A 70,902-nucleotide genomic window follows, 5' to 3' on the forward strand; every position below is an offset into this window, starting at 1 on the left:
TTTCGACTGTCAATCACCACATCCTCATCGGCAGACTCAATAGCCTTGGTTTCTCAAATGATTGCCTCGCCTGGTTCACCAACTACTTCTCTGATAGAGTTCAATGTGTCAAATTGGATGGCCTGTTGTCCGGGCCTCTGGTAGTCTCTATGGGGGTGCCACAGGGTTCAATTCTTGGGCCAACTCTTTTCTCTGTATACATCAATGATGTCGCTCTTGCTGCTGGTGAGTCTCTGATCCACCTCTACGCAGACGACACCATTCTGTATATTTCTGACCCTTCTTTGGACACGGTGTTAACAACCCTCCAGACGAGCTTCAATGCCATACAACTCTCCTTCCGTGGCCTCCAACTGCTCTGAAATACAAGTAAAACTAAATGCATGCTCTTCAACCGATCGCTGCCTGCACCTGCCTGCCCGTCCAGCATCACTACTCTGGACGGTTCTGACTTAGAATGTGTGGACAACTACAAATACCCAGGTGTCTGGTTAGACTGTAAGCGCTCCTTCCAGACTCACATCAAACATCTCCAATCCAAAGTTAAATCTAGAATTGGCTTCCTATTTCACAACAAAGCATCCTTCACCCATGCTGCCAAACATACCCTCGTAAAACTGACCTCCTACCGATCCTCGACATCGGCGATGTCATTTACAAAATAGCCTCCAATACACTACTCAATAAACTGGATGCAGTCTATCACAGTGCCATCCGTTTTGTCACCAAAGCCCCATGTACTACCTACCACTGCGACCTGTACGCTCTCGTTGGCTGGCCCTCGCTTCATACGCGTCGCCAAACCCACTGGCTCCAGGTCATATACAAGACCCTGCTAGGTAAAGTCCCCCCTTATCTCCACTCACTGGTCACCATAGCAGCACCCACCTGTAGCACACGCTCCAGCAGGTATATCTCTCTGGTCACCCCCAAAGCCAATTCCTCCTTTGGCCGTCTCTCCTTCCAGTTCTCTGCTACCAATGACTGGAACGAACTACAAAAATCTCTGAAACTGGAAACACTTATCTCCCTCACTAGCTTTAAGCACCAGCTGTCAGAGCAGCTCACAGATCACTGCACCTGTACATAGCCCATCTATAATTTAGCCCATACAACTACCCCTTCCCCTACTGTATGTATTTATTTTGCTCCTTTGCACCCCATTATTTCTATTTCGACTTTGCACTTTCTTCCACTGCAAATCTACCATTCCAGTGTTTTACTTGCTATATTGTATTTACTTTGCCACCATGGCCTTTTTTTGCCTTTACCTCCCTTCTCACCTCATTTGCTCACATTGTATATAGACTTATTTTTCTACTGTATTATTGACTGTATGTTTGTTTTACTCCATGTGTAACTCTGTTGTTGTATGTGTCGAACTGCTTTGCTTTATCTTGGCCATGTCGCAATTGTAAATGAGAACTTGTTCTCAACTTGCTTACCTGGTTAAATAAATAAAAAATGTTAAAGTTTACAAAATGCATGTAAAATCATGTGAGATGAAAATGGACAAACTAAAGGGTCTGCAATGTGTAGGCCACTGAGTATACATTCTGAACCTGGTTTGAGTCCAGTAGATCACTTGACCAAGGAGCTATTGAAATTAGAAAGTTTGAACAATGAATGTAAAAATGTGTGAGATGAAAATGGACAAACCAAAGGGTGTGGAATATAGAAGAGTAGTCAATGGACATTCTGAACCTTGTTTGAATCCAGTAGGTCACTTCACTAAGGAGCTATTGAAATTAGAAACATTGAAAAACATTGAAAATGTATGTAAAATCGTGTGAGATGAAAATGGACAAACAAAACGTTGTGTTACATAAGGCTACTCAGTGGATATTCTGAAAAGTATTTTGAGGGCTGAAGGTCATAAGACTAAGGAGCTATTGAAATTTGAAAAATCTGATGAGATGCAAATGGACAAACAAAAGGGTGTCCAATGTGTAGGCCCACTGAGTGTACATTATGAACCTTGTTTGAGGTGTGTGGGTCACATGACCAAGGCGCTTTTGAATTTCAAACATTTTAATAAATTATTTAAAATAGCGTGAGATGTAAACCAACCAAAAGAAAAGTGTGTGCAATGTGTGTCTATGCCATCGGGTTAACTAGAACCAGTTTTGAACGTTTTAGGAGTAATGGTTAAAGAGCTATTGAAATTTGAAAAATTTGATTTGTCACTATGTTGACGGTCCATAACTGCTGTCGGTGGACGTAAGGAAATCTACAGGCGAATATCTAACTTAAATCTGTTTTTACCTCGGTCCAATGTTTTGGATGCAATCATCAGCAAAACGAACAGCAACGCATACAATGTCCATACACCATCGCACAACAGGTCGAAGTCAAGAGTAGTTTCTTTTCCATCATGCCATCAATGGGTTCCCAAATACGAACGGAGCAATAGAATGCACCCACAAACCCATACAACCACCATCTTAAAACGATGTATATGTAAACAGAAAAGGCTTCCACTCTTTATGTGAATGTGATGCCCAAAAGACACTGATGAATAAGGTGGCTAGGTGGAACGCACAACAGCATTGTTGGCCTATACGCCTACAGGTGGGAGCGGTTGAGGATGGATGGCTTATTGATGAGTGTTGCCTACTCAAGTATATTTGCCATTGCTTAACAGTGGCGGTTCTAGACCATTTCAACTGGGGGGGGGGGGGGGGGGCAAGCTGGGGCCAGTTGTACTGTTAGAGGGGCCAGTTACATTAGACGTTATTGTTGTCATATCGTTTTCTTCACTGCATTGCAGGCAAACTTGCAGATGCATGTGGTACGACACTGTTGTGTTCCGCCTAAAGCAGTCCCTCTAGAAAATGTGTGGGTTAAATTAGTGTTCCGCGTTGCCACTGTCTAATAACGGATGTAAAAAAAAGAATAGCAAAAATGTGATATGTAAAAATGATTTCATACTCCACATTTAGGGGGGCCACAAGGGGGTCCAAAATGGTTGTCACAGGGGCACTGCCCCCCCCCCCCCCCAGAAGCGCTAGTGTTGCTAAAGCAACTTGAGTTGTCCTAATGGTCCTCTCTTTGTAGATGTTTTTTTTTTTTTACTGGTCAAGCCACAACTGAGCGAGCCAAATAAAACCTTTTAGTTGTACTCAATCTCTGACGCTAGCCCACTCTATTTCAGTCTGAAATAAAATAAATGTATTAGCTTTTATAGATTGCGCCTTTGTGTTTCATGGTATGGCGTTGTATATTCCCCACAGGCTTTAAATGGATGGTTTTGACCATATATTAATTAGGGGCGTTTCTAAATGCAAACAGCCAAGGTCGTGCACTAGCACTGAGGCTGAGAACAATTGGTATTTATCAATGGTTACCTCCTACTGGTGTGCTTATGACGCTTGTAGAGTTGTTTGATAATTCACACATTTTCTATGGGTATGACCATTCTGAATTCCGTTTAAGTAGTATTTTAGAATAGTTTAAAGAAATAACTTTTCCAGAGGACAACTCTACTCGGTGTTAAATGTGTAGGCAGGCCTATATGAGACTCAGAATTGCAGAAGAGCAGTTTGTTTTGATAAAGACCAAGTAAACAGAACAGGCAGCTGAATCTGGACAGTCTGTTTCCTCTCACTCCATATCCTTCCTCTTGCATAACCCTGAGCTGGATCAGTTTGCATTCCTTAGGACTCCTCAATCCTCTCTGGCATTAGTTTTCAGATCTTACAGTGTGGAGTATGGACTGGATGCTGCTTATCCTTCTGGTTGTTCCGACCGTGGTCCATGGGAACCCGACAGTGACTGTCAGAACTGGGTCAGGACCACCAGTGGGGTCTGATCAACACCCAAACAGTGTTCCTCTGAGCGAGGACACACAGACAACTACAGAGGTGAGTGAGCTACAAACCCCTAGAATCCACTACTCAGAGGAGGCACATCAGCATAGACTCAGTATAGGCCTACATAACATGGAGAATAAGTCTCCACTTTGTTTTGCATGAAAATACTGCTTTGACTTAACCTTGTCCAGCTTCTTGTTGTGATACATATTAGATAGTATCTCACAACCAAGTTGTGCTTTCCTGTCATCCAGATTATATCAAATTCAGGGAACAAAATTCTAACGTCAACCACATAACCATCTGATAAGTAAATGAAGGAGCAATGACACCCTGGTGAAACGGTTGTAATAGATCGGGTATTCCCAAACTGGGGTACACGCAATGCCGCCGGGTGTTGCCAAATAAAAATGTGATTCACATATTAAAAATGAAATAAATATTTTTTATTTTTGTTTAAAAAAAAAAAATAATCTTCACATTTTCAAACAGTCCATTTATATTTTCCAACGGGGCTATACATTTGGGTGAGTTTTCCCCCCTTCGCCTGAGTAGCCTCGTTTCACTGCCAAAAATCAAATTAAACCATCTAGTGTTCAGCGAAATAACAACAATGCCAAATACATGTAGCCTAGTCAAATAATTAAGATCCAATCACATTAACCGTTACTCTCTCGCAGGAATTCCACTAACGGTCCGTATGTAGCCAAACGTAGCTGCTGCTCATTCCGTTTGCTCGAAAATTGATAAATGGTTCCAAAAAAAAAGTAAGGCCCGCGTCCATAGACACACATAGCAGCTACTACCAGCAGTACAACACAAATTGTTCTGCTTCCACGAGCACATCAATGCTAGCATCAGTAATTCTACATTTGTTGATAGCTCAGCTAGCATGGACACTGACAGTTGTGAATCTGATGCAGCCGAAGAGCTACTGCCCCCTTACCCGGGAAAGCACCGAACAACAGACAGGGATGTTGGGCCATCGAAGAGGCGCAAATATGATGAGAACTACATTGATTTGGGGGTTCACTTATATTGGGAGTAGTGCCTTTCCTCAGCCACAGTGTGTTATATGTGCAAAAGTACTATCTTACAACTCGATGAAACCTTCACTCTTGCGCAATTTCGAAACAAAACATGCCAATTTGAAAAATTAGCCACAGGAGTTTTTGAGCGAGAATTAAGATGACTTTCGAGTAGTAAGACATGTATAAAAGCAACAAAAAACATTAATAAGAAGAGGCTAGAAGCGTTTTATATGGTGAGCTATTGAGTGGCTAGGACAGGCAAGCCCCATACTATTGTGGAGGACTTAATTCTTCCTGCTGCCGCGGATATGGCTGGGACAATGCTGGGGGAAAAGGCCCAAAAAACTATAAAGACAATGCCTTCCTCAAACAACACTGTTTCATGATGAATCAGTGACATGGCAGGAAATGTTTTGAAACAATTACTGCTTCGCATAAAAGCCAGTGAACTCTATGCGTTACAGCTGGATGAGTCAACAGATGTGGCGGGCCTGGCACAGCTCCTGGTATATGTCCGTTACATTTATGTGGGGGTCAATTAAGGAAGACATCCTCTTCTGGAAACCAGGAGAGGATATTTTTAAAGTACTGGACAGCTTTGTGACATCAAATAGACTTTGGTGGTCAAGATGTGTTGGTATCTGTACTGATGGCGCAAAAGCCACAACAGGGAGACATAGTGGAGTAGTAACGCGCGTGCAAGCAGTTGCTCCCGACGCCACTTGGGTACACTGCAGCATCCACCGAGAGGCTCTTGCTGCCAAAGGAATGCCTGACAGCTTGAAAAACATTCTGGACACTACAGTGAAAATGGTTAACTTTTAAAGCAAGGCCCCTGAACTCGTGTATTTTCTGCACTATGCAATAATATGGGCACGTTTTTTTGAATTGAGAGATATAGCTTATAGTTCTTTACTGACCATAATTTTCACTTGTCTGACCGCTTGCATGATGTCGAGTTTCTCACATGACTGGCCTTTCTGGGTGATGTTTTTTCTCGCCTTAATGATCTGAATCTAGGATTTCAGGGACTCTCCACAACTATATTCAATGTGCGGGACAAAATTGAGGCTATGATTAAAAAAATTGGAGCTCTTCTCTGTCTGCATTAACAAGGACAACACAGGTCTTTCCATCATTGTATGATTTTTTGTGTGCAAATGAAATCAAGCTTACGGACAATGTTAAATGTGATATAGCGAAGCACCTGAGTGAGTTGGGTGTGCAATTACGGAGGTGCTTTCCCCGAAACGGATGACACAAACAACTGGATTCGTTATGCTTTTCATGCCCTGCCTCCAGTCCACTTACCGATATCTGAACAAGAGAGCCTCATCAAAATTGCAACAAGCGGTTCTGGGAAAATGTAATTTAAATCAGAAGCCACTGCCAGATTTCTGGATTGGGCTGCGCTCAGAGTATCCTGCCTTGGCAAATCGCGCTGTTAAGAGACTGATGCCCTTTGCAACCACGTACCTATGTGAGAGTGGATTCTCGGTCCTCACTAGCATTTAAACTAAATACAGGCACAGACTGTGTGTGGAAAATGATTTAAGACAGACTCTCTCCAATACAACCCAACATTGCAGAGTTATGTGCATCCTTTCAAGCACACCCTTCTCATTAACCTGTGAGTTATTCACAATTTTCAATGAACAAATAAAGTTTTATTTAAGATAGCAAAATTATTGATTATTAATATTTGTGCCCTGATCCTATAAGAGCTCTTTCTCACTTCCCACGTGCCGGGTTGTGACAACAACTCACACACATTCTTATGTGTGGCAGGCTTACAATGATGGCAAAAAACTAAATTTGAGAGTGCGCTGACCCTGGTGCTAGAGGGGGTATGCAGCTGGAGGTTGAATGTTTGAAGGTGTATGGGACTACAAAAACTGTATAAGATAAATCTTATTTAATCATGATCATCATTATAACAAGAACATGCTGTACATAGTACAAAACCAGTTAATATACATGCCCAAGTTGAAGTCCAAACTTTGGGCTCGCCTCAAGTCTTCATAATAACCGCTAGGCTGTGGGACAAGGCTGTTTGCTGGAGAGCAGAGGCCGAATGGAAATAAACTCGGTAATAAAATGGATACTTTAGGACGAGAGTATGGCGGAAAACGAGGGTGGTACAAGGGAATTCACTTGGTCATCTGTCTGACCATTTGTAGCATTTTAAATGCACATACGATATAATACACCCACCTTGGTAAGGCAGGGCCCAGTATGTTTACAGTTGGTTGGGCGCGGTTTGTGTTTCTCAAGCATTCCATTGCAGTACAGCAATGCGTTTACAATTCAGTGATTGTGTGTGTGTGGTCCACGCTCAGTTCTTCCACTTCCCCTTCTTGGCAGGCAGCTGTCCTGTTGACTCCAGGTATTTGTTGATGAGCTCCTCCTGAGTGCCAGGCAGACATGGCTGGTATCTGCTGTACTCCATGGTGTACTCTCCTTTCCCCTGGACACAACACACAAATACCCACACATCACTTCTCCAGAAAGGATCATAGTTAATTTCTTTGGACCAAAGTAATTAGTCTGACAAACAAATTGGAAATACAAACTCAATATCATTGAAAATGTATGGCTTCATATCCTTTATTTTGATGACTAATTGACGTCTTGACATTCGACTAGAGCAGGCAGTGCCTTACCTCTGTACAGGACCGGAGCTCTGTGGCGTAACCAAACATGTCATTCAGTGGAATCTGGGGAGAGTAAATGGAGATTAACCATCAAATACACAGTGACTGGACAGACGTTTAACCTATCCTGTCTTTGCAGAAATAAAAAGGCATAGGAAGTATGAGTAGGACATAGCTGCACTCACATCAGCATACAACGTAAAGTAGCCCTCCGCCCCATCCTGCCCACTGATGACGCCATGGCGACGGTTGACCCCGGCGATGACTGTCCCTTGGAACTCATCAGGCGCCACAATTTCTACTGACATGATTGGCTCCAGCACGGCAACGTTGGCCTTCTCCATGGCTACCGAGAGAGAGGAGACATTCAGTAGGTTTGTCAAAAAGCTGAGAAGCATGGGAAACGTATAGAGAGAGAACAACAGGGGTGTATTCTGGTTGGTTGACACCCACCTTGTTTAAGAGCACCCTCCCCTGCACGGATGAAGGAGATCTCATTCGAGTCCACCATGTGATGCGCTCCGTCTTCCAATAGGAACTTGACACCTGAGATCTTGTGACCAGTCAGAGGCCCTTTCTCACAGGCCTCTCTGAATCCCTGCAGGACAGAGTGATGAGTGAGGAGATGGAGAATGACTGACAGCGGTTGGCAAACTATGGCCTGCAGGCCCGTTCAATCCGGCCCACGGGAGGTTTGAGTAAAACATTTTTTTTTAGTTTAGAAATGATAATGGACCTATATATTTTCAACTGTGTGCAATTTATTTTTTATTTTTTTTACCCCTTTTTCTCCCCAATTTCGTGGTATCCAATTGGTAGTTACAGTCTAGACTCATCGCTGCAACTCCCGTACGGACTCGGGAGAGGCGAAGGTCGAGAGTCGTGCGTCCTCCGAAACACAACCCAACCAAGCCGCACTGCTTCTTGACACAATGCACATCCAACCCAGAAGCCAGCCTCCCCAATGTGTTGGAGGAAACACCGTGCACCTGGCGACCTGGTTAGCGTGCACTGCACCCGGCCTACCACAGGAGTCGCTAGTGCGCGATGAGACAAGGAAATCCCTGCCGGCCAAACCCTCCCTAACCCGGACGACGCTGGGCCAATTGTGCGCCGCCCCATGGGCCTCCCGGTCGCGGCCGGCTGCGACAGAGCCTGGGCACGAACCCAGCTGAGCCTTAGACCACTGCACCACCCGGGAGGCCCTCTATGTGCAATTTTTGTAGGCCACATTAATTTTGACAAACTAATCTAATATGTGCAGCCCTCAATTTCAAAATCCCGATGTGGCCCTCGAGCCAAAAAGTTTGCCCACCCTTGGGGTATGAGATAAGAGTTCTACTATAATTTCTTCCTGAATAAAGCAACAGGATTAAAATATATATATTAATATATATATATATATAAAATCACCTAGGCCCTTGAGTAAGTGTAATTCTGATTTAAAAAAATTATATATATATATATATATATAAATCATTTTTTTTTTTTTTTCTTTTTTTTTTTTAATCAGAATTACACTTACTCAAGGGCCTAGGTGATTTTATATATTAATATATATATTTGAATCCTGTTGCTTTATTATATATATATATTTATTTATTTAAATCGGAATTACAGTTACTCAAGGGCCTAGGTGATTTTCAGAATACAGCCAGACATGCATACCTTCTCAACAGCCGGCACAAACTGTTTGGGGATGTTGGTTCCGACAGTCTGGTCTTCAAACTCCACTTTTGTGTAGTTCTCTTGGTCCAGAGGTTCCAGAACTCCTATCACTTTACCGTACTGCCCTGAACCACCAGACTGCTTCTTATGGGTGAAGTCAAACCTGCAGAGACAAGCACATAGTCAAAATCAGTAATTCATTCAGAGGATGTTCATTAAAGCATTGCTAGGTAAGTAACTGCTATAGTTGCCCAAACAATCAATACTTACAAAGTAGCTGTATGGTCATATGCCATGCTTTTATGTTACAGTAGAGAGGGGGGAAATGTGTGGCCTGTCTCTTTAAAAAGGGGTGTTCCTAACAGAATTCTTGGCTTGGGAGGAAGCAGGAAGTTTCTACCCCTGTGTGTGGCTGCTCTTCCAGCGGTCTGAGTGTCTGCCAGCAACAGCCTCTAAACAGGCAGGGAGTCTCGCACTTTCCAGGCACAGGCAAGAACGGTTTCCTCCCTCTTCCTCTGACACTTTCTACCCTGCCCTTACTCATTATGTTTATCTATATTCTCCCCCTCGGTCGTCTCCTTATCTACAACTAGGGCAGGACAAGACTTCCTGCACCCACGGAGGTCAAAGTCCCATCAGAGCAGACACTCCCAACCCTCCTTGCTCTCTCTCATTCCCTCTCTCTTCGGTGTGGATTAGGTGAGGGAGGAAGTGATGACGACTGGCGTGCTGAACCCAAGTCACTACCCTGCCCGCCGGGCAGCCACGGTGGTCCAACACTACCTGAATACCTGCTACGGCTCACCCTACAGGTGGATATTTCTCAGCAAAGTACACAGCGGCAGCGCAGAGGTAAGAGTGGAGATGGAGGATCAACATACTTTGGGGTGTGTGTGTGTGTGTGTGGGGAGGGGGGGGGGGGGCAGTTAATATTACAAAGCAAGGAAGGATCTCCTTGAAGAAAGGGATGGATATGGGAGGTCAGTGCAGATAAGAAGTCAGTTATCAACAGCCGGCACATTAACTTGGTTATATCATATTTATGTGCCTTAAGGTTTCCTATTGATTATAGTGCTTATTTTGAGGACTGTTTTAATTAAGTGGTTCACTTCTGCTCGCTCTCTCTCTCCCTGGCTGTCAGGATGTGGCAGAGATGAGGAAGTATCAACTGGAGCTTACCATGCAGGAAACGATCAGTAACGTAAGATCCGACACATTCTCTGAGTTACTCACTATTGCACAGGTAACAGCAGTCTGAATAAATACATGGTGTGTTCTGTAACCGTGGCTACACTGCCACGGTGATAAATACGCCTGTGTTAGATAGACAACCTATTTTCCCCACTCCTGTATCTTCCCCTCTTCTCCTAAAATACTGCAAAACCATTCCTTTCCCAAACACTTCTTTCTTACTCTACATTTTCTCCTCCCCACCTCAACCCCTCACCCTTTCCTCACCCTATAAAAGGTTTCAGGGCAGTGCTCTGCAGAGCTCCTCTTTCCAAGGGGAGAGGGGCAGAGTGCTCCCCAGGTCCAGGCCTCGTGTGAGGGATTGCTTCAAAGCAACACCACGGCTCAGGAAGAGGCCTTCTACCAGCAACACAGAGCCAGCAATAACATGGTGTCAGGAAATGATATACCAGGTAGGTATAAAGCCACAAATACACACACACAACTCAGTCAGCCTTGGCAAAATGTCCAAACATGACAACCACTGAAAATGACAATTTTTGTTCAGACTGTGGTCCATTTGTGGTCTTTCTGACCGTTATGTGTTTGTGGTCTTTCTGACCGTTATGTGTTTGTGGTCTTTCTGACCGTTATGTGTTTGTGGTCTCTTTGACAGACAGCTACGGTCTCATGGAGCCCGGCATGAAGCCCTTCTGGCACCTTGGGGGTGTGGCCTCCAGTTTCATCATGCTGAGGGAGTCCAATGAGAGCACGCTTTACAACATGGCCCAGGTCGCCAACTTCACACAGCTGGTGAGCAGCCAAGAGAGAGGTCGAGTTCCCGCCCGACTAGATACGCAGGCGTTGCATTGCATCAACCAATGGTTGCGTGCCACGCCATCGACTGTGTAGTCGAGCATCAGATTGCTATATCATGTGGTTAGCTGATATGTTAAATACCTATCCAGGCGTGGTATGATCTGGTATGCGTCTGAAATGTAGTCGGACAGTAACTCAGTGTAACCATGGAGACATCTGCCCAATTCCAAATTGACCCCTAACTCCCCGTCCATCCTTCTCACACTTGGTTCTGTCTGTCCCTTAACAGGAGACTGAGAAGGACCAGCTGAGGTTCAACTACCATGTCCTGCTGCATGAAATGATTTCCCAGGTAACTAAAACATTCTGCCATCCGTCTTAACATAACATCGGACGTCATGTTTATTATTATATAGGAACATTCTTGCGTGTGTGCAGGAGATCATCCACTGGAAGCTGTTAGTCACCTGGTCCCCAGAACAGGGAGTTCAAGTCCTGCAGACTGAGCTGCAGCCAAAGTGCCACGACTGTGAGGCTCCTCCAAACACCACCAACTGAGATTCACGGCAAAATACTCCTCAGTCTTACTCAAGTGCTGCAAAGAAAAGTATAGCACATCTTTCTTAGGACTTGAATGAAGGGTAAAAGCCACTTTCTACCTGCTTTGAAAAGCTGAGCTTTACACATCACACTTGTCTTAGCTTTAGTAATAATGTTTACCTTCACCACTACTGTGTCAGAGGAGAGGATAGGGCACACGTCAATGGCCTTACTGCAGCTATGCGAATGCACTGCTTTTACGGTGTCAGCTTGTAAGACTCTTGGTAAGATATGACATGTTTGTAAAAGCTTTTAAGATACTCTATTGATGAAGTGAAGGGGTCCAATAAAGCCAGGGCCGGCCCTCCCATTAGGAAAGATTAGGCCGTCGTTGAATTTGAGGCAGCATTTTGACAATTGGCTGCCGCCCTCCGGTGCCCGATTGGCTACTTCACCGCCCGCAGCACCCCAGCCATCAGTTCATAGCGTTGCTGCAGTTCCCGCCCTCACCCCATTCCCGCTTCTCTCGAAGTTCTCTCCCACTATCCTTGGTAGCTATGGTGATGTGTGTGTTTATAAGGGATTATCCAATTGTGAAACATTAATAAAAACGTATCTGCCAAATAAATGACTATTATTTTTTTACGTTTGTGCGTGACGAAGACGATTATTGATTAAGGCAGTAGCCTAAACGAGCCTGTTAACGTTAGCTAGCTACTACTAGTGGATATAATTTTAGCTAAAAGTAATCTATAGAGATTTGAAACAATTTGCTACCACGTCTAAGACACAAAAACTAATCAGGAAGCAAATTTAAAATATATATATAAAAAAAATGTATAAAAAGAGAAAAGTGGCACACTCTAAACCAAAGAAATTCGCTGTTGAAATGTATCAGTGTGGAGAATGACAAGCCTACAAGGACAGGCCATTCATTCGCCGAGAACGACGAGCCCCCGTTCGCCGATTCTAGCAGCGAAGAGGGCAAACCGGAGGAGTCCGAGCCATGCACTTCCACCGATGATGACAGCTCTCTGGCTGGACAAGAACAGGTGGTCGCACCAGGCGTAGCCACACCTCCAAACAATGCCGGCGAAGACCCTACTATCTTGGACCCAGATTCGTCGCTCCCTGTCCCCGATGACATTTGTGGTGCTGCTGCTAAATCCGACTCCTAGGCAAAAAACATAAAAGATCCCGGTGAGTGGCCAAAATATATGAATGGATCTTTACGGGATATGTTAGTACAGGCTGAGCCACATCAGGATAAGGAGGGGAATTTCCCAAGAGATGAGGGGCAATGAAAGTTATCGGTGGCCCACTACAATAGGAGGATGGCAAACAGGGAGAGACCAAGGCTTGTCTATTCTAAGCAAACGATGCAGCCGTCCGTTTTTGATGCAAAAAAAATGTCACACGAGTGCAAATCTGCTCTAGTCAGGGAAGGAACCAGAGACTGGAAGAATCAGTGCCACCTCCTCAGCTCGCATGAGAAGTCGCATTACCCACTAGATAGTCCAGAGGTGGAAGGAGCTGGAGATCAGGTTGGTGTTCAAGCAAACTCAGATGATTTGATTTCAGGACCATGGACAGCTACCGAGAGAGAACATCGCTGACTGCAATGCAGCGCCACAGCAAAGGAAAGAGGTCACTCTAGGTGTAGGCAAACTGAATGCGCACAACATTAAACAGATAATCTCATAGATAACCTCACCTGAATACCATATTCATAATGTATCAAATATTCATAAATGCTGATGTTGGACAATCAAATTCGATATGTAAATAAACTAAATTCGTTAAGGCTGGGTCATTGACATGTATTTTACACTGCTCCAGAGAAACGAGACCCGCCATGCATTTATGAAAGCACTTGTTTCCAAAGCTCAAATGATCTTACTCTGTTTTACAGGTCTACAGGAATATTAAAAAAACATGTTAAATATGTTCTATAAAAGTGTTCTTTTTATTGTAATTGTAACAATAATGGGATCGTACATTGTGTGATAACATTAATAAGAAACGTGTTTTCCTACTATAGGCACTAGGTTGCACAGTGACAGCAACGATGTAACTCTCCGATGCAGGGGTTAAAGTAAAATTCCCTTCTGCCTGGTAAGGGACCTCCTATATGTGCACGCGGCCACCAAATTGTTTTATGGGCATAAACATAGAATTACATAGATAATTTGAGCTTAGTTCTTCATCTTCCAAAAAAGAAGTGTTAAGCCTAACTGTTTGACAGAGACAATTAACATATCCATAGATGTTGGTCAAATACTCCAATACTGTCGCATGCACTGATTAAATACCTCGGTGTCTGGGAAGGGCTTGGTGTGTTTGACTAAAACCAGGGCTCCAATTGACTGAGGGTATCACATACCGTTTGTTAAAGAAAAGGGCCAAAAGGATATCTATTGTTTGCTTTTTATTTTGAAATAAATACATAAAACCTATCCTGATTATATCAAGCGTTCTATAACAATGCTTAACTCGATGATGCCTTATGGTAGAAACAAGCTTTAAAATGCCTGCGAAAGATGCATATTTAATTGTTTTACTTTATTTTTTAAAATGTAACCTTTATTTCTCTAGGTAAGTCAGTTAAGAACAAATTCTTATTTACAATGACGGCCTACCGGGGAACAGTTAACTGCCTTGTTCAGGGGCAGAACGACAGATTTTTTACCTTGTCAGCTCGGGGATTCGATCTCGCAACCTTTCAGTTACTGGCCCAACGCTCTAACCACTAGGCTACCTATGGGGATATATTGATTCTTCTCTATGACAATCTGAAGCTAAACTGTAGCCTATAATATTCGAGGAGATAAAAAAGAGAATTGACTTGGCTATTTTGTCCCTATTAATTGAGCCTTTCTCTTTCTGAAAAGAGAAGATGTTTGTTTAAACCCAGGCAGCTTTTAGGGAAGCACTTCTATTGTTGGGTTATACAACGGACGAGTAGCAAGCAGTTGACGCTTACAGTTTCCTGCATCAGTAGAGCCTCTGGGTAACTTTTGAAAGTGCCATGCTTAGATTCATAAGGATGTCAAATATGTAATTATTTGTGTCTCACCTAGGGCGGCAGAACGTGCAGGTCATTGGTGATTTTATCAATGTAATCAGATTGAAAATATTAGGCTATGTTATTGACATTGAATTGATTATATAGCCTACTAACCAGATGTGTTAAATTGTTTAATTTGTAGCATAGGCCTATTAATTGGGCTGCCATTATGTTCTGTTCCTCTGACTTTTAGCTGAGAAAAGAATTTGCATCCAGGACCGGCCCTGAATAAAGCCGTCACTGTAAACAATTGAATGCTTCTGAGAGTGGTTCGTTTGGACATCGTTGGCGTGTCTGTTAGGAGTGGTACTTACGGTACCGCACTGGTCACGCTCTCCCTGAAGGCTACCTTTGGTTTTCCCATCACACAGGGGCAGTTGTATTCCCTCTCCATCCTCTACAAAAAGACAGCGAGAAAGTAAGGTCAGCTTGATTTACTGCAGTGAAATGCCATTAAAGATTCTAGATGTTTGGAAGTCTAATACATTCAAGACAACTTAAGCCACTGTAAAAACAGGATGAAACAAACACACTGCGGACAGAAGGATCTTCAGATCTCCGGAGAGCCGAGCACTAGACTTGTACCTGTGAGTAGATCTCCAGGTGCAGCTCTCCCATACCAGAGATGATAGTCTCCTTGCTTTCTGTGTCAAAGTGGACCCTGAACGTGGGGTCTTCTCTGGTGAAGCGGTTGATGCCTTTAGAGAACTTATCCGTGTCATTCTGATCCACAGGAAGAGAGTTTATTATAGAGAGACGCTAATTACTGATAATACATGCTCATATACTCTACTGAATTAGTATCAAGCCTTATATGCTCATTTAGACTCCTCACACTACATAGAATATGAGAGGGCCCACCTTGTTGGACGGCTTCATAGACATGGAGATGACAGCCTCTGGAATGTGGATGGACTCCTGTGGGGGGTAGCACATGTTGAATGATGCCCAAGGTCATGACATTATGCACACACAGGCAGTGCACAACAGATCGCATCTTTAAATACACGTTAGCGAGTGCTGAATGGTTATTTATGTAGTCTGGACAATGGCCATAGGGATGTACCATGGAGAGGTTGGCGCTGGTCCGGGAGGTGAAGGTGTCTCCGCTGGCACAATCGATCCCAAAAAGGGCACAGATGTCCCCTGCATACACCTCCTCCACATCCTGACCAAACCAAATGAAGATTGTTTCAGTTATAAACATGTATAGATAAAGTTGTTTGTAATCATGAGATGTTATCACTAGGATAAGTCAGGTAGGGGAATCTGGGTCATGGGTTCTGTGTGGTAGAAACAAAGGAAAAAACAAATACGGAACACTACCGTTCAGTGCAATGACAGTGCTGTGCTTTTCATAGCACTGAAACCGTTGGTCTACTCGATTTACATTCACTTCCTGGTTCTCACCTCCATCTGGTCGGCATGGAGACGCACTAGCCTCTGCACACGGACCTTCTTGCCAGTGCGTGTATTGATGATGTACTCTGTCTTCTTCAGACAGCCCTGGTACACACGCACGTACGTCAGCTGACCAAACCGACCCGCCTAGAACAGAGTAAGGGGAAGAAAGTCCACAATCCCTATACGGTTTATCATACAAATAAAGTGTATACAGTAAATGTGCCAGATTACTTGTTGAACATGGTTTGCCACACAGTGTTTGTGCTCTGTGATGTGTTCACCTCCAGTTTGAAGGCCAGGCCAACGAAGGGCTGCGAGGCGTCTCTGGTGGGATCCATCAGGACCTTAGTACTGTCACTGGACTCACTGACACAGAGGAAACAACACAAGGACAGCGGTGAGATCTTCCATTGACATCAATAGATCAATGGCACAGAACGTCAAGTTACGCATGCATTGTTCAAGTTTGTCCCTGAGCCCATACTCTGACCTGATTTTGTCATATCAATTCATTCAAAGACGGCTGTGTCATATTGAATGGTGTCACTGTCTAGGCACACAGGTCATTACTCACTCATCGTTGAAGAGGGCGTAGTTGTTGACCTCTGTGGGGTTGGGCAGATAATCCAGCACTGCGTTCAATAGAGGCTGGACCCCCTTGTTCTTCAGGGCAGTTCCCACCAGCACGGGGCTGAAGAGCCGCTGCACTGTGGCCCTGCGTATGGCTGTCTGTGGTAGGAGAGACGGGAGAGGTCAGGGCCCAGGGGGCAGAGTTCACAGGTCATAGCAGAAAATATGACTGATGCGGAAGATCAAATGACATCATTTGTTGCGATGTCTCAAGACATAATGAACAGAGACACACAAACCTTGAGTTCTGGCACGGTGGGGATCCTCTCCTCCAGGAACATCTCTCCCAGGGTCTCGTCAGCGTCAGCCACACACTCCACCAGCTCCTGTCTCCTGTCTGCAGCCTCCACACGGAACTCCGCCGGGATCTCATCCAACCGGATATTCTGTCTGCAGGAACCACAGAGGACAGGAGGACTCGTCTTTCTTTCCAGATATATTTTTTGTTCTTCCAGTTAGAGGGTTTCCAGCTATGGAAATGTTTCAGGTCTGAGATGTAAGTAATCTCTAAATGCCTGCCGTTATCACACATTCTCCATTCTCTTACCCGAATGGGCCCTCGAAGTACATGCTGCGCTCCTCTATGAGATCTATGATGCCCTTCATGTTCCCCTCCAGACCGATGGGGATGTTCACAAAGGCTGCGTTGTGGTTCAGCTTGGTCCTGAAAGAGGGAACACAGTCGGAGTCAGAACACAGAGCGTATGGAAAACCAGATTAGTCTATCCGTCTACTCCACAGTATCTGTATATCTGCTGACCTCATGGCCTGCAGGGCGCGGTTGGGGTTGGCTCCCATGCGGTCCAGCTTGTTGATGAAGGTGAGGAAGGGAACGTTGTAGCGTTTCATCTGTCTGTTCACGGTCAGGGTCTGGCACTGGACACCTCCAACTGCGCATAGGACCAGGATAGCCCCGTCCAAAACACGCAGGGCTCGCTCCACCTCGATGGTGAAGTCCACATGGCCTAGACAGGACAGAGAGGAGGAAACTGGGGTTAAAGTTAAAAGCAAAAATACATCCCAAGTTCAACAGCTGTTGGCTACACTAGCATCGATCTGTGACCTATGGTATATCCGTCAACAACAAAAAAAGAGAACCTGGTCATAAGATCTGCGTTGCCACTAACGCAAATCTTTCTGCCAGGTACCGCCATACCTGGGGTGTCGATAATGTTGATGTTGTAATCCTTATAGACGGTGTATGTGGCAGCTGACTGGATGGTGATGCCTCTCTGCCTCTCCAGCTCCATAGAGTCCATGGTGGCCCCGACTCCATCCTTTCCCTTTACCTATAAAGTTAGAGGGAACCACAGTGTGTATACAGTATGTACAAATTAACACACATAATAGTATTAGTCTGTCTGTGTCTCCCTCTAAAACACGCAGGAGGGCGCAAACACACACACACACACACACACACACACACACACACACACACACACACACACACACACACACACACACACACACACACACACACACACACACACACACACACACACACTAGCTACTGCAATAAATCAGAGCCAGATTATGATCATGATTAACTCACCTCATGGATCTCTGCTATCCTGCCCGTGTAGAAGAGGACGCGCTCCGTGAGTGTGGTCTTCCCCGAGTCTATGTGCGCCGAGATTCCGATGTTGCGGATTCTTTCATTGGGGACGATACCAGAGGAGCACGACCGACAACTGTTCATCAACACCTATAAAATGAAGAAAGAAAAAGAGACATCTTTCAGATAAGTTTCTATATTATTAGCTAGCGTTATACAACGCACGACAGGACAGCCAGTGGTTAGATAGCTAACCTAGCGTGTCCATTTCCATCCCTTCTCACCTGTCCTATTCTCAACATCTTGGGGTATTTTCTTACCTTTTTTAATGTTAGTGTTCCCGGTTTCCTTAAATGTGTCTGACCTAAGGTTAGTCCTGCTTTTAGAAGTCGCATTTTGGTGGTAGACAGGACGGGTTTAGCTCCGTTTACACAACCCCCACTGGATGTCAGTCAACCCGTGAAAGTCACCGTACGGCATGCCGGTTCGTTGTGAAACATTACTTCCTGGACTACGGCAAGTCTGAGGAGTCAAACTCGGGGTGCGATCAAGAAATCCACTTTGCCAAATATAATAGTGACGCACATTGGCAAGGCGGACAAACGTGTGCTATTTCACCCCCAAATATCCAAACGTAGCACCAGACAAAGCCATCTACACTGAAGAAAAATATTAACGCAACATGTAAAGTGTTGGTCCCATGTTTCATAATCTGAAATAAAAGATCCCAGACATTTTCCATACACACAAAAAGCGTATGTCTCTCAAATTCTGTGCACAAATTTGTTTACATACCTGTCAGTGAGCATTTCTCCTTTGCCAAGATAATCTGTCCACCTGACAGGTGTGGCATGTCAAGAAGCTGATTAAACAGCATGATCACTACACAGGTGTACCTTGTAATGGGGATAATAAAATGTCACTCTAAAATGTGCAGTTTTGTCACATAACACGATGCCACAGATGTCTCAAGAGAACGTGCAATTGTCATGCTGACTCCAGGAATGTCCACCAGAGCTGTTGCCAGATAATTTAATGTTAATTGCTCAACCATAAGTTGCCTCCAACATCATTTTAGAGAATTTGGCAGTATGTCTAACCGGCCTCACAACCGCCATGTGTAACCAGCCCAGGACCTCCACATCCGGCTTCTTCTCCTGCGGCATCGTCTGAGGGGGTACTGAGGAGTATTTCTGTCTGTAATAAAGCCCTTTGTGGGGAAAAACTCATTCTGATTAGCTGGGCCCTGGTTCCCCAGTGGATGGATTCCAAGTGGGTAGGCCTATGCCCTCCCAGGCCCACCCATGGCTGCACCTCTGCCCAGTCATGTGAAATCCATAGATTAGGGCCTAATGAATTTCTTTATATTGACTAAATTCCTAATATGAACTAACTCAGTAAAATCTTTGAAATTGTTGAATGTTGTGTTGATATTTTTGTTCAGTATAAATCATGTTATGTGCTCCTAACTTTTTAAAGTGGAGAGCACCAGTGCTACCAATTTAAAAAGTTTATTTTGAGCCCTGAATTAAATACAGTACTCTAGCCTACACAGGAAAACATGAATGCTTCTGCTTTTAGAAGCTTATTCAGTGAGTTGTTGCAGTGTTCAGTTTATAACATGTCATGAATATTACTCACTATAATATGTATTTGCTTGAACTGAATCACACACAGGGCCTATCGTTGGCTATAACTTGGGCAAAGTTTATTATGAGAGTGGCCTTGGCTTTATCTGTTGAGGGTGTGTCTTTCTTTCCATGTCATAAAATGTGTGGTGTGTTGTGAGCAACTTAAACGGAAGGCCTCGAGCCTTGGAGACCGGAAGGAAGATGGCTCCAGCATGGCCGGACAGAATGGCGATGCTAGCTAGATACAACTAGAGGACGAGAAGGATGACAGTTTCTGGAGTGGAAGAATATTGAATCTGATGGAAGACTGTGATAAAGGAAAATGGAACAAAAGGGGCTAAAGTTGTAAATGAGCATAGGTTTTTGGGTGGAGTACGATTCACTAACAATAATGCTTTTTTTTGGGAGATCCATTTTGAAGTATCAAGGATGGTAAAGGATGCATTAGGAAAGGTGGAGTTGGTCAGAGAGACCAGAAGTGGTTTTGTTTTAATTTCTTGTGTGCCGAAAGAGCAGAAGGAAAAGGCATTAAGGCTCTACAAACTATCGACAAATGAAGTGGAGAGTTTCGATTTTTGGAGCAGAGCACCGTTAAAAGGTGTAATCTCTCATGTCGCATTGGATTTTGAGGCCTTGTGGTTTGAAGGAACATATCAGGAGGAGTTGGAGCACGCTGTCTGAATCGTGCAGTGGATGGAAAAAGATGGGAAAGCATGTTGGTATTGTTGATGTTTGATGAAGAGTGTCTCCCTTCACATGTGAAGCTGGGATATGTGAGATATGCAGTGAGTGCTTTCATGTCCAAGCCGTGTTTTGCCGGAATTGCAAAAGGTATGGCCGCGTATCAAGTGTGTGTCGAAGGAATGAAGAATCTGAGGATGTACGGTGTTGCAATTGTGTTGGAAATCACATTCCCAATTCCCCGGAGCGCCCGGTTAGGGTAAAGGAGTTTGAACTGGCAAGGGTCAGGGCTGTACAGCAGGTCTCCTAAAAGGAGGGATGCAAAATAGGAGCTAGTGAAACTGAAGATATGGCAGTGGATGCCCCGCAGCCTGTGGAGATTCAGTGTTGTTCCACAGTTGAGGTAAACTGATATGCTGATCGTGAAGATGGATTTTGTGACATTTATTGCACGTGATTAATTGTACTGCCTAAACCAACAAGAAGTCCATGAAACTGTCCATAATTGTATTTACAACTGAAAAGTTATTGGGTCTCCAGGACTTCACAGCCGAAACATTGCAAGGAATACTGTCCGAATATGCTCTTCCTTTTCAGGTCCCAGAGCCTACAGGGCTCGGAGTTGACGTTTGAATTTGACTGAAGAAGTACATTGATTTTTGCTTTTGTTTCTTTGTCTTTTGTTAATTATTTGGGAACAATATTAGTATACATTTTTTTAAATCTCGTATACTAACTTGTACAGTGGGTGACAGCATGCACCTCTAACGTATGTTTGCGGACCGCCATAATACCATAGAAGAAGTAGTGCAACTTAAACACTCCATGTTCAGTGAGCAAGTATTTTGACATGTGCTTCCTCTATAACATTAACCACATGCTCTTACCTCACCATATTGCACACACAGCAAACAGATAAGCCGCATTGACATCCCTTCCACACCCAGATACAGATACAGTAGATATCACACTAAGACTCTTGTTCCCAGCCTAACAAGCAAGGAGAAGCATCATTGGTTTGGCATCACACAACCAGGCTATACACTTTGATATAACAAACAGGTTATTGGCAGACACTTGACTGATGGTAAGTTTTCGTTTCAGTTTATGGAGAAATTCTGATACTCTTTGGAGAAGTAGTTGTTTTTTCATGGTGCTTTGTAGCCTATTCTATCTCTTATTGATATCTGGGGTGATAACATCAGATCTAAACTTAGGCTCTCTGCTCATCAGTATACCAGTTGACCATGGATTTCATGTGTTTCAATTACTGTAACCTATATGTATCTTATAACATTTATTGTGATCATCATAGTGTGTATATCTTAGAGTGACATGCGTCACTTAATTGTAATTAGTTCTAGGTGCTGCCTGTGAGTGTGGGGTGGGGTTTTGAGTATAAATGCCCGGTGGTCGAGCTTTTTGTGTTGACGCGACATGGCCGCAATAACTATTTGAACAGTTTGCTACAACAGTGGCTGAAGGAGCAGAAAGAGTGTGGAGATGTGGACATTTTTGGAAAGAGAGGAAGAAGGGAAAGGAGTAGAGGGGAGCAGTGTGGTGTGGAAGATTGGCGGTAAGTACCCCCAAAAAAGTATGTACTCGGTAGCTCAGAAGTTTAACCTGACGAGTGAGGATGAATTACCTGCGGTGGCAGGTGCGGCGAAGACCGGAGTTCGAGCCTCATCCCGATGATGATAAGATGATTTTTGGCCCAGTGGGAGGGGGATTTCTGGAGAGAATGGATCCTTTCCTTCTGGCTGATCCATATGTGGTGTCAGGTTGGGTGATGAAGAGGTTGGGGACTGTTGACTCGGTGAAAGTAACTTGAAGTGGACTCGTGATGATTCTTTGTTTCTTCCCTCCAGAGAGAGTGGGCGCTCTGCATCACGTGCCAAAAAAACTGACTTGCTTTGCTCTCCGGAGCAGGGCCCAGTTGAAAGGAGTGATAACTGGGGTGGCATTAAGGAGGATCAACTGAAATGGAAGATTCCCGGTGTCTGTGACACCTGCCTTTTGGTGTGACGCAGACCCGGTGGAGAGCGTGGTAAAACAGAGAAGACAGTGTCTGTCCTGAGTTTTGATGCAGAATCAACCTGAAAACGTCAAGTTAGGATGTGTCAGTTATCCCATGAGAGCTTTTGTCCCAAACCCATTACGGTGTTTTAGGTGTCATGTTGCAGCAGTGTGTAAGAGGGATACTTCTAGATGTGAGAAGTGTGTAAGAGGGCATGAGACAAAGGAAGGAGTAGTATCGATGGAATAAGTGTGTTTTAACCCATGGTGCTGGACATCAGAAATGTCCAGTGAGAGAAAGGCAGGTTGAGGTTGCCAAGATCAGAGTAGTACAGAAGGTGTCATATGCTGAGGCAGTGAAGAGAGTAGTAGTGCCCATCTCCCTCCAGATCCTTTCTCGGTCTTCCTGAGCACGCCTTCTTCAACTATGCACCTTTCTCATTTTTATTGAATCTAACTATTGGAGAGCTTGTTGTTTAAGCGATAGCGCTGAAGATCATGTTTGATATGTGCAATATGTCTTATCATTTCCATGCTCCACCCCGGATGTGAAGAACCTGTGTTTTGTTAATGTTTAGTAATATATGTATTTATCTGAGGACCTCACCTTGTTAAACAAGGTGGCGTAGTGGCTACAACCTTCAACTTGTTACATTAGACTAACTGGTTGTGTTCATCATTAATCTTTATGACCGTACTGGGTTATTTTGTGGTGGCTGTTTGGTTGCTAAATTTATCTCACCATCAGTGATGTGTGTTTAATCTCTGGAGTTTCCTCCACACGCAGCAATATGGAATGACCAGTTTCCCTAAAAGGACATTGCAACATCCCTATCCGTGTGGGGTGTGTCAACGCAGCACAGTGTTGTTGTCATCCTTGTGTGATTCACTGCCACTTATTCATTATGCCCAGATATGTGTGTGTGTGTGTGTGTGGAGGTTGCATGAGCAAATCTTTCCATTATTTTCCTTCCCATCTCATTTCCTGTGCCTAAGCACTCCTTTCTGACTTGACAGGGTTTCTACTGTCATGCTGCTCTCATTCTGTCTGGACAATATAGTCAGACCGCATGATTATGAGTCAGTGTATTGTATTGGCATGATGCATAGGACTATTAAAATCCACATGTGGAAAAACGCAGGCCTCTTTTCTATTGTGGAACCTGGGTCAGCAGGTCACATTGCAACACACAGTTGATCCATTAATCAAACACCAGCCCGAGAGGCTTGTAGGAAGTCAACAAAAAAGGTAGTGACTTTGTCAACTGTTACAGAATCAGTGTTCAAAATGTTATCAATACAACAGTGAATAATCAGTGTGTCCTTGTACCTCCAGTCTGGCGTCTATCGCTATCAACCGATATGAGTATAATCCATAACTTTTAGCATCAAGTCTAGTGACCACCAATCCACATCTTGAATGTCACAAACAGAACACTGGAAATGGTGTTTTACAGAAACTCAAAATATGCTAAACATTGTGTTGATCACTACAAACTAAATATGAACTTTAGTCATATTCCATTCCCCATTACAATGTGTGGTAAAAGACACATTAGTGTTACAACGTCAAATTCAGAGTCACAAACTAGAAACTGAACTGACCTCCTTCCAATGTCCTAGATTCTCTCTATTCTGTAGGGCAGGGATGGGCAACGGATGAGTTCATCAAAATTGCCCATCCCTACTGTAGGGGATTCGGTGTGAAGCAAACTTAGGTCAAGTAATTGTAACACAACTACTTCACTCTCTCCGCTGATTTGATGCTAGGGGAAATTGACATGTCTTCTTTGCCTGTCAGCATTGTTGTTTCATCTTATTAACTTCCACTTAGAAGCTTTTCATGTTAAAGAAAATACATGAAACAGTGAAACCCCCTCGGATCTTCCTTAACAGACTAATGGTTTCCAGCTTTATTATTCTATGTATTGTGACATTGCAATACTGAAGGGCCACAAAACCGGATGCATACAGTTTTCATGTGAAATCGAAAGAGAGCCTGTGATGTGACTTCCACTTTTGGACATCAACAAGGCGACAATCCAACTTAACTCCTGCTCCAAATTTACTGGATTGGTTGAACAGTGCAGAAGAGAACCTGCTTAAGTCAGGACCAGAAAGAGAGAAACGCCATTATTTTACGCCTGCTACGTTAGGTTACTGGAGGGCAGCAGAAATGTGGGCAGCATTGTAGAAGCAAAGATGGTGGATAACTTAAGATAGTTCACTCAGGCTGTTTACCATTGTAAAAAAGGGTAAGTTCTGGTCTACTTAACAGGGTGGCTCTCCCATAAAAACGAATGCGATAGTTCTGCTTAGTTCATTGAAACAGTGGGATGTCTCGCTTCCTTTTCCATCTTTGGTAGAAGGTGATATTAGCTACAGCTGTTGCCTAATTAGGTTCCTGATGCTGTTTACGAAAGTCGTCAGATAGATCAATCTAGATGAAGTGAAGTCACATCAACTTGGGCCTGGCTCCTGTGGCCTTGCTGAAGCCAATTTAGCTTGTATTCCAGGAGATCCTCTAGGCAGAGATACTATACTGAACAAAATATAAACACAACATGCAAAGTGTTGGGTTCATTAGCTGAAATAAAAGATCCCACAAATGTTCTATATGCACAAAAAGCTTATTTCTCAATGTTGTGCACAAATGTGTTTACATCTCACACCTGACAGGCATGGCATATCAAGAAGCTGATTAAACAGCATGATCATTACACAGGTGCACCTTGTGCTGGGGGCAACAAAATAACACTCTCTTAAAGTAATACTGTACTTTAAGACCTAAAGCTCAATCAATCCGGAAAATTTCAAGAACTTTCTTGAAGTGAAGTCGCAGAAACCATCAAGCGCTATGATGAAACTGGCTCTCATGAGGACCGCCACAGGAAAGGAAGACCCAGAGTTACCTCTGCTGCAAAGGCGTTACCAGCCTCAGATTGCAGCCCAAATAAATGCTTCACGGAGTTCAAGTAACAGACACATCTCAACGTCAACTGTTCAGAGGAGACGGCGTGAATCAGGCCTTCATGGTCGAATTGCTGCAAAGAAACCACTACTAAAGGACACCATTAAGAAGGAGAGACTTGCTTGGACCAAGAAACACCAACAATGGACCTTAGACCGGTGGAAATCCGTCCTATGGTCTGATGAGTTCAAATTTGAGATTTTCGGTTCCAACCGTCGTGTCTTTGTGAGACGCAGAGTAGGTGAACGGATGATCTCTGCATGTGTGGTTCCCACCATGAAGCATGGAGGAGGAGGTGTGGGGGTGCTTTGTTGGTGACACTGTCAATGTAATTTCTTTAGAATTCAAGGCACACTTAACCAGCATGGCTACCACAGCATTCTGCAGCGATATGCCAGTCCCACTAAGCGCAAACCAGATGGGATATAATTTTTTCCCCAACAGAACAATGACCCAAAACACACCTCCAGGCTGTGTAAGGGCTATTTGACCAAGGAGAGTGATGGAGTGCTGCAACAGATGACCTGGTCTCCACAATCACCTGACCTCAACCCAATTGAGATGGTTTGGGATGAGTTGGACCGCAGAGTGAAGGAAAAGCAGCCAACAAGTGCTCTCCATATGTGGGAGCTCCTTCAAGATTGTTGGAAAAGCATTCGGTGTGAAGCTGGTTGAGAGAATGCCAAGAGTGTGCAAAGGCGTCATCAAGGCAAAGAGTGACTACTTTGAAGAATCTGAAATATATTTTGATTTGTTTAACACTTTTGGTTACTACATGAATCCATATGTGTTATTTCATAGTTTTGATGTCTTCGACACTTCGACACTCTCATGCCCCACTTTTGTGGTACTGGTTATCCTGAGTTGAACTTGAGTTGACCAAAGTTATCTCGATAAAAGGCCTGGCATGGTTAATCCGATGCCTGCATTGGCAGTACAGCATTTACTGCGATGTGGCCTCTGCAGAAGTCAGAGCAAACTTACTTTTAGCACTTCGCAGAGCAGTGCAAAAAGTTAAGGAAGTTGTCATAGAAGTGAGTTTGTTTATACAGGACCTCACGCCTCCACCTACCATCAACCAATTATGTAAATGTGGAGCTTTACAAAGCCCTCTGCATTGTTACAAAATTTGAGCGGCACACGGCGATGCGGTACGGAGCTTGAGTTGACCTCTGCATGCCTCCGAAGGCTACGCAATTGTGTCACATCCTCCATACGAATCCTCCGACCACATTTTCAGATCAAGCATTCATTCCCCTACCTATAAATAGTAAAGCGACCCTTTACTGGCTCAAATAGCCGACCAATCAGCCTGTTACCAACCCTTAGTACGGCAGACCTATAAGCTTGCTGCCAGCTCTTAGCAAAACTTTGGAAAAATTTTTTGACCAGTACAATGCTATTTTACAGTAAACAAATTGACAACAGACTTTCAGCATGCTTATAGGCAGTGGTGTAAAGTACTTAAGTAAAAATACTTTAAAGTATTACTTAAGTCAACTTTTACTTCACTACATTCCTAAAGAAAATTATGTACTTTTTACTCTATACATTTTCCCTGAAACTCAACAGTACTCAATACATTTTGAATGGCTAGCATGACAGGAAAATGGTCCACTTATCAAGAGAACATCCCTGGTCGTCCCTGCTGAGTTTTATCTGGCGAACCTGTCTAACAGAACACAGAGGGTGTTCTTTAATGGAAGCCTATCCAACATAATCCAGTTAGAATCAGGAATTCTCCAGGGCAGCTGTCTAGGCCCTTAGTTTTTTCAAACTTTACTAATGACATGCTACTGACTTTGAGTAAAGCCAGTGTGTCTATGTATGTGGATAACTCAACACTATACACGTCAGCTACTACAGCGACTGAAATTACTGCAGCACTTAACAAAGAGCTGCAGTTAGTTTCAAAATGGGTGGCAAGGAATAAGTTAGTCCTAAATATTTCAAAAACTCAGCATTGTATTTCAGACAAATCATTCACTAAACCCCAACTAAATATTGTAATGAATAATGTGGAAATTGAGCAGGTTGAGGTGACTTAACTGCTTGGAGTAACCCTGGGTTGTAAACTGTCATGGTCAAAACACATTGATACAACAGTAGCTAAGATGGGGAGAAATCTGTCCATAATAAAGCGCAGCTCTGCCTTAACAGCACTATCAACAAGACAGGTCCTACAGGCCCTAGTTTTGTCTCACCTGGACTACTGTTCAGTCGTGTGGCCAGGTGCCACAAAGAGGGGCTTAGGAAAATTGCAATTGGCTCAGAACAGGACAGCACGGCTGGCCCTTAGATGTAAACAGCGCTAACATTAATAATATGCATGTCAATCACTCCTGGCTCAAAGTGGAGGAGAGATTGACTTCATCACTACTTGTATTTGTGAGAGGTATTGACATGTTTAACACACCGAGCTGTCTGTTTGAACTACTGGCACACAGCTCAGACAGCCATGCATACCCCACAAAACATGCCACCGGAGGTCTCTTCACAATCCCCAAGTCCAGAACAGACTATGGGAGGCGCACAGTACTACATAGACCCATGACTACATGGAACTCTATTCCACATCAAGTAAGTCATGCAAGCAGTAAAATTATATTTAAAAAACAGATAAATACACCTTATGGAACAGCGGGTACTGTGAAGCAACACAAACATAGACCGCTGCACCACTCTGTGCCTAAGGAACTGCATCTCAGTGCAAGAGGCGTCACTACAGTCCCTGGTTCGAATCCAGGCTGTATCACATCCGGCAGTGATTGGGAGTCCCATAGGGCGGCGCACAATTGGCCCAGTGTCGTCCGAGTTTGGCCGGGGTAGGCCGTCATTGTAAATAAGAACTTGCCTAGTCAAATAAATGAAAAATACTAACACACAATAACATATGTACTATACACACAGATTTTGTGTTGTAGTTATAGAGTAGGGACCTGAGGGCACACACAATGTGTTGTGAATATATTGTAAATTGTATAACTGCCTTAATTTTGCTGGACCCCAGGAAGAGTAGCTACTGCCTTAACAGCAGCTAATGGGGCAAGTCAGTTAGGAACAAATTCTTATTTACATTGAGGGCCTACTGGGGAACAGTGGGTTAACTGCGTTGTTCATGGAGCAGAACTACAGATTTGCTTTACCTTTGTCCAGGGGCGGAAATCCCGGGAGGGACGGGGGGGACACGACCCCCCCATCCTGGGAAAAATATGATTTGTCCCCCCCAATATATCACTGAAACATAACTATGTAATTTAAATAATATTAATAATACGCAATGAAAGCAATTGTGCTGATTATAGACACTTAATAGCTCGTTTTTAAGTTTCAAAAGATTGCGACCCCCCCACCCTTTGCCTCACAATGGTTTGATCCACTGCCAGTTCCTTAGCTTGTGAGGTAACGTAGAGGTCGTATCTACTGTCTGAAAGGCACTCAATGCACGTAACTGACGTGAGGTTAATCCAGTCAATCGCGCACACACACTAGCTGAATATGCAGAGCTAGCGCGCAAATATTAACTATTAAGCTAGCTAGTACCTATTCCATTTATGTGGCGTCGTCAAAGATGGAATCTTTTGCTATCGTCAATTTATTCCAAGATCAGCATGCATGTAAGTTAGTGCTTCAAAGTCCCTGTGATAAGGTTAGTGATAAACTGAACAGAACTACACTCTCTTCTACCGTTGTTTTAAATATATTTAATGGTCTCGTTGCAAAAGCTAAATTGTCGCAAGGGAACTTTTATTTATATATTTTATTTCACCTTTATTTAACCCGGGTAGCAAAGATTATAGCAAACACCACTGAATTGGTGCTCGCTAGCTTTGCAAATTCAGCTATTGTTAGAAGCCAGCCAATATGAAACAAACGATTAAAATTACAAAAGGTTGCAGCATATGTTGTGTAAATGGTGAACTCATACAGCTGTCAACTCTTGTCACTGCAATCCGTTTCACATTTGCTAGCTACCTTTTAGATCGAAGCCCATATAGAATGATAGAAGATAAGATGATAGAAGCCCATCTCCTACTGTAAATAACCTACATACTGTGTGTGTGTAGCCAACCAGGTAGAAAAATGGCAGAAAAATGGCAGAAAAAAGACTATCAGAGTATTTTTCAGTACACCAAAACGCAAAGTAAGAACCCTAGTAGCCTAATATCTCAAAGACTAGTTGATAAAATGTTCATAAGAAAGAAATGAAATTCTAATGGAAATGTTTCACAATGATGTCATTAGGCAGAGCAGGCAACAGATGGCACACAGACAGCAGAGTTGGGGACAGATATGCAGGGACAGACTGGCAGAGACAGGGAGTCTCAGGTAAGTTTGTTGAGTCTTTGTTTGGCAACATTATGAAAGGTTCTCAATTTTTTTTACTTGTAAAATAGGAACATAATTGGAAAATGTCATGGATACCCCCACTCTCAACTTAAACTGGTGACTGAACTAAGATTTGTTAAAAGCAATGGTATTGCTGTTGTGATTAGTTGTGTAGTTTTGGGTACCGGTAGTTAGGAGTACGGCAAACACCTTATTTCTTTGGTTCCTCAACATACATTTACCATATTAAACGTAGGCTATGTGTTACAGCACTACTTTTGGTGTCCCCCCTCAGGAATTGCTCTTGAGAAAATGTAATGTAATTGTCCCCTCCAAAGTTGATATCAGATTTTCGCCCCTGCCTTTGTCGTCTCGGGGATTCGATCCAGCAACCTTAACGATCCACCGCTCTAACCACTAGGCTACCTGCCGCCACACCCATTCTAAATACAAAAACATCAGCAAAGCAATATAGCTCAAATTATTGGCCTCAAAAGGCACAAAAAAAAAACTTTTCCTGTTTTCGTACCATATGTTCACCCTTCACACCGAACATCAATTTCACTCATCTCTTTTAATGAAAGCAAAAGTGTGTACCTTGTACCTTTTTTATGAGATTGTTTGAAGTTGTTTATTGCAATATGACATAGATAAGACCAAATGGAAAGCAGTGCAGTGGCTTATGTGAAGTGTTTTGGCAAAATATTCTAAAACTGTTTTTTTTCTTGCAGATATGGAATATTCAAACATTTTGATCAACATTTTCCTACAATTGTCATTTATCATTGGCAACAATGAGTGGAGCACGTGACTCGTGTTACTTTGTAGCACAGTGAGAATTGTTTCAAATTGGAAACATCTCGGAAGGTGTGACTTGTGCGCTGCTACTACCATTTACAGAATGGGTCAAACGCGTTCTGGTCTCTCGTACTGGAAACCAACTGAGACAGCCAAACGAGTCCCTATCTGCATATTTACCCGTGAGGGGCGAAGGGGTGACCGGTTTTACAGGAATCTGATGAAAACGAAGCAGTTGCCTTCGCCAGGCACAGGTCAACTGGAGGTAGGGCTTGTAATCGGATCTGGAGATTCGGAAACCCTTCGTGGTCACGGGCGAGGAAAGTTGTTGAGAGGACAGACAGAGTCGGAGGTAGTGGACTACACCACCCCGGTCGCCGAATACCCATCTCGAATTCAGTATGAAAAGATTCAGGCTCTCGACAGTGACGCTGTGAGCAAGGGAGCGGCCGATTCTTCCTTCGATGCGACAGGCTTGGATACGCTGGCCAGAGGATTCGAAAGAACCCGCTGCGTAGTTACGCAGCGCAGCAGCCCAGAAACAACTGGGGAGGATCATGTCTGGAATGCCCCGGCTTGGGCCATGGAAAACAAGCCATTCGGATTTGATGAACAGGGTGGGGTTGCCTCCGAGGTCAGGGCGATATCGGGGGCTGTACCATCGGATGGTTCAGTCCATTGGCGCATATCTGGAGAGGAGAATTTAAAACTGACCCTGGCATCACTGAGCTTGCGTTTGGACGAGCCTCTGACAAGTGGCGTGTCAGAACCGATAGGGTATGATATACCACACACAGAGTTAGAAATGACCAAATCTAACTTTCTCACTGCTTCTTGTGAGCCCGAAGCTGTCAGGAAAAATGAACAAAGCGGTTGTTCCATTGAGTCGGGGAACCAGGAGGACTCCTCGACTAACTCTCCAAAACAGCCACACGGACAGGTCAAAAGTCCACTAGGTAGCCAACGTTTCCCTGGTACTATCCCAAAGCTTATTATAACCAGAGATCCAAGCCCCAGTCTGACTCAGGAAACACTAGACCCAAGGACCATGGAACTCGGAGTCGGTGGATCATCCCTAGATCCAAACGCCGATGATGAGTCCCCCTGTTCGGACAGTGGCTGTGGAGGATCCCCGGCGCTAATGCGCTTTCGCCGAAAGCTCTCCAACTCGTCCTCCGCCGGCTGCGTATCCTCCGCCTCGTCGTTTGAGGAGTCCGAGGATGACTTCACCGGCAGCGACATCGAGTCCAGCCTGTCCCCAGTCATTTGCAACATGCTGGGCAGTCCAGACGAAGGAATGGGGGTGAGTGTGCCATTCTTAATTTGTTTGTGCATAAAATCTGATGGTCTGCTGACTAGAGGGTTATCTTCTGTATGAGGTTGCATCAAAAACACCCATTAGTAATATGTTAAACTCTTTGGCTATAATCGGTCCTAAATGTTGGCTAGAAGTGCCATGGATGGGCACATACTTAAACACAGCCCTATTGTTTACTTTCTGCACACTAATAAATAAAGAGCATAGCACCTATGTATAAACTCCCAGTAATTGATTGGGTAAACCACCAACATTTCAGCATCACTGTTCCTTCTTCAGGGGAAAATGTTGTTGGTTTACCCAATCAATTACTGGGAGTTTTATATATATGTGTATATATATATCTCTTGCAGTTTATACTGTGTTACTCAGCACCTCTACACAAAATAATTTCTCTGGGTGTACACCAGCTCATGCTTTTTGTTAGGCTACTTTCTGTACACACACTTCCATGGCACATTTGTAACCTACTGTATGCCCGTCATGCTATTGATATGAGGCATAGTCTTTTTCCATTTATGCAGAAGAGATGCACTATGATTGAAATGATGCCCTAATGCGCAGAGCACACATTCACTGATAATGCATGTTCCACCACCACAACTCCATTGTTGACTTACAGACACATGTCAATCCCACACACATTGGAGACTGAGGAATTCACAATTCTCTATGTCAGTGTGTGTCAGATCTACTCCTAGATAACATATCTGAATCTCACACGTCTCACATACACACACAGCCACCAAGCACCTGTGCTCCTACCACAGGGTGTGTGGTGAATATTGAGCCTGCAGGAGTTTGGAGCGCAATTGTATTTACACATAGATCAGAAAGGATCAGTTGGGTGTAAAAAAATATGGTGGAAATCAGCTGAGCTCGGTGAACCTGTGGTGTCGCTTACATAATACACCTAAGCCAATAAATAGGTTCACCAATGAAGGCCCTTTCACTCCTAAGTGACTCTTTACCCATGACTCCAACCACTATGACCCTTAGCTGAGATTGTCACTAATGAGCTCGTCTTGATAAACACGGGGTCATTTGCTGAACCCCAGGCTGTTCTTGTTTTTGGCCCATGCATGATCCAGCTCTAACCTTTTACAGTGGTAAATTATGTTGCCTTTGATGCACCGTGACAAGAAATGCTTGGAATGACATGAGCTCAAAAACAGGATGTCTTTCCTAGAAATGGACCAATTTGAAACGCAGGCAAGCACTCTTGCTGAACAGGAATGGTGTGAATCCTGGAAGGTACCACGGTGTGGAAATACTAGAATGTATACAGGTTACATATCACCAACACACACGTACTTTCTCTCCCTGTTACTTTCTCTCTCTCTGAGTGCAGTCGTTGTAATCAATGTGTTTATGAGAGAAACTACTTCAGGAGGACATATGTTCAGTCCTAATTTCTTCATGTCTCTGAAAGGGAGATGGTCTTGCAAATAACACATAATGACTGACCTATTTAGATGACATTGCTGTGAGTGACTCACTCTCGCAGTGTGTGTGTGTGTGTGCGCGCTCCAGTGGGTTTCTATGCTGTGTGTGTGAGTCAATGTGTGGAGAGAGTGAGCCTTAAAAATAATGTTCCCAAACATCCTGAATTCCGATACTTAGCCATAGCTCTCTTTCTACCTACTTTGTCGCTCTCTTTTCCTCCCTCATTTGCTTTCTCTAATTTGCTTTATCTTCTGCGAGTCCAGCTATTTCCATATCTGTGTGTGTCATCCTTGTTAATGTATGAATTTAGTCTGGATGAGAGGGTTTGTCAGCAGTTCCCATGTTATAGATCCCACCCACACTATTGTTATGATTGAATATCTGGAACATAGTGAGTGACTGTACTGGATGTCCATTTTGGATCTAGCTGGTGTGATACGGCAGCACTGGGGCGAGTGTTGGTTGTGATAGTGTTAGGGCCTTGGTTGTTATTGGCTGACTGTACGCTTTCAAAGTGTGGCCAAACCAGTTGTTACACTTTGTGCTCAATGACGTACATCGTAGATACTTGCCTGCTCACACTGCATATTTAGAGTTGAAGGCACGCACTCAGACACTACACACTCTGATGCCATCTCAGAGTGTCATGGAAAATTGGGCTGCAGGCAGTTGCGTTGCTAGGCGACATCATTGCCATATATGGCGCTGTTTCTCTTTTTTTCTCTTTCTCGCTCGCTCTCTGGTCTGTATTTTGAATGTAACGTCTTTAAATATTACACATTACTTTTGACATATTTTCATAAAGTCTCTTTCTGCCTGCATCATCCCTTCATTTCTCTGACAATATATTCCCCCTGTGTTTAGCCTTGCAACACAGCACAAGGTTTTCCCCTGATACGCAGGCAGTGGAACAGAAGGCAGAGGAAAATATAGATAAGTGGTGGAGGAGTGATAAAGTACCCTCCCTACACACACTCTACAATATATCCCACAACACACACACGCGTGTACAGCACATACTCCACATGCGCACACACAAGAACAACTCGTCGATGAACTTGCATTATGCAACTCACGATGGCAAAGTTGCCACACTCGAACATGCATAGACACACACACACACACTCTTACACATGCTTGTAAGTGTCCACAAAAGCATTAAAACACACATTTGTGTCAGACTTAGTTTTTTGTGTGTGTGTTAACTGGGCTGTGGTTGAGCTGTGCTGCTCCTGCCACCGAGAGCAGAATGGAGGGGATGTGGTTTACATGTAAACAAGGCCTGAAAAAGAGCAGCATCACACCTAAAAGTAAGATGTCCTTTTACTCAACTTTTACTGTTGATACGAGATATCCCAAGATTTACTTAACAAAAGGCACATCTCAATAGGTGGTCCAAGTAAGTCAGGACATGGCCACAAGTAGAGAGAGAGCCGTTCCTCTTTTGTTCTCTAATGCTTCTCTGTTGTTCCTCAAGCAAGGGGAAGGCCGCGACTATCACAGATTCCCATCAGACCAACTCCTTTAACGCCCTACTCCTTGAAGTTTGCAGCGGTCTACAAAACACTATTTTGCTCAAGATATTTTATTTGACCCTTTAGTGTGTGTACTTTACTGTATTTATACTTGGGATATTGCTTTTCAACAGTTAAAGTAAAAAAATAAAAATAAATCGCTGGAGGATGTCTTAGAGTACAGCATTGACACACTGGTGTTTGTGAGCAGTAAAACAGGGCGTACCCCCTTTATAAATCAAAAACTATTTACAACAGCCACATGCCTGTGTTTTTCTCTCTCTCTCTGGGCTTACATATGTCTGAGAAGTTTCTCTGAAGGACAAAAGAAACAGGACAGCGGGGGAAGGGTTTAGAGGGAGCTATAGGGGAGTACTCTAGTGGATTTACATTTTCTTTATTTAGTCAGAATAGTCCACTCCGTAACAAATGCCACTGTTTTCCAAGGAGTCCTGGGTTCCATAGAACCAATTAAAAAAGAAAGTGGGGTTAGTGCTTAGGGGTATTTAGAAATGTTTTCCTCTGAATATCCAATCTAGTAATTCACTTTGGCTCCAACATGTGGACTCCCACAAAACAGAATTGGCTACGTTAGGTCGATGTTTTTTGCATCATACTCACACACTTGAAAGTTGTCTTTGCCCCACAATTTTCAGTTTAGTTAACAGAGAAAAAAATGCTGTCTGCTGGTATTAAGGTATTTATTTTAGGGACATGTGGTGTGGGAAAGCCATTGTCATTACACTATACTACTCAGGGGGTTAGGTGGGGTAGATGTCTCCCACACTACCTCCGGAGCAAGTGTGGGAGACATCGCTCATAGAGAGATTTTGATTCGATCTGTCTGTTTACACTACAGAAGTACATTTCCTGGGACTAGTATGTGTCATCAAAGTAGTGTAGAGTAAAGAGGCCCTTTCTCTCTGGGTATTACAGACGTGTCTGTCACTGGGGACTCTGTCTTTCTGAGGACACCGGCTCAGGACAGGCTGATGGGGGGGGGGGGGGGGGGGGGGGGATTAGAGAGAGACTGTGACAGACAGATTGTGAGAGGACCCTGATATCAGAAAGACAGTTGGTGTGGTGGGGAAAGAAACATGGAGAGGGAAAATTGATAAAAGGGAGGCGGAGGTCATCAAACTTGGGGAGAGGGAAAATGTAGCGCTAAGTGACAGATTAGTGTGAGGGAGAGTGACGCGTTAAAGAGCGAGCATGAGTCCTGGGAGGGAGAAGTAACACCAGGTAGGGAGACAGTGATACTCTAAGAGAGGAGTGACAAAATGCTGCAGAGAGGACAGAGATCAGTTGGCGTTAATTAAAGAGAAGGCAGAGAGGGAGGGCTCAGTAGGAGAGGGATTATAATGTAACCTCATACGAGAGGGGATGTTTACCAGAAAACACAAGTTAATAAAGCCAGGCAATTACATTAGCTGACTGCTAATGCTGCAGGGCTAACTGAGGGACAGATAGCCTCTGTAGCATTTAGCCACAGCCCTTCTAACAGTCATAGGTAGGGCTAAATGCTCATGCTAGGCTAACAGGGATATACAGAGAGGGGCAAGGCTAAATGCTAACCCCTCTAGGCTAACTGAGGGACAGTCCGATGGAGCGCCGGATGCTCGTGGAGGTCTCGTTTGGAGACCCTGTACTGATGGTACAGAGTGTGTGGGACTGGCTACACTCTCACGTCCCCTCTTTTTTTTATTTATTTTTATTTCACCTGTATTTAACCAGATAGGCAAGTTGAGAACAAGTTCTCATTTACAATTACGACCTGGCCAAGATAAAGCAAAGCAGTTGGACACATACGACAACACAGAGTTACACATGGAGTAAAACAAACTTACAGTCAATAATACAGTAGTAAAATAAGTCTATATACAATGTGAGCAAATGAGGTGAGATAAGGGAGGTAAAGGCAAAAAAGGCCATGGTGGCAAAGTAAATAAAGTATAGCAAGTAAAACACTGGAATGGTAGATATGTAGTGGAAGAAAGTGCAAAGTAGAAATATAAATAATGGGGTGCAAAGGAGCTAAATAAATAAATATAGTAGGGGAAGAGGTAGTTGTATGGTCTAAATTATAGATGGGCTATGTACAGGTGCAGTGATCTGTGAGCTGCTCTGACAGCTGGTGCTTAAAGCTAGTGAGGGAGATAAGTGTTTCCAGTTTCAGAGATTTTTGTAGTTCGTTCCAGTCATTGGCAGCAGAGAACTGGAAGGAGAGATGGCCAAAGGAGGAATTGGCTTTGGGGGTGACCAGAGAGCTATACCTGCTGGAGCGCGTGCTACAGGTGGGTGCTGCTATAGTGACCAGTGAGCAGAGGGGACTTTAACTAGCAGGGTCTTGTAGATGAAGTGTAGCCAGTGGGTTTGGCGACGAGTATGAAGCGAGGGCCAGCCAACGAGAGCGTACAGGTCGCAGTGGTGGGTAGTATATGGGGCTTTGGTGACAAAACGGATGGCACTGTGATAGACTGCATCCAGTTTATTGAGTAGGGTATTGGAGGATATTTTGTAAATGACATCGTCGAGGATCGGTAGTATGGTCAGTTTTACGAGGGTATGTTTGGCAGCATGAGTGAAGGATGCTTTTGTTGCGAAATAGGAAGCCAATTCTAGATTAACTTTGGATTGGAGATGTTTGATGTGAGTCTGGAAGGAGAGTTTACAGTCTAACCAGACACCTAGGTATTTGTAGTTGTCCACATATTCTAAGTCAGAACCGTCCAGAGTAGTGATGCTGGACGGGCGGGCAGGTGCAGGCAGCGACCGGTTGAAGAGCATGCATTTAGTTTTACTTGTATTTAAGAGCAGTTGGAGGCCACGGAAGGAGAGTTGTATGGCATTGAAGCTCGTCTGGAGGGTTGTTAACACCGTGTCCAAAGAAGGGTCAGAAATATACAGAATGGTGTCGTCTGCGTAGAGGTGGATCAGAGACTCACCAGCAGCAAGAGCGACATCATTGATCTATACAGAGAAAAGAGTTGGCCCAAGAATTGAACCCTGTGGCACCCCCATAGACACTACCAGAGGTCCGGACAACAGGCCCTCCGATTTGACACATTGAACTCTATCAGAGAAGTAGTTGGTGAACCAGGCGAGGCAATCATTTGAGAAACCAAGGCTATTGAGTCTGCCAATGAGGATGTGGTGATTGACAGAGTCGAAAGCCTTGGCCAGGTCAATAAATACGGCAGCACAGTATTGTTTCTTATTGATGGCGGTTACGATATCGTTTAGGACCTTGAGCGTGGCTGAGGTGCACCCATGACCAGCTCTGAAACCAGATTGCATAGCGGAGAAGGTGCGGTGGGATTCGAAATGGTTGGTAATCTGTTTGTTAACTTGGCTTTCAAAGACCTTAGAAAGGCAGGGTAGGATAGATATAGGTCTGTAGCAGTTTGGGTCAAGAGTGTCCCGTCCTTTGAAGAGGGGGATGACAGCAGCTGCTTTCCAATCTTTTTGGAATCTCAGACGACACGAGAGGCTGAACAGGCTAGTAATAGGGGTTGCAACAATTTCGGCAGATAATTTTAGAAACAAAGGGTCCAGATTGTCTAGCCCGGCTGATTTGTAGGCGTCCAGATTTTGCAGCTCTTTCAGAACATCAGCTGACTGGATTTGGGAGAAGGAGAAATGGGGAAGGCTTGGGCGAGTAGCTGTGGGGGGTGCAGTCTGTGTGTGCCTGTGTCAGCGCCCGTCTACTGCTCCACTACTGCTCTGTCTGCCAGGCAAGAGATGAGACAAACAGATTAGACATACTAGATTAGATATACTGTTGGGAAGAGCTGAGATTGGAGACGGATGTCAACAGGTGAGGACAGGCTTACATGCAATACAATATAAACTGTGTGGTTTGAGCCCTGAATGATGATTGGCTGAAAGCCGTGGTATATCAGCTCGTATACCTCGGGTATGACAAAACATTTTATTTTTACTCTTCTAATTACATTGGTAACCAGTCTATAATAGCAATAAGGCACCTCGGGGGTTTGTGGTATATGCCATCAGCATTACGTTATCTCCTATCTCTGTGCTGATCCACACAGGTATGTGTGGAAGTGCTGCTACAAACCCTGTCCTCTCTAGTTGAAGCAGGTCTGGACAGGTGTTGGATTCTGTCCGTCTGTAGAAGGATTATCTATCTGCTTTGGCATTAGCTAGTATGGACAGGTAGAAGGAGAGTTGTCTTTGTGTGTCCGTAGGCTGGCTCAGGTGTGTATTGGGTCCATTAAAGTCCAACACAAGATTTGATTATCTTTATTTGACCAGGTTTAACGCCTAGGATCTGTCTTTATTATGAAAAGCTGTTATGTCGTGGGTGTTTCAATAAGGTTCTCTGAGTTGACGTTTGCATTGTCTCTATCTGGGCTAAGGCGGTGGTAAGCCAGGGAGACTTATGATGACGGCTGCTGTCAGAATAGACACTAGGGCTCTAGGTCAGTAGGGTCACAGCTTCACGACCTTTAGTTTTTGACCAGAACAGAGCTTTTGTGTTCCTCTTGCAGTCAACGCTGACGACCAGAATGTCACTACTGATATGTGTGTGCATTTCATGGCTGCAGAGAGTCAAGTCGCATTCCAAGAATGTAGTGCGGGATGAAGGGAAGAAAAGAGAGGGGTAAGGATGGAGGGAGGGGGCAAAGGGACAGAGCCCTGCTGTTTTATAGTGGAGGAGCGGGAGGAAAAATAGAGCAGGGATTGGGATAACAACAGCGGGAAGCAGTGAGTGAAGGCAGGAGAGAGGGAGTAATACGTTGAGGAAGGGAAAAGGAGAAGTAAAAAGAGAAGTAAGGGCAGATTCTCCTCTCCAGGGTCATTCAGGTCAGGTAATAATGGAGGTGGAGATGGGAGGAGGCGGTGAAATCTAATAGAGGGGACTGAGTTACATCTGACCCCCCGCCCCCCCGGGCCATTCATTAAGCTGTCTGGCCTGAACTGCTGGAGGGAGAGCGAGTGGGATATAAACGAGTGGATGAGAGAGAGGAGTGAAAGAGGAGAAAAAGAGCCATTTAGGAGGGGTATAGCTCTGCTTTGATTACCCGTTGCTCTCCGGACCCCCTGTAGTGACACCCAGCACCCAATGCTCAGCTCCGAGAGGGACAGAGAGAGAATGATAAAGTGACTGACTTAGCTGAATTCCCCCTGCAGATGAGTGCTGTGCCACCTTGGAGCTAGCTCATCGTTCACCTGTCACATTGACCTCTGCCTCTTTGCACTTTTCCTTCTGGGCTTTGTCTTTATTTTGCAATGTTTTCAATCTGGCAGGTGTGTGTGTGGATGACTGTACACTTTTGTGTGTTTGAATCCCGCTCTTGTGAGTGTGAATGTGTCATCTGCTCTGAGGTAAGGGTTATGTTTGGGTTAAGCTGGTAAAGAGCTTTAGAGCTCGGAAGTCTCTGTTGGCATTGACCAGCCCCGGGACTCAGACTACTAGCCTGCGCTGTCTCTGTTCTTTACCATGTTTTCAGTACAACTTCAGGGGCCGTATCCACAAAGCGTCTCCGATTTAATAATGAATAAGATTATATGGACAGATCCTAGATCAGCACTGCTACTCAGATATTTAATGAATACGGCCTCCGGCCTGTATTTCTACTCGCTCTGTATTCAGCACAACATTTCAGCAGTCCAGTGTAAAGAATGTGTGGGTGCGGAGGAGGCAGACAGACAAACATTGGCTGGGGTTGGTTGGTTTTACCGGGCTGTAGAGGGGCATGCATTCTTTAGCAGTCTGAGGGTTGTAAATGATCATAAAATATGGGTTTATGACACCCTGTCCTTCCACTCAATTACCTCTATGATGACCTCTGCCTCCCTCTTCTTTCTCTTGCCTCTTTTTCTCAAACGTTTTGTCTATGCCCTACCTTTGCACTCTCCTTGGCTCTCTGTCCCTATCTCTTTCTGTCTCCTTCCTGTGATTTCCCACACATACAGTATCATTTCCTAATCAGTTGTGTGTGTGTGTGTGTGTGTGTGCAATTGATGCTCTGTGTTCTCCTCTCTGCTTGCTTGCGTCAAACTCTCTTGCATAGTGACCTTGCTGTGTTTTTCCAATATAGATAAACTAACTACACGCGCAGACTCACACACTTACTCAATCAAACTTGCACATAGTGTTCCTGTGTAGGCCAGGAATGATATATTTTTGTTACTTTGGAACCAGTGTGACGTTTCTGGTCAATGTTTTGTGAATGGGGGCTGTGAGAAATATTGTGTACCTGGCCTTGGCTCAAGCGAGCTGGGACCTCACTCTCACTCTGTGCCCCCGGTCGAGTGTGTGTGTGTGTCTTTTAGATAATTGGTTTTCAAACTATTTTCATCAACCTCAAATGGTCTTATGACCCACTGATAAGCGATACAACATTTCTATCCAGTTTTCTGCCGTGGCCAAGTAAGAATGAGTCGGGATGACCATATGTAAACCACTAGTTTAGCTGACTGGTGGTGTGTAACCCATTTGTTGCTTCTCTCCTTCCAGACCAAGCAGTGGCAGAAGCTGAAAACTATGGTGCACTGGTCTCCCTTCGTGTCCTTTAACAAGCGCTATCCCTGGGTGCAGCTCGCTGGGCATGCAGGTATACACCACTCCCTTTGTGTCTGTCTCTCTAGTGCTCTAGCTCTGTTTCTCTCTCTCTCTCTGCTGGCCTTTCACACACTCACTCTGTACTCGCTTTCTTTCTCTCAGTATTTCTCACTTTCTTTTCCTCTGTCACTCACTTGTCCCCTCCCTCTGTCTCGTAGGTAACTTCCATGCGGGGGAGTATGGGCGTTTGTTGAAGCGCTACAGTGAGTGTGAGCAGCTGTGCCTGTTGAAGCTGATGGGGGACATTCTGCGGCCCTATGTCCCTGGCTACTACGGCGTGGTGCAGAGGGACGAACAGGACTACAACCTAATGGACGACCTCCTGGCTGACTTTGACTCTCCCTCCATCATGGATTGCAAGATGGGCAGCAGGTGAGAGACCGGGGGAAGAGATTGGTGTACTGAGCTGGAAAATAATAGGCAGAATCTACCACACTCCCAAAACCGATTTAGTGAAGGCGCTGGACGCAAAATGTAGCTGAGCTTTCGGTCAGTCGACCTTCATCAGAGCAAAACTAAATCCTGCATGCCCTGAGGCTCTCCAGGACCAATGCTGGAGATTACTATTGTTAGATGATGAACTGGCTCACTAACCCGGTCTTCCCTGTCCTATCAGGACTTACCTGGAGGAGGAGCTCCTGAAGGCCAGGGAGCGTCCACGGCTCCGCAGGGACATGTATGAGAAGATGGTGGCCGTGGACCCTGGGGCCCCTACGGCTCAGGAGAGGGCCCAACAAGGCATCCTGAAGCCCAGATACATGCAGTGGAGAGAGACCCTCAGCTCCACTGCCACCCTGGGCTTCCGCATCGAGGGCATCAAGGTCAGGGGGCACACTGGGTTCAACTCGGGGTCTAAATGAGGGGATTGAGAAATGTTATTTTTTTGTGTTTCAAGTTTATGGGCAAAATAACTTAATAATGAGACAAGGAAATGGGTGTGATGGGTCAGCACTAAAAAAGATGTCACATAAAGCTTACTTCATTAAAAAACAAATAATAATTTCACTGCATCAATAATTACTCTTGTGTTATTTCTGATGTGCAGAGAGCGGATGGGACATGCAACACCAACTTTAAGAAGACCAAACACCGGGACCAGGTCATGCAGGCCCTGGGAGACTTTGTTGATGGGAACATTCAGATCCTGGTACGTGTTTCTAGAGGGACATTTAGTCGGGTGGCACATGAGGGAACTTGAGTTCTAGGGGGACCTACTCAGTCCCTTCAGATTGACTGTCTGTTTGACTGTTTGTCTCCCGTTCTCTCTCTGGTAGAAAGTCTACCTGCAACGTCTGGAGGAGCTGCGATCTGTGCTGGAAAAATCACAGTTCTTCAGAACACATGAGGTAACCCACACAAACTCACTCACACCCTATACTACTTCCCACTTCTCTGTACCCATAGACCTCTGCTTTACTTACTAGTGGTAAATTAAGACAATATTTATAGTAAAGTTTGGCATGAGTACTTTCCCTCAACAAACCTGTTTGCTGGATTATGATTAAATGTGATTGATATGGACATGATTCAAATTCCTTATTAAACCTGGAATATGTTACTTTTTGGGCTGCCTGACCAAATTGAAATAGAAATAGTTATAGATCTGTCATCCTCATTGAAAGCAAGTTTAAGAAGCAGTAGATCTGTTCTATGTGCACTTTCGATGCGTCCCATTCTTAAACTTAGTTTTTACTTTCAGTTTTGTACACCAGCTTAAAATACAATATTTTTGGTTATGGACAATATATTTCTGTGGTTTAGATGCTACAATGATTCTCTACACTATACATGCTTGTTTTGTCACAAACTGAAATGAAGGGAAAGGCGGATACCTAGTGAGTTGTACAACTGAATGCATTCAATGAAATGTGTCTTCCAAATTAGGCGAACTATTAGAATTTTAGTAACCAGGACATGGCGGAGTGATTTCTGCATAGTGCATCTTTAAATCACAAACAAACACTCTCACTGACAGACTGAACTCAAATGTCCTGTTTTCTCCCAGGTGGTGGGAAGCTCCCTGCTGTTTGTGCACAATGCGTCAGGCCAGGCCCGTGTGTGGATGATAGACTTTGGGAAAACGGTGCCCCTGCCTGCCCCCCTCACCTTGGACCACCGGACCCCCTGGATCGAGGGCAACTGCGAGGATGGCTACCTGTGGGGTCTGGACAACCTCATAGACATTCTCAGTACCATGCTCCCCCCCAGCCGCTGAGAAAGAGCGGGCCGTGTGAGAGAGAACAAAGGGATGGCCTGGAAGAGAGAGGAGGAGGATGGAGAGGACACTCATTCTAGTCAAAGATGGAGAATGAAAGTGGGGAAGAACAAATGGCACTGGTCATTACCCAAACTAGATGTGAGACTGGTGAGATGGAAAGGAAAGAAGGATGACAGTGAAAGAGGCAAACGGAGGAGCACACAGAACATGGTGGACACTCTTTTAGCCAGAGTGAGGAAACCTGTCCACACAACTAGCGGTGCCATCCCCCATCCACTTCTCTCATTATAAGAGCTATGACGTCAACTATCACTGCAGCATGCACACACAGACACACTACTCTTCCTTCATATTATCACAAGTATGATGATAATATACTGAACTTTTCCAATGGGATATATCCTCAAGTGACCAATGGAGAACATTTTATTTTCATTATGGACCACTTGACTTTAATGCTTTTTAAACTATTTTATATATTTGTCAACACTAGAAACACTGGGGAAAAAAAGGTATATGTAAACTTTATCTGGTCCTTTTAATGTAAATGCAGTTTAATTTCATCTGTTTGCCTTCACGAGTAGCCTCTTTACACTTTGTACTTTTTCTGTGCCTAGATGTGGGATTGGAGGCAGAATATTTTTTTATATATCATTCCAAAGTTTGCTGGAGAGTTGACCCAAAGTCTTTAACATAATTTTTTTGTAAGTTGGATTGACACCTGGTGAAAACTGGAGGCTGTTGATAGGCTCTCAGTCTGACCCCGTGTGGTGTCTGATTTGGCAGAGTTGACCCAGCAGATAAACTAACAGTGGTTCCCAACCAGGGTTACTAGGACCCCTGGGGGTACTTGGTCGATCCACAGGGGGTACTTGAGAATATTAATGAGACCATAGGCTTACTGGTAAAAAGTACATGAGGAGTTACTTCAGGGGTACTCTGGGCAGAGAGAAATTCAGCTGTTGCTATAGTAACCGCAAATGATTGGGAACCACTGGACTAATGGATCTGATTCATATTTTTTCTTTATTTTCTCTCCTAGTGGGCACATGACTTGGTGGTCATGGCTAACTAGACTGTATTGCACAAATGGGTTCCTCACAAAAGCCATTGAACAAAGCTAGCCCTGCCTCTGTCTCTGAATATGGATTCACTCTGGTGTCCCAGGTTCTTATAAGCAAACCATTTTCTGGTGAATGGAAGTTGATCAATCTGCATAGTTGTGACCATTTATTCCTTCAGTTCAGTTCATACATTTTTCTGGAATGGGTAACGATTGGCCTGACAACTGAAATTACTATTTGAACAAGTCACCTGAAACTGGAATGAATGAACTACTGTTTGTTATGACACGTTCATCCACACATCAGACTTGTCACTGGATTTGTAGATCTGTCAGCCAACATTCCCATCCAAGTCTTCCTACATATCCTTAAACAGTTAGATACTGTTTGTGTATTTATGGTGTGTGTGTGCAGATTTCTATGTCTAGAAAATGGAGGTGCTCTGTGTGTGACTTGTCAGCATTGACATCATGGAACTGGAATTGTGTTTCTACTGTTGACATCTCACACCATAAAAACACATTCTGGAACAATGTATTGTTTACAAAGTATTATATCTTATGTACCATGTATCCTCTTCATCTTAACCTGACAGTTACTGGCTTTCAGACTGTTTGGGTTGTTTGTGTGTGGCTGAGAGCTGGACTGTAATAGGGTAGGGGGTTGGGAAAGCCTAAGATTTTATATAGTTTGGATAAGCCTTTCCTCTGTGCTGTACTTCAGGAGACAGTGCATTGCAAGATGCTGGGGGACACAAATACGAATTTTCAGAGGATTGAGACTGGTCCCTGCTCTCTTTGACTAGAATACCATTGATTGCAATAAACTGGAACTAAGAGCTCAAGTCTTTCTAATCTGAAACCCTGTGTCGTCTCATTCAACACCAAACAGAAGTATGAATCATATTGATAGAACATGTTTTTACACTCCCCTACAACAGTACCAGTCAAAAGTTTGGGCACATCTACTCATTCAAGTGTTTGTTTATTTTTACATTGTAGTCTAATAGTAAAGACATCAAAACTATGAAATAACACAGATTCATGTAGTAGCCAAAAAAGTGTTAAATCAAAATATATTTTAGATTCTTCAAAGTAGCCACCCTTTTTCTTGATAGCTTTGCACACTCTTGGCATTCTCTCAACCAGCTTCATGAGGTAGTCACCTGGAATGCATTCCCATTACAGGTGTGCCTTAAGTTAATTTGTGGAATTTCTTTCCTTCTTGATGCGCTGAGCCGATCAGTTGTGTTGTGACAAGGTAGGGGTGGTATACAGAAGATAGCCCTATATGGTAAAAGACCAAGTCCATATTATGGCAAGAACAGCTCAAATAAGCAAAGAGAAACAACAGTGTACAATGGAGGGGCAATGCAAATAGTCAGGGTAGCCATTTGATTAGATGTTCAGGAGTCTTATTCCTTGGGAGTAGAAGCTGTTTAGAAGCCTCTTGGACCTAGACTTGGCGCTCCGGTACCGCTTGCCGTGCAGTAGCAGAGAGAACAGTTTATGACTCGGGTGTCTGGATTCTTTGACAATTCTTTGGGCCTTCCCCTGACACCGCCTAGTATAGAAGTCCTCGATGGCAGGAAGCTTGGCCCCAGTGATGTACTGGGGCGTTCGCACTACCCTCTGTAGTGCCTTGCGGTTGGAGGCTGTGCAGTTGCCATAGCAGGCAGTGATGCAACCAGTCAGGATGCTCTCGATGGTGCAGCTGTAGAACCATTTGAGGATCTGAGGACCCATGCCAAATCTTTTCAGTCTCCTGAGTGGGAATAGGCTTTGTCGTGCCCTCTTCACAACTGTCTTGAGGGGCTTGGACCATGTAGGTTTGTTGTTGGCATAATTGATCTCTTTCAGGCAGAGAGTACACCTGGCATACCCCTTTTTATCCACTGTATTGAAAAAGTGAGAAAGAGGGAAAGTGTGTGGTGTTCCTTTCACCTCTATAGTGGCATCCAGCTTAAGCCAGGCCCAGCTCCAGCTACACTTGATCCCTGAATCCACTTGTTTAACAAGCAACGCCTCATTTTCACCTAATTCGTGCTTTCTGAAAATTAATCACATACTGTAGAGGTTAAACATTAGTTTGTTAGCTAGTTAACTAGTCAACATTTCACACAGATTGCCAGGGTCCAGTAAGCAACTAACGCATTATAACTTGAGGAACGGCAAGGAGTCGTATACCAATTAATACTACAGCAAATTGGTTAGGTTACTAATGTTAGCTCATCTGATGTTGTAACGTTAGCTAGCTAACGTTAGCTGTCTGACTTTATTAGCCAGCTAATTTTCACACCATAAACTCAATCAGTTAAGCTGGCAAATGTTGCTCAACATTTCTCTGGCTAGCTAATGGAGAATTCGATCCAGCTGGCAAGATAGCATTACTTAATGCTAACAATACTTGTTCCACCACATTTTCTCCCTCACCTCAAACTATCCAAATGCCAGTTGTTTTTCGGTTACAGCTCATGAGGCGCTGATGCTGTAACTAGCAAATTGGTTGTCTCTTCTCTCTTCAGTAGCGTGCTGCATTCTGTTGTTAAGTGAACGATTGTCTGAGCCTTGGATAGTCAGTTTTGCTCTGAGCCTTGGATAGTCAGTTTTGCTCTGAACGCGCATCATTCATTCGTTTACAGCCAGTAGTGTGATCCTAAGTCAAGGCCCACCAGCATCCAAGTTATGGCCCACCAGAGTACTCACCCCTTCTTGATGAGCCTGGGTTTTTAATGGCAGGTAGCTAAGAAATGTCCTGTAGCTCCACAATATAGACAGCTCTGGGTGTGGAGTCAGTGTAAGAGCTTAGCCGGAGTCAACCTAGCACTGCCCAGGTGCATGGACTCCGAAGGAGGCGAGTCGGCAGCCCTTGGTTATTCCCGAGCGAACTCAGGTGACGTCGGGTTCACTTAGACAAGTAGACTTCGGGGGTCTCCGAGATCCCTTGGAGTAAGGGTGGAATCGAGGGCGAACGAGGGCGACAGGGCACAGATTCCCTCTCCCTGCTACATTCTCGAAGCTGCCCATCGATTCGGATGGTCAAGGCTAAGAGGGAGTCAAGGTTCATGAGCTCCCGGGTTGCGAGCTCATCTTCGATCACCTCTGATAATCCATGAAGGAACCTGTCTAACAATGCTTCCGGGTTCCAGGCACTCAGCAGGCAATGTGCGAAAATGCACTGCGTAGTCTGCCACACTACTGGAGTCTTGACGTAGCTGGAGAAGCTTACGAGCAGCCTCTCTCCCAGACAACGGAGAATCAAACACCTTCCGAATTTCCGCCACAAACTCCTCCAGACTGAGGCAGATGGTGGACTGTTGCTCCCACACCGCCGTAGCCCAGGCGAGTGCCCTCCCGGACATCAGCGTTATGAGGTACGCTATCCTCGAGAGGTCCGAGGGAAACGAAGAAGGCTGCAGATCGAAAATGAGGGAGCACTGGGAGAGAAAAGCCCGGCAGGTTCCAGAATCTCCAGCGTAGCACTCCGGAGGTGGTAAGCGGGGTTCTCTGGACACTGGGCTAGGCTGGGAGAATACAGGTGTGACCCGCTGCCCAGTGGGGAATCCGCGGAATTGCGCCAGCAATATATCGAACGCCTGATCATGGCGTTCTGCCAGGGTACGAAGTCCCTCCATAAGACATTGCAGTAACTCCTTGTGTCTTCCAATGGTGGCTCCTTGCAGGGTCAGTCAAGGCCAGTTTGTACTATCAGAACTCAGGATAAGACCCAGATGCAGACAGCTAGAGTCACAGATGTGTATTGATCCAAACAGGGGGCAGGCAAAAGACAGGTCAAAGGCAGGCAGAGGTCCGTAATCCAGGGCAGAGTCAAAAAGAAACAGAACAGCCAGCAGGCTTGGGGTCAGGACAGGGAGAGGTTTGTAAATGGGTCAGAGTCAGGCAGGTATAGAACGCAAGGCAGGTTCAGGGTCAGGGCAGGCAGAATGGTCAGAGCCGGGAAAACAGAACTTGAGAAAGCAGGGAGACAGGAAAACACCCTGGTAAGACCTGACAAGACAAGACGAACTGGCAACAGACAAACAGAGAACGCAGGTAAAAAAATACACTGTGGATAATGAGGCCAGTTTGACCATGTGAAGTGAATCAAACATTTCAGTAAGGCACAGGGTCTATTCAGACCCTGGAAAACAGGAGCCATGGAGGAGCCACAGATCTTTGCAAAGGTAAACTTCACATTCAAACTCTTCATTCTGATAAGTAGTAGACATAAGAACTGTCTTATGATCATCCTCCGGTGTCCTACAGAAGAAATGAATGCCAACCCAGGAAAGCATCCTAAGACCCTTTCAACATGTCCTCTACTTACAGTATTATAGACTGTCATGTTTTCCTGTGTCCAGGCCAATGAGTCTCCAACTGTATCATAACAGTGTTCCAGGAGAGAAGGCCCATGACCACTGAGTCTGTCCCCCAGTGTGGAGCAACACAACCTGGCCTGCCAGCCCGGCCTCCACCCCTCCTTTGGGCACCACACACTGGGTACAGTCCCCAGCCCTCTGGGGATCTATCTCCCTCAGCTGGGCATTGCTTTGGGCCACCTTGTCCAGGCTCCACAGCTGGTAGCGCAGGCTCTTACCCTGCTTTGCCAGAACGTAAGCTTCTCTTGCCTCCACGGTGGGACAGGGGCATGGGCATGAGGGGCTGTCCTGGGGCAGGAGTAGCCAGGGCAGGGTGGGATCAGACTGAGTGTACTCTCTGCTCACGTTGTCCTGGTCTAGACCCAACAAGACACCTGAGGTTATAGGAAGGGTGAAATGTCAAGACTTGGGTTATATACTGTATATGTATAATAAATATTTGCGGTAACAGTCAGCTATTAACATGGTACTCCATTGTAAAATGGTCAAATACATGATAACAACCTAATAATTACCATCAGGTTACCTTAAGAACACCATCTATCAGTAGCTAACGACCACTACCTGAGACAGACTGACTAGAGCAGATGGGTCCTTTCGAACAGCCTGAATGTGAGAGAATAAAGGATCCGGGATGAGGACGGGTTGTCCGTCAGCCAGGTGTTTTAGGATTGCTGTAGAGTTGTCTCCACTCATCCCTCCCGACAGGAGCTCAGCCCTGCAAGCAGGGCCATGTCACTAGCGGGGGCGGGCACACACGGGCACACACACAGGCACACGGCTAAAGCATTACCTGAGAACATCTCCCCTGTACTGTGTAGCCCCTGTCCATTGTTGTCTGGACTATGGTCTCCATGGAAACACTGAGGGGGCTGTGGTAGGTGATCTGCCATCCATAGAGCCACCAGACCACATCTACACATACAAACACACACAAGGTATGTACCTTAGGAAGTATAACATCACATTTAATGACAAAACTACCAACAAAAGACATCAGCTTAGGGAAGAAAGATTAATTCACACATATTAGATCAGTGATTAATTCAATGGAGGAATGCTCCATTTTGAAAAGCCAAAATCAAGCTTTACGTGACTTAATGTGGGCCGTCTTGGATGAGGGAAGGCACATACTTGTTAAACAGCATCCACTGCAGGTCTTTCCTGAAACTACATCAACCAGTAAACAGTCAGCCACACCACAAAACAGACTTTCTTACTGCCACCTGGTAACAAATGAGTTATTGAACAATGGATATATCACAGTAGTCTGTAGCTTGGTCTTGATGGGATAGCTCAGAGCGTCATCTCTTTTCTTGCGTTTGTGTTCTATTTGTAGTGGCAACTCCCACATGATCACTACAGTGCTGCTTTCATGGACAGAAACTGTTCTAAACTGAATGACCAGGTGCAGAACACCCCCACCCTAGTGCACTGACTATAAAGGTGGAGAGTGTTACCCATTGTGCGACTGACGACCCCATTCCATTCCATAATCTGTAGGCCCAATTAAAAAAATATATTTACACACTCCACAAGTGTGAACTGTGTAGATATTTTAGTCATTTAGCAGACGCTCTTATCCAGAGTGAATTGCAGGAGCAATTACAGGTTAAGTGCCTTGCTCAAGGGCACATAGATATATTTTCTCACCTAGTCAGCTTTGGAATTCCAACCAGAGACCATTCGGTTACTGGCCCAACACTCTTAACCGTTAGGCTACCTGCAGGACTCTTCCAGTGGTTTTCCAACCACCATGTTACAGATCCTGAATAGCTTTTATCTGCAACGCTTGTCTGAAAACGTATTTTTATGTAGACAGTTCGCCTCACCTGCTCTCCCTCTGACTGAGCAGCACCGGGCCTCTGCGTGATCCCCCTTGGCAGAGGTCTTTCCTGCCGCTATGGCCTGGTACAGCTTCTTCTTGCTTGGCCCCCGAGGCAGCTGTAGGTGGTCCTGGTGGTGGAGGAGGTGGATGCTCCATTGAAATACCTTCTGTCACTGCAGTGCAATTCTGGGTGATAAGAGACAGAGAAAGGAATTGATAAGGGCTCCACTCCATGACAGAAGATGGTTGTCCTTCTGGAAGGTTCTCCCATCTCCACAGAGGAACTCTGGTGCTCTGTCAGAGTGACCATCGGGTTTTTGGTCACCTCCCTGACCAAGGCCATTCTCCCCCGAATGCTCAGTTTGGCCAGGCGGGCAGCTTTAGGAAGAGTCTTGTTGGTTCCAAACTTCTTCCATTTAAAAATTATGGAGGCCACTGTTTTCTTGGGGACCTTCAATATGGCAGAAATGTTTTGGTACCCTTTCCAGATCTGTGCCTCGACACAATCCTGTCTCTGAGCTCTACGGACAGTTCCTTCGACCTCATGGCTTGGTTTTTGCTCTGACATGCACTGTCAACTGTGGGACCTTATATAGGCAGGTGTATGCCTTTCCAAATCATGTCCAATCTGTTTAATTTAACACACAGGTGGACTCCAATCAAGTTGTAGAAACATCTCAAGGATGATCAATGGAAGCAGGATGCCCCTGAGCCCAATTTCGAGTCTCATAGCAAAGGGTCTGAATACTTAAGTAAATAAGGTATTTCTGTTTTTAAAAACCTTTTTTTGCTTAGTCACTATGGGTTATTGTGTGTAGATTGATAATGGAAAATAATAATTAACTTTAGAATAAGGAGTAACATAATATGTGTAAAAGGGAAGGGGTCTGAATACTTCCCGAATGCACTGTATGTTACATCATGACTAAAGTTGCAAAAGACGTTTCTGAAATATGTGCATATGACATGCAGTTTGATTAACACTGACTTTATTGCATGTCTGTTTTAGTTTAGTTTAGTAATGAGACGACTTCAAGTGCAGACCTGAGAGCTATTTTCAAGTTTTTACATGTTAGGACTAGTAGCTGAATAAAGCCATGTTTGGTAACAAACACGGCTTTCATTTAAAGCGGCTACAATGTGGCATTTTCTACAGTAAGGTTACAGAACAGAAGACCTACTTAGTTAGCTAGCTATCAATAACAAAATAATTAAAAAGTAGTTCATCTTTTGAACCGAATAATAGCTGTTTGGAACATACGGACGGCTCTCAAACGCAGTAGATTGCACGATGATAATATCATAAGGATATGTTAAAGCCTATTTCTTTGGATGTGTAAAAGTAAATCAATATGATTTACAGATTTGATTATCTGCGCAGCATCTTGCATAGGTTGACTCTCATGAATGAGCAGCAATGTTACCAATGGGCGGGAGCGTCTGAAATTTAGCATATCGTATCCAATGATGTTAACGGGGTGGCTAAAATAACCCAATGAAAAGCTATTATGGACAGGATCCGGAAATTACACCAGCCAATCAAAATAGTTGGCTTTGTTAGCTATTAAGGCTTTATACGTCGACTATGTTAGCTAGTAGCAAGCTCCAGCAGAGATAATAAAGTGGGTTGTCGGGTACTTGTGTAGCTAGTTTCATTCATTTCTTTCGAGGCCGATTATATTGTGCATCCCAGTACTGAAAGGTAAATACAACGTCTCAATTATTTATTTTTTCTAATATGCAAGTTAGATAAGTCACCAGTTTGAAAAAATGAGTGGACATTGATGGCGAACGTCTGCTAACTAACGTTAACTTATCTGTAGTAGCTAACTTAGCCAGCAGCTAACATTAGCAAATGGTAGCTAGCTAGTTATCTTTTTTTAGTTAACTGTCTACTTTTTAATTGTAAAACACTTGGTTAATGGTTAAAACTAGTTAACGTTAGCTACCAACTTATTCTACATATAGCTACGTAAGTTAGCTACTTTAAGGAGGTTATAGGGCGTTAACAGTATCGTTAGTTGACATGTGTTCTAAATGGCCAACTTGTTTTATTTCACAGAAGATGGCTGCTCCGGATATGCGTCTCAACCACACCATATACATCAACAACCTAAACGAGAAGATTAAAAAAGATGGTTAGATCTAGCTACCCCTTCATTTTTGTTACTGTTTTGCCCTCGTGTCTATTTGTTTACCCATCAACCATGCCAACGGCTCCTTGCCTAAACATGTATTGTTTGTACCCTTTGTCCCCCAGAACTGAAGAAGTCGTTGTACGCCATTTTCTCTCAGTTTGGTCAAATCCTAGACATTTTGGTTGCCCGCTCACTGAAGATGAGGGGTCAGGCCTTCGTCATCTTCAAGGAGGTCAACAGCGCCTCCAATGCCCTGCGTTCCATGCAGGGGTTCCCATTCTATGACAAACCAATGGTGAGATATTGCCAATACACATGGTACACATCAGCTAGCTTTTGCCTGACACATGTTTAGCTAGAGAATGATGATTCTCTAGTATGTAGCCCTGTACTTTAAATAGTCTTGTCGTCAACTGTACCTCTTTCTCATCACAGCGTATTGGGTATGCCAAAGGGGATTCTGACATCATCGCTAAAATGAAGGGCACCTACGTGGAGCGTGACCGTAAGAAGGAGAAGAGGGCCAAGGTCAAGGGCCCAGAGGCTGCAGGGGCCAAGAAGGGTGTGCCAGGAACCCCTGTAGTACCTATGGGCCCTGGAGTTCCAACAGCCATGCCTGTAAGTGTTCTACTGTGAGACAGAACCACCTTTGTAGCCACTCTTAACATGTTTTCTTAAAGACATGTCTATCTAAAATGGCAGATTGTGTTATTCCACATGTATCACTAATTGATAATGCGGCTGATTTCATTGAACGTTCTGTTTGTTCTTCTGAAGGGAATGCCACCCATGAGCGGGGCTCCTCGTATGATGCAAATGCCAGGGCAGCCCCCTTACATGCCCCCGCCAGGCATGATGCCACCTCCTGGGATGGGCCCTGGGGGGATGCCCCCTGGTGCCATGCCTCCGGGTGGGATGATGCCAGGTCAAATGCCCCACGCCCAGGTATGGATCATGTGTGTGTATCAGTGTTAGCTTACATCTTGTAATATCTTCTCAGTGCCCTTTTTTATTAACTAAACAGCAGGTCTGTTTAGTGGAACACTGTAATCATGAGTTTGCTTGATGTTCGTCTTACTGTATAATCTCACTAACTTATTATGTTGATAAATGTAATCTTCTTTACCTCCAGGTTGCAGAAAACCCTCCCAACCACATCCTTTTCCTCACCAACCTCCCAGAGGAGACCAACGAGCTCATGCTGTCTATGCTCTTCAACCAGTTAGTACCTCTTCATTTTATTCCCCCCTTCTCATATACTCCTTGGTGCAGTGTGAAAATGTAATGTTTATTCTTCCATGTTCCGTAGTATTGGAACATATCTGTTCTGTTTTCAGTTTCCAATATTGTGGTTAATTTATTTCGTTGTGTTTGTGTATGGTGAGATTGAATATGTTGACAAGTATAGACCCTTGATGTGTCTTTTTAAAGTCTGTCTGAAGTTCTGTCCTGATGTTGACTGTTTTCCCACTTCAGGTTCCCTGGGTTCAAAGAGGTGCGTCTGGTACCTGGTCGCCACGACATCGCCTTTGTAGAGTTTGATAATGACGTGCAGGCTGGAGCGGCCAGGGAGGCACTACAGGGCTTCAAGATCACCCAGACCAATGCCATGAAGATCTCATTCGCCAAGAAATAACACACCCAGAGAGCTCTTAAATGGTTTACAATCTCACACACACACCAGGGAGACCTCATCACCTTACACTATACCAGCACGGAGCCGACTACTAACCTGTCCTTTGCCAAGAAAGCACAGTGCGTTACTAGTCCACACACACAGAATAACTGTAGATGACTTGCCTTGTCTGATTGTAGGGTACCGACGGTTTAGAGCACAGACGTAGACAGGTCAGCATTTTGATTGCAATGCTGGCACTAGGCTCAAATGATAACATGTAAGGACTATATTGGTATAGTGATTTGGTGCCAACATAAAGGACAGTTAGCTGACATTTGCGTATCCATAGCTCTGGTTAAGAAAAATTTAAATTCATTCTTTGAGGATAAAATCTGGTGTTTGTATGTAAGTATATTTACATTTTTACCGTTTGTCTGTTATAAAGCATTGCACCCAGGGTCTGTTTCACCCAGACATTGTACCTGGAGCTTTTCTGTTTGATTAAAACTTGCCATTTATAATGACTAGTGCTGTGGGTGTTTTCTGCTTTTATGTCTGGGGAGACATGAGGGGCTGTATTGCAAACAAAACTATGGCTTATTTTGTCTCAATGTTTATTGAAAACAAATACATTTGCTCAATGAACACTTCTCTCAAATACGTTGTTGGTTAACTAGCAAATTTGTATATTATAAACGCCTCCAAACTAGCTGAAATGAGCTACCTACGATTCCCACATGGCAGCGTCTCATTGTTGCTAGCTGACTGTTCAAAATCATAACGCATGTCTGCCGGCTCCATCGATGCGCACATCTTTTTTGTATTGTCAACCAACTTGTCTGCTGATTTATGATTTAAACCTTTCTTTCTCGAGCATAATTTAATGTTGCATGGAGAAGGACCTGGGCCGCTATCCACAAAAGCATCTCAGTAGGAGTGCTGATCTGGGGTGAGGTTTGCCTTCTAGATCATGACTTTGATTATGTGGACAGATCCTAGATCAGCACTCCTACTCTAATATGCTTTGTGGATACAGCCCCTGGTCTTAGTTCAGCACACTTATTCTGAGATGTTTGTTACATATGGCCCCAGATATGGGTCCTTGCGCACTAATGTCTCTAGACCAGAGATGTAATTATATCTATAGTGATTCAAACAGCCTACTGTAACTTCATGAACATCTTACACTGAACCAGTGTTTGTGTCAATACCACCACTATGGCTGCAATGATGATTAACACCCTGATGAGGGCAGTGTTTATCAGTGGTTTCCATGGCGTGTCTAGTGTAACCACATTGAATGATAGTGGACTCTCGTGCCAAAAGCCAGTTTCAGCATGGGCAGTGCCATTGAGGTCTTTCACCATTTTGAAGTAGTGAACTGGGTGGGACTTCCTATGGGTTAAGGAAGGATAACATTTAATCCAGGTTATCAGGAGGGATCAGCCTATAGAGAATGATCAAGGCCTCTAGTGGCCAAAAGACTGTATTAACAGCGGCAGCGCCATTGAAGGCTTCCACCATTTGAATCTAGTCAACGGGGTGGGCCTTCCAACTTCATTGGCATGTCCAACTGGGTCATCAGGAGGGATCAGCCAATTGTGAAGAAGAAAATGGACTACTTCAAAATGGAGATAGGCTGTGCAGCGCCTTTGAGGCTGTCACATACACTATAATGGCACAGATATAATGATGAGGCCTCTATCCATCTCTGGATTAGCCAATGAATTATACTTGTGAGCAAACCTTCCAAAACTGCAGGTGGCAGTAAACTGCCAACCTTGGCTTTATACCTGTTCAAACAACCCACTCCAGCTGGCAATATGTACCCTTTCAGTTTGTTTACCATTTCATAGAAGTAGTAGAAGAAGAAAATAGACTACATCAAAATGTCGATGCCCATGCTCTCACAGACACTATAATGGGAAAGATACAATGTTGTGTCCTCTAACTATGTGTCTAACTAACTAATGCAGTGAGAAACATTATGCTTTTCCCAACATGTTGCAGTAGGCGGACTGGTGGGACTGTAGTCTAAACTTTGATTTGGCCTCTTGTCTACAGTTTTGCAAGAACTTGAGTTTGTGCCATCCCCTTGATAATTCTGCAAACGATGAAAACATTTTGGGATAACGTTTCCATTTGATTACTATAACCTATAAAGTAATGCGATTTCTTTCTTTCTGGAGCATTGTGTCATAATCGAATGACTCTGTGCTACCACGTAAATCATCATTGCTGACTCACTCTCTGCCCTTTCTGGCCTTGCCCACTGCAGTTTCATCTAATTTCTACCATGAATCAGACAGCAATACCTGGATAGCCCATTTCATCAATGCTATTTTCCCTTTGTGCTCATTTTGTTTAAAGAAGTTTTGGAGATTTAATTTAAGACGTTTCCTCTTTGAATGTCTTTAGCATTGATTGTGTCTGTGAGGAGGTGGGCTGTGAGCCTATAAATCAGCACAATCTACTTTTTCATTTTTTCAAATTGCCGCTGTCTTGGAGCTAGAATTGGGAACATGTATACTGTGCTAATGCCAATATATATATAAAAAAAGAGTAACTGAGAGCATTGTACACTATGGCGAACTTAGCAAATTAGGCATTTGTGGTAAATACATGGGGGCTGCCATCTTTATGCACCTTCGCTTTTTTTTTAACTTACCCAGAGTCATGAACTCATGGATACCATTTTTATGTTTGAAGGAGGTTGAAGGTCGTTTCTAGAGCTATTGCTAACTGTTCTTGTAGACTTTCAGTATTGCGCTAACACTATTAGCATTGGCTCCAGAAACTACCTTCAGCTTTCTACAAACTGCACGCAGTGACATAAACATGATGTCCATGATTGATTGAATTTATTACAGAATTAAAAGCAGTAGACTGCTCCAGCCATTACATACATTTAAAAATGATCGAGGATAAAAACACAATAAAGAAGAAGGGCGGGGGTATGCCTTATGATTAACAAGACGTGGTGTGATCATAACAACATACAGGAACTCAAGTCCTTCTGTTCACCTGACTTAGAATTCCTCACAATCAAATGTCGACCGCATTATCTACCAAGAGAATTCTCTTCGATTATAATCATAGCCGTATATATCCCCCCCAAGCAGACACATCGATGGCCCTGAATGAACTTCATTGGACTCTATGTAAACTGGAAACCACATATCCTGAGGCTGCATTCATTGTAGCTGGGGATTTTAACAAGGCTAATCTGAAAACAAGACTCCCTAAATTTGATCAGCACATCGAATGCGCTAAATCCTGGACCATTGTTACTCTAACTTCCGCGACGCATACAAAGCCCTGCCCCGCCCTCCTTTCGGAAAATCTGACCACGACTCCATTTTGTTGCTCCCAGCCTATAGACAAAAACTTAAACAGGAAATGCCTGTGCTCAGGTCTGTTCAATGCTGGTCCGACCAATCTGATTCAACGCTTGGGACTGGGATATGTTCCGCTGAATACGCTGATTCGGTGAGCTGAAATGTATCACTAGTCACTTTAAACTATGCCACTTTATATAATGCTTACATCCCCTACACTACTCATGTCATATGTATATACTGTACTCTATACCATCTACTGCATCTTGCCTATGCCGTTCGGCCATCGCTCATCCATACATATTTTTATGTACATATTCTTATTCATTCCTTTACACTTGTGTGTGTTTAAGGTAGTTGTTGTGAAATTGTTAGATTACTTGTTAGATAATTCTGCATGGTCGGAACTAGAAACACAAGCATTTCGCTACACTCACATTATCATCTGCTAACCATGTGTATGTGACAAATAAAATTTGATTTGAAGTTCATTTGACTCAGGGTATGTAGAAAAAAGGGCTTAGTTGCCAAAACGTCGTATTATGCCTTTAATGACCGCTGATCTGAAAGGTCTTGATAGAAGAAAGCAATGAGTGGGGTTCACAGGATGACAGAAAGGACAGAAGAACAGTCGGATAACAAAGCAAACACTTTATCACGTACGAACTATCTTCCTATATGTGCAGTCAGTGAAAGCATGACCGTGTTTATCTCAATTCTACAAGGACAACACATATGAAGTTTAGTCCAGTGCTGTAGGTTGGTTATCTTTGAATGTGGCAGGTAATCTTCTAAACACATATTCGTAAGGTTTACATTCCAAATGTCATGGCCCCATGTTCATTGGTTCACCCCTTATAGCCCTATATGGTGCCACCTTGTGGTGTACCGTGGCCAAATTTGAATGCAGCAACGAATCATTCTCAATTCAGTTTATACACTACATCTGGAGTCAATCTGATTTATGGGTCATGAGAATAAAAAATACAAAAGTTATTTTAGCATTAGCATATGTGCTAATGTGCATCTATGGGTATACTGCAGCCATGTTTGAATGTAGCAAAAAAGAATGTTTAAACCATTAAAGACTGATGTAATGAGTCTAAATACAACATCTGGAGTGAATCTGATCTATGGTTCATGAGGAGAAGATGATTGCAGATTACTTTGAGCATTAGCGTTACATATGCAAAGAATGAGCTGTTAATAGTTTCCTTATTTTTTTATATATCTTTATTCAGGGTGGTTCATCATAGAGATGTCCATGATAGCGATTGCAAGTTTCAAGTTGATAGGGCACTGGGAAGTGGATTTACAGTGGTTTCAATGGACATGTGAAATCTGATTTTTGATTTGTCATTAACTCAGCCATCTTTCGACCAATCCCTTCGTTTTTCTCAAACTAAGTTAAGACATGTACCTTGGGCCTACATTTCAATTTGGTGTTATTTGGGTCATGAGAATAAGTATTTTTAAGTATTTTTAGCATTTTAGCATATGTGCTAATATGCATCTACTAAAGTATTCAGACCTCTTGACTTTTTCCACATTTTCTTACGTTACAACCTTATTGTAAAATTGATTAAATAGTTTTTTTCCTCATCAATTTACACATCAATCTATACCCCATAATGACAAAGCAAAACCAGGTTTTTAGAAATGTTTGCTAATTTATTTAAAAAAAGAACATATAAGTATTCAGACCCTTTACTCAGTACTTTCTTGAAGCACCTTTGGCAGCGATTACAACCTCGAGTCTTCTTGGGTGTGACGCTACAAGCTTGGTACACCTGAATTAAGGGAGTTTCTCCCATTCTTCACTGCAGATCCTCTCAATCACTGTTAGGTTGGATAGGGAGCTTTGCTGCACAACTATTTTCAGGTCTCTCTAGAGATGTTTGATCAGGTTCAAGTCCGGGCTCTGGCTGGACCACTCAAGGACATATATATACAGTACCAGTCAAAAGTTTGGACATCAAAACTATGAAATAACACATATGGAATCATGTAGTAACCAAAATAGTGTTAAACAAATCAAAATATATTTTATATTTGAGATTCTTCAAAGTAGCCACTGTTTGCCTTGATGGCAGCTTTGCACACTCTTGGCATTCACTCAACCAGCTTCATGAAGTAGTCACCTGGAACGCATTTCAATTAACAGGTGTGCCTTGTTAAAAGTTCATTTGTGGAATTTCTTTCCTTCTTAATGCATTTTAGTCAATCAGTTGTGTTGTGACAAGGTAGGGTTGGTATACAGAAGATAGCCCCATTTCGTAAAATACATTTTTGTCATTTAGCAGACGCTCTTATCCAGAGCGACTTACAGTAGTGAATGCATACATTTCATAAATGTTTTTCTTCGTACTGGTCCCCCGTGGGAATCAAACCCACACCCTGGAGTTGCAAACACCATGCTCTACCAACTGAGCCACACGGGACCGACTCCATATTATGTCAAAAACAGCTCAAATATGCAAAGAGAAATGACAGTCAATCATTACTTTAAGACACGAAGGTCAGTCAATGTGGGAAAAACAGTTTCTTCAAGTGCAGTTGCAAAAACCATCAAGCATTATGATGAAAATGGCTCTTGAGGACTGCCACAGGAAAGGAAGACCCAAAGTTACCTCTGCTGCAGAAGATAAGTTCATTAGAGTTACCAGCCTCAGAAATTGCAGCCCAAATAAGTGCTTCACAGAGTTCAAGTAACAGACACATCTCAACATGAACTGTTCAGAGGAGACTGCGTGAATCAGGCCTTCATGGTCGAATTGCTGCAAACAAACCACTATTAAAGGACACCAATAAGAAGAAGAGGCTTGCATGGGCAAAGAAACACGAGCAATGGACATTATACTGGTGGAAATCTGTCCTTTCGTCTGATGAGTCCAAATTGGAGATTTTTCTTTCCAACCGTTGTGGGTATGACATTACAAGCTTGGCACACCTGTATTTGCTGCATCTGTGAGATGCAGAGTAGGTGAACGGATGATATCTGCATGTGTGGTTCCCACCATGAAGCATGGTGGAGGAGGTGTTATGGTGTGGGGGTGCTTTGCTGGTGACACTGTCTGTGATTTATTTAGAATTCAAGGCACACGTAACCAGCATGGCTACCATATCATTCTGCAGTGATACACCATCCCATCTGGTTTGCAGTTAGTGGGACTATCATTTGTTTTTCAACTGGACAATGACCCAAAACACACCTCCAGCCTGTGTAAGGGCATCAGAAGACCTGGCCTCTACAATCACCCGACCTCAACCCAATTGAGATGGTTTGGGATGAGTTGGACTGCAAAGTGAAGGAAAAGCAGCCAACAAGTGCTCAGCATATGTGGGAACTCCTTCAAGACCGTTGGAAAAGCATTCCTCGTGAAACTGGTGGCTATTTTGAAGAATCTAAAATATATTTTGATTTGTTTAACATTTTGTTGGTTACTACATGATTCCATATGTGTTATTTCATAGTTTTGATGTCTTCACTATTATTCTACAATGTAGAAAATAATAAAAATAAAGAAAAACCCTTGAATGAGTAGGTGTGTCCAAACTTTTGACTGGTACTGTAGCTAATTCCACTTTGACATTATGGGCTATTATGGGCTACTGTGTGTAGATCAGTGACACAACATCTTAATTCAGTCTGTAACAAAACAAAATGTGGAAAAAGTCAAGGGGTATGAATATTTTCTGAAGGCACTGTATTAGCCCAAAACATGATAGATTTCTGAAATCTTCTCATGTGTCCATATCACCAAAAGTTAATTGTCATTTGGGTACAATTAGGAATATAATAATGGTGTCCCAGTTTATCAAACCTGCTATCCCAGTCTACCAAATGCGTTCTGAACATATGATTTTGACTCAGTGAACACAAATAGGTGTGATGTGAATATGTTAACATTAGCTTTTTTTGTGTGATTAGGAAACATCTTGAGGATTTCAGAAATGTATCATGTGTTGGGCTTACAGAATATCAATCAAATCAATCAAATGTATTTTTCAGAAGATGTTACAAAGTGCTTATACAGAACCCAGCCTATAACCCCAAAGAGCAAGCAATGCAGATGTAGAAGCACGGCGGATAGGAAAAACTCCCTAGAAAGGCTGGAACCTAGGAAGAAACCTAGAGAGGAACCAGGCTCTGAGGGGTGGCCAGTCCTCTTCTGGCTGTGCCGGGTGGAGATTATAAGAGTATATGGCCATTAAGGCCAGATCGTTCTTCAAGATTTTCAAACGTTCATAGATGACCAGCAGGGTCAAATAATAATCACAGTGCTTGTAGAGGGTGCAACAGGTTAGCATCTCAGGTGTAAATGTCCGTTGGCTTTTCATAGCTGAGCATTTAGAGGTCAAAACAGCAGGTGCGGAATAGAGGGAGAGCGAGGGAGAGAGACAGAGAGAGAGAGAGAGATGGGAGAATTAAAGGGAACATACTTAAGATTACACAGGACACCAGATAAGAGTACATGGCCATTAAGGCCAGATCGTTCTTCAAGATGTTCAAACGTTTATAGATGACTTGCAGGGTGAAATAATAATCACAGTGGTTGTTGAGGGTGAAACAGGTCAGCACCTTAGGAGTAAATGTCAGTTGACCTTTCATAGCCGAGCATTCAGAGGTTGAGACAGCAGGTGTGGTAGAGAGGGAGAGAGAGAGAGAGAGAGAGGGGGTTGAAAACAGAAGGTCTGGCACAAGGTTGTGCATCTGGTGAACAGGTCAAGGTTCCATTGCCTCAGGCAGAACAGTTGAAACGAGCAGCAAACTGGGGACAGGGACAGCCAGGTAGTCATGAGGCATGGTCCTAGGGCTCTGGTACTCCAGGAGGGAGGGAGGGAGGGAGGGAGAGAGAGAGAGAGAGAGAGAGAGAGAGAGAGAGATAGGAGAATTAGAGGAAGCATACAGTACTTAAGCTCACACAGGACACCAGATAAGACAGGAGAATTACACCAGATAGGACAGACTGACCTTAGCCCCCAGCACATAGACTAATGCAGCGTAGATACTGGAGATATCAACAGACCACCAACTTACTACCTGTGACAAGGCTGAGAATAGCCCACGAAGATCTTCCTCGCCGCCCAAGCCTGAGGGGGTGCAAAACCAGACAGGAAGATCACGTCAGTGACTCATCCCACTCAAGTCGATTATAGCGAAAAAAGCCTGTCATGATGTGACGCACACCTCCTAGGGACGGGATGGGAGAGCACTAGTAAGCCAGTGACTCAGCTCTCATAATAGGGTCAGAGAATCCCAGTGGAGAGAGGGGAGCCGGCCAGGCAGAGACAGCAAGGGTGGTTCGAGATGAGTCTTCAGTAAAGACTTAAAGGTCGAGCCTGAGTCTGCGACTCTCACATGGATAGGCAGAACATTTCATATAAATGTAACTCTATAAGAGAAAGCCCTGCCTCCAGCTGTTTGCATAGAAATTCTAGGAACAATATGGAGGACTGCGTCTTGTGTTCATAGCGTACATGTAGGTATGTACGGCAGTGCCAAATCGGAGAGATAGGTAGGAGCAAGGTCATGTAATGCTTTGTAGGTTAGCAGTAAAACAGTAAAACCTTGGGTTCTAGTCAAGATTCTAGAAGCCTTATTTAGAACTAACTGAAGTTTATTTTGCGATGTATCCATGTAGCCGGAGAGTAGACCATTACTGTAGCCTAATCTAGAAGTGACAAAAGCATGCCCTTGAAATGTTTTTGGGATGTTCGTCAAAAGACAGGGTCAAGAGTAACGCCAAGGTCCTTCAGTTTTATTTGAGATGACTGTACAACCATCAAGATTAATTGTCAGATCAAACAACACATCTCTTTCTTTCTTGGGCCCTAGAACTAGCATCTCTGTTTTCTCCGAGTTTAAACTGAAAACGTTTGTCGCCATCCGCTTCCTTATGTCCGAAACACAGGCGTCCAAGGTAGGTAATTTTGGGACTTCACCATGTTTCATCGAAATGTACAGCTGTGTGTAGCATAGCAGTGCATAGCAGTGAAAGTTGACATAGAATATATAGTGAAAACAATAGTGGCCCTAAAACTGAACCTTGACGAATAACAAAACGTACCATTGATTTGTCACAAGACAAACCATCCACAGAGACAAACTTATATTTTTCTGACAGATAAGATCTAAACCATGCAAGAACTTGTCCGTGTAGACCAATTAGGGTTTCCAATCTCACCAAAAGAATGTGGTGATCGATGGTGTCAAAAGCGGCACTAAGGTCTAAGAGAAGTAGGACAGATGCACAGCCTTGGTCTGATGCCAGAAGAAGGTAATTTACTACCTTCACGAGTGTGGTCTCAGTACTGTGATGGGGTCTAAAACCAGACTGGAGTGTCTCGTATATATTATTTGTCTTCAGGAAGGCAGTGAGTTGCTGCGCAACAGCTTTTTCTCAAACGTTTGAGAGGAATGGGAGATTCAGTGTACTGTAGGCCAATAGTTTTTTTTATTTTCCAGGTCAAGGTTTGGCTTTTTCAGGATAGGCTTTATTACTGCCACTTTTAGAGAGTTTGGTACACATCCGGAGGACAGGGAGCCGTTTATAATGTTCAACATAGGAGGGCCAAGCACAGGATGTAGCTCTTTCAGTAGTTTAGCTGGAACAGGGTCCAGTAGGCAGCTGGAAGGTTTAGAGGCCATGACTATTTTCGTGAATGTGTTGAGAGATACAGGATATAAAACACTAGAGTGTCTCCACTGATCCGAGGTACTGGCAGTTCTGTGCAGACTCAGGACAACTGAGTTTAGGAGAAATACGCATATTCAAAGAGGAGTCTGTAATTTGCTTTCTAATGATCATAATCTCTTCGTCAAAGAAGTTCATGAACTCATCACTGCTGAAGTGAAGGCCACTTGGGGAATGCTGCTTTTTAGTTAGCTTTGCAACAGTATCAAACAGTATCAATTTTCGATATTGCACGATACTATCTTTCCAAGCTTGTCGGAAGACTTCCAGTTTGGTGGAGCGCCATTCGTTTCTTGTGACAAATGTTTTTTGTTTTTAGAGGGTATTGGGCATCTAGGGTATTGCGCAAGGTAAAGTTTAGATCATCTGTACGGTGGTTAACTGATTTTTGTACTCCAATGTCCTTGGGTAGGTGGATTGAGTCTGGAAGGGCTTCTAGGAATCTTTAGGTTGTCCGAGAATTTATAGCGTGACTTTTGATAATCCTTGGTTGGGGTCTGAGCAGATTATTTGTTACGATTGTAAATGTAATAAGATGTTGGTCCGATAGTCCAGGATTATGAGGAAAAACATTTAGATCCACAATATTTTTTCTATGGGATGAAACTAGATCTATGTTGGATAGATGTCAAAAGAGGTTACAGAAGATGGAAATGAACAAAGTGCCCCACTTATTCCGAAATCATGCTACAGTGTGGCCATCTTTGAATGCATCAACATTATTTTTAGGGACTATTGTGTCCAAAGGTCACATTTGGAGTGAATCTAACTTTCAGTCCATGAGAAGATGATTCTTTATGATTATTTTAAGAATTGTATTTTTGATTTTTTTTACCTCTATTTAACTAGTCAAGTCTTATTTTCAATGACGGCCTAGGAACAGTGGGTTAACTGCCTTGTTCAGGGGCAGAACAACAGATTATTTTTACCTTGTCAGCTCAGGGATTCAATCTTGCAACCTTCCGGTCACTAGTCCAACACTCTAACCACTAGGCTACCTGCCACCCCATTTGTGTTACATAGTCAAAAAGTGAATTGCTAATAGTTCCTTTCGGTTCCATTCTTTTTGACCAAGTTGCTCATGGCCTCTAGTTTCTGTGTGCCAAATTAGAAAAAAAGTTACCAATCTATGCTTTAGTTATTTGACCATGTAAAAACAAAATGGAGATTTCAGATAATAACAATTGGTGAACCCCTAAGTAAACACTATTAATTTCATAGCACTGGGAGCTAGCCAGACAAGGCCTTTTAGGGGTCTTCTTAGCACACCGGTGGTCACTGGCTTTTTACTGGTGTCCTACACTCAATAAATCATTTGTTTTCTTTCCAGGGCAGCTTTGCTCCCACAAAACTATTAACATTTCACTTCTCTCTATCTGTAACGGTAGCTGTTCAAAAGTGTGTAGTTCATGAAGCGTCTTAAGTGCTTGTGGTTCAATTTTAGGTCATTCCAAGGCAACATCAACCACACTGTTTTACCTGTGCTTATGACACATGTATGTTTATGAACCATACCAGTTACCCAAGTGTGTTTATTCATGAGTTAGAATTGGTGGACCCATGATTTTTTCCCTGGTTTAGCCAGAGCAGGCCCTTAAAAAGATAGTGGAGTGTAATTGCTAGTCAAGAAGGACCACCTTCCCCTCTCCAAATGGATTTAAGAAGGGAGAGCAGAGCGACTTGTGAATTACGCTTGAAAGGGTTCATTTAGGCCTGTACCATCAACTGTATCCAGTGCAAACAAGGGGCTCCTGTTGTCGACTTCTATTGTTCCCTGAATAATTGTCTTTAGGTCAGCTCTTCAGTGTACACAAAATGCTTATTCTTCTGCAGTTTCCCAAGCCTTTCCACACTCCCTTATTTTGCCTTGAGAAAGCGCTGACCTTAGCCGCTCGGGCACTGTGTGTGTGTGTGTGTGTGTGTGTGTGTGTGTGTCAGTGTCCCATGCTCTTGGCGACATGCCACTCCCCATTCACTACACTGGGATCTTTCAGCCGGGGAACTGAGGCAACTTATCCGCCATCTGCGTGGGACATCTCCAAGCACATCTACCTATATCAAGATCAGAACATCAATAGCATTCCAAAGACAATAACAGTTTAGGCTAACCCTGAATTAAGTAAATCACCTTTTTATGTTTAAGGGGTGTTGACTGTAGGCTACTCCTGTCCTGCTGAAGGGTCTTTCACACAAAGACTACTTCTCATCTCTGTAGGGCTTGCTGTGTCATTGGGGAGTACTGGTTGGCCATCACTCACTATCCAGAGTAGGTCTATCTGTAGATGTAGCCCTCTTCAAAGCACTCTGGCAGTTCTCATGCTTTGACACTTAACAGTAAACTGGCTAATGTGATTGTGCACATTTGTTATTGCTTTGAAGTGAAGTAGCCTATGAGGTTATTGAATGGTCATATAGCGACAACTAGACGTTTTGTAAAGATAGCCAACAAAACAGCCTCCAATGATGCAGGGACCTTATATATACATCCTTCATTTGTGCCCATCAAATGTCCTAAAACATCATCAGTTAGAACGACTATGCGGTTAAAGTCGTAGATAGTTTGGGGCCCCTTGATGAGCTCTCATTACTTATGTATGTGTCATTAAGACGGTCACCATCAGATGGCACCAACCACCCAACCACGAATGTTGGGTATTCAAAGCAATTATTGACCAAGTCGCTTTGTACATTCAGCTGGCAGTGTAGATGATAACAACAGGCCCTTCACTCTTCACCAGGTGTCAACATAATGTAGAATCAACCTGCAGATCACTTCATTCTGGAGGGAGGGAGGGAGGGAGGATGATTCAAATTCAGCACATGTCTCGGGGTCACTGCTGCTCTATGCTAATGAGCACAGAGCGCTTCAAGAGCCCTCTGTTCTGTCCACGGGTCGCGGCGCAGCACGGGGCAACGGAGATACTAGGCCTACTGGTTGCCAGGGGCGTCAGCGTAAGCAACAAGTCCATCCTTGCTCTCACAGAGAAGGGAGAGAAAGAGAGGGGGAGGACTGGGGTCACTAAAATTGGCTCATTATATTTCAGGCATGAAGCGGACACATTGTCCTGTAGTCTTGGTTCCAACGGACGCACGGACAGGAACTAGATGGACAGTGGAAAATATTTACTGGAACTAGTGCCAAAATGCAAAAAGACGCAACCCACACTTCTCTTTCATTGTATGCTTCTCATCCATTTGTATAACATGTATTCAACGTCAAGATGGCTACATACAACGTTACCTTTATGCACATACAGGAAACTGGATGCTTTGGGTAGTTGACGTGACACCCCTTTTTTTTACCATGATGTCAAACACAAATATAACAAATTAAATTGGCTAAAATTACAATAGCCTATAATACTAAAAGCTTTTTTTTTTTAACTTGGATCATTTGTAAATTCATGCATCATTTGTTTTATAACAATTTTTAACCAACCTTGACAATTGTCCAATGTTGTGAGTGTCCCAGGTAAGGTTTTAGAACTTTGAACTTAATTAAATTTATTTAAAAAATGAATAACATTCCCTTCACCATTTCTTTTAGCTATATTTCAAGAGAGTCTATTCATGACATTTCCAAATAGTTCTGATTGATAACATTTTGACCCTAAAAGCAATGTCCACTTGGTGTGTGACACAATTCTGTGATTTAACAGCAAGTCAGCATTGGGGCACCATTGCACCGGGGAGGGTTCTCTGGAGCACATGGCATGAACAGGTTGTAAGCTTTATCAGAAATATTTAGCAAAATATCGCACTTATCTGTCATTGTCATCAAAGGGTACATTTCTTAGTCCTTTGGTGTGACGCTTTTTGAATGTACAGTACCAGTCAAAAGTTTGGACACACCTACTCATTCCAGGGTTTTTCTTTATTTTGACTATTTTCGACATTGTAGAATAATAGTGAGGACATCAAAACTAAGAAATAACACATATGGAATAATGTAGTAACAAAAAAGTATTAAACAAATCAAAATATATTTTATATTTGACATTCTTCAAAGTAGCCACCCTTTGCCTTGATGGCAGCTTTGTACACTCTTGGCATTCTCTCAACCAGCTTTATGAGGTAGTCACCTGGAACACATTTCAATTAACAGGTGTGCCTTGTTTAAAGTTCATTTGTGGAATTTCATTCATTCTTAATGCGTTTTAGCCAATCAGTTGTGATGTGAGAAATTAGGGATGGTATACAGAAGATAGCCCTATTTTGTAAAAGACCAAGTCCATATTATGTCAAGAACAGCTGAAATAATCAAAGAGAAATGACAGTCCATCATTACTTTAAGACATGAAGCTCAGTCAATCCTGAAAATGTCAAGAACTTTGAAAGTTTCTTCAAGTGCAGTCGCAAAAACCATCAAGCGCTATGATGAAACTGGCTCTCATGAGGACCGCCACAAGAAAGGAAGACCCAGAGTTACCTCTGCTGCAGAGGATAAATTCATTTGAATTACAAGCCTCAGAAATTACAGCCCAAATAAATGCTTCACAGAGTTCAAGTAACAGACACATCTCAACATCGACTGTTCAGAGGACACTGCGGGAATCAAGCCTTCATGTTCGAACCACTACTAAAGGACACCAATAATAAGAAGAGACTCGCTAGGCCAAGAAACACGAGCTATGGACCTTAGACTGGTGGAAATCTGTCCTTTGGTCTGATGAGTCCAAATTTGAGATTTTTGGCTCTAACCGCCGTGTCTTTGTGAGACATAGAGTAGGTGAACAGAGGATCTCTGCATGTGTGGTTCCCACAATGAAGCATGGGGGAGGAGGTGTGATGGTGTGGGGGCTGTCAGTGATTTATTTCGAATTCAAGGCACACTTAACCAACATGGCTACCTCAGCATTCTGCAGCGATACACCAATTTGTCCTGGTATATAAACATTGGGTTGTTATTTTACCTGAAATGCACAAGGTCCTCTACTCCAACAATTAATCCACAGATAAAACAATAAACCGAATTTGTTTCTCGTCATCTCTCCTCCTTCCTTCAGGCTTCTTTTTTTTCTTTGGACTTCATATGGCAGTTGGCAAACAACTTTACAGCATTACTACAACAGACCGGAGTGTGGACCAAAGTTCATCTTTCATTCACCCACGTGGGTATATGCTCCTAAAAACCAACGAGGAGATGGGAGAGGCCAGACTTGCAGCACATTGAGCGTCACAAATAGAACCAATTTCTATTTTAGCGCCTGGCCACGCAAACGCTCGCTGAGGCGCGTGAGCAGTGTGGGTGCAATGATTGAATAACACATACAGTTGGAGTCGGACGTTTACATTCACCTTAGCCAAATATATTTAAACTCAGTTTTTCACAATTCCTGACATTTAATCCTAGTAAAAATTCCTTGTTTTAGGTCAGTTAGGGTCACCACTTTATTTTAAGAACGTGAAATGTCAGATTAATAGTAGAGAGAATGATTTATTTCAGCTTTTATTTCTTTCTTCACATTCCCAATGGGTCAGAAGTTTACATACACCCAATTAGTATTTGGTAGCATTGACTTTAAATTGTTTAACTTGGGTCAAACATTTTGGGTAGCCTTCCACAAGCTTCCCACAATAAGTTGGGTGAATTTTGGCCCATTCCTCCTGGCAGAGCTGGTGTAACTGAGTCAGGTTTGTAGGCCTCCTTGCTCGCACATGCTTTTTCAGTTCTGCCCACAAATGTTCTATGGGATTGAGGGCAGGGCTTTGTGATGGCCACTCCAATACCTTGACTTTCTTGTCCTTAAGCCATTTTGCCACAACATAGGAAGTATGCTTGGGGTCATTGTCCATTTGGAAGACCCATTTGCAACCAAGCTTTAATTTCCTGACTGATGTCTTGAAATGTTGCTTCAACATATCCACATAATTTTACTTTCTCATGATGCCATCTATTTTGTGAAGTGCACCAGTCCCTCCTGCAGCAAAGCACCAAAAAGTATGATCTTTGTCCCCAACCGTAGTCTGGCTTTTTTA

At 43.6% G+C, this 70,902-nt stretch overlaps 5 protein-coding genes across 11 annotated transcripts; 3 read left to right on the forward strand and 2 right to left on the reverse strand.

Annotated features, from left to right (window-relative positions):
• Positions 1-3,439: 3,439 nt before the first annotated feature.
• lxn (latexin) lies at positions 3,440-12,322 on the forward strand. Of its 3 annotated transcripts, none has more exon segments than NM_001140109.1 (7): positions 3,440-3,863; positions 9,865-10,017; positions 10,307-10,366; positions 10,634-10,808; positions 11,012-11,148; positions 11,444-11,506; positions 11,593-12,318. In NM_001140109.1, coding segments are annotated over 7 exon segments (861 nt in total). In that variant the 5' UTR covers positions 3,440-3,710; the 3' UTR covers positions 11,713-12,318.
• Positions 6,744-31,060, reverse strand: LOC106612482 (G elongation factor, mitochondrial 1). Of its 3 annotated transcripts, none has more exons than XM_082956157.1 (18): positions 30,957-31,060; positions 18,348-18,500; positions 17,952-18,084; positions 17,556-17,760; positions 17,343-17,459; positions 17,035-17,185; positions 16,740-16,894; positions 16,447-16,531; positions 16,172-16,309; positions 15,828-15,929; positions 15,623-15,679; positions 15,347-15,484; positions 15,076-15,158; positions 9,166-9,328; positions 7,951-8,095; positions 7,683-7,843; positions 7,507-7,560; positions 6,744-7,310 (listed from the first exon to the last, which is right to left on the reverse strand). In XM_082956157.1, the coding sequence occupies exons 2-18, from the start codon at positions 18,492-18,494 to the stop codon at positions 7,179-7,181; spliced, it is 2,166 nt and encodes a 721-aa protein (XP_082812283.1). In that variant the 5' UTR covers positions 18,495-18,500; positions 30,957-31,060; the 3' UTR covers positions 6,744-7,178. The 3 variants fall into 3 exon arrangements, with proteins under 3 accessions (XP_082812283.1, XP_014069134.3, XP_014069133.3); XM_014213659.3 differs by lacking the exon at positions 30,957-31,060 and adding an exon at positions 19,146-19,230; XM_014213658.3 differs by lacking the exon at positions 30,957-31,060 and adding an exon at positions 18,671-18,886.
• On the forward strand, positions 19,791-45,786 carry LOC106612483 (inositol-trisphosphate 3-kinase C). Of its 3 annotated transcripts, none has more exons than XM_014213661.3 (8): positions 19,791-21,749; positions 30,710-32,079; positions 41,539-41,635; positions 41,802-42,015; positions 42,260-42,464; positions 42,689-42,790; positions 42,918-42,989; positions 43,649-45,786. In XM_014213661.3, the coding sequence occupies exons 2-8, from the start codon at positions 30,880-30,882 to the stop codon at positions 43,856-43,858; spliced, it is 2,100 nt and encodes a 699-aa protein (XP_014069136.1). In that variant the 5' UTR covers positions 19,791-21,749; positions 30,710-30,879; the 3' UTR covers positions 43,859-45,786. The 3 variants fall into 3 exon arrangements, with proteins under 3 accessions (XP_014069136.1, XP_045580317.1, XP_014069137.1); XM_045724361.2 differs by lacking the exon at positions 19,791-21,749 and adding an exon at positions 29,601-29,978; XM_014213662.3 differs by lacking the exons at positions 19,791-21,749; positions 30,710-32,079 and adding an exon at positions 38,739-38,871.
• A 106-nt stretch (positions 45,787-45,892) lies between these two features.
• Positions 45,893-51,287, reverse strand: LOC123723947 (actin maturation protease-like). The gene is made up of 3 exons (XM_082955533.1): positions 51,136-51,287; positions 49,850-50,021; positions 45,893-49,699 (listed from the first exon to the last, which is right to left on the reverse strand). Exons 1-3 carry the CDS (start codon positions 51,285-51,287, stop codon positions 49,307-49,309), a joined length of 717 nt encoding a protein of 238 aa, XP_082811659.1. The 3' UTR covers positions 45,893-49,306.
• Positions 51,288-52,741: 1,454 nt separating this feature from the next.
• snrpa (small nuclear ribonucleoprotein polypeptide A) lies at positions 52,742-55,410 on the forward strand. The gene is given in 7 exon segments (NM_001141270.1): positions 52,742-52,833; positions 53,194-53,269; positions 53,392-53,564; positions 53,705-53,887; positions 54,047-54,214; positions 54,402-54,490; positions 54,746-55,410. Coding segments are annotated over 6 exon segments (846 nt in total). The 5' UTR covers positions 52,742-52,833; positions 53,194-53,196; the 3' UTR covers positions 54,906-55,410.
• Positions 55,411-70,902: the final 15,492 nt, after the last annotated feature.

Source organism: Salmo salar, chromosome 09, assembly GCF_965601325.2.
Source record: "Salmo salar chromosome 09, fSalSal1, whole genome shotgun sequence".
In the NCBI taxonomy this organism is placed as follows: domain Eukaryota; kingdom Metazoa; phylum Chordata; class Actinopteri; order Salmoniformes; family Salmonidae; genus Salmo; species Salmo salar.

Excerpts from the sequence above, each read along its gene's own strand:
- lxn (XM_014213531.3), top strand. The coding sequence starts at position 9,880 with ATGACGACTGGCGTGCTGAACCCAAGTCACTACCCTGCCCGCCGGGCA. Across the intron at positions 10,367-10,633 it reads TGCAGGAAACGATCAGTAAC|GTTTCAGGGCAGTGCTCTGC; the intron begins GTAAGATCCGAC and ends ACCCTATAAAAG. Across the intron at positions 11,149-11,443 it reads TCGCCAACTTCACACAGCTG|GAGACTGAGAAGGACCAGCT; the intron begins GTGAGCAGCCAA and ends GTCCCTTAACAG.
- LOC106612482 (XM_014213658.3), bottom strand. The coding sequence starts at position 18,745 with ATGCGACTTCTAAAAGCAGGACTAACCTTAGGTCAGACACATTTAAGG. Across the intron at positions 15,159-15,346 it reads ACCTGGAGATCTACTCACAG|AGGATGGAGAGGGAATACAA; the intron begins GTACAAGTCTAG and ends GTCTTTTTGTAG. Across the intron at positions 7,561-7,682 it reads ACTTTACGTTGTATGCTGAT|ATTCCACTGAATGACATGTT; the intron begins GTGAGTGCAGCT and ends TACTCTCCCCAG.
- LOC106612483 (XM_014213661.3), top strand. The coding sequence starts at position 30,880 with ATGGGTCAAACGCGTTCTGGTCTCTCGTACTGGAAACCAACTGAGACA. Across the intron at positions 32,080-41,538 it reads GTCCAGACGAAGGAATGGGG|ACCAAGCAGTGGCAGAAGCT; the intron begins GTGAGTGTGCCA and ends CTCTCCTTCCAG. Across the intron at positions 41,636-41,801 it reads GCAGCTCGCTGGGCATGCAG|GTAACTTCCATGCGGGGGAG; the intron begins GTATACACCACT and ends TCTGTCTCGTAG.
- LOC123723947 (XM_082955533.1), bottom strand. The coding sequence starts at position 51,287 with ATGGAGCATCCACCTCCTCCACCACCAGGACCACCTACAGCTGCCTCG. Across the intron at positions 50,022-51,135 it reads CTCAGTCAGAGGGAGAGCAG|GGCTGAGCTCCTGTCGGGAG; the intron begins GTGAGGCGAACT and ends CCCTGCTTGCAG. Across the intron at positions 49,700-49,849 it reads AGGTAGTGGTCGTTAGCTAC|TTCACCCTTCCTATAACCTC; the intron begins TGATAGATGGTG and ends AAGTCTTGACAT.